Source organism: Aptenodytes patagonicus, chromosome 6, assembly GCF_965638725.1.
Source record: "Aptenodytes patagonicus chromosome 6, bAptPat1.pri.cur, whole genome shotgun sequence".
NCBI lineage: Eukaryota > Metazoa > Chordata > Aves > Sphenisciformes > Spheniscidae > Aptenodytes > Aptenodytes patagonicus.
In genome coordinates, this window is record NC_134954.1 from 8,584,504 (window position 1) to 8,656,592 (window position 72,089).

Below are 72,089 nucleotides of genomic sequence, written 5' to 3' on the forward strand. Positions count from 1 at the left end.
GGTAGACTGTGCTTCTCTCTTTTTTGGGGCCCAGGATAACACAATCTTTACTGAGTCCTCCTTTGAATCTTATCTCTCTACAGGTAATTTTGGCTTTGAGGGAAAAAAGTTCTCTCTTCCTTTACTTTTTTCCTCAAGAAAATTTTCTAGCTCTGAGAAAATGCTGTGAACTGCTAAAATGTGATATCTAAAAATATTTGCAGGACGAGGAATACTATTTCCATCTTTCTGATTCTACGATTCACTTTCCTCCATCCCTATCCAGCCTTAACCTAAACATTTTGATGCTACATGTTTAATCTTCAGAGCTGATGATGGCTGTCTAGTATAGATGACCCTGAGCTGAAATTACAATTCAAGTTGCTCCTGAGCTCCACCAAGTTCAAGCCACCTCAGTCATTAAGGTTGGTGTGACCTTGACTCTGGTGTTTGGAGCTGACCTCTCCAGGTGGCCAACACCACAATTGCTGGAGGCCCCTGAAGTGTAGGCTTATATCAAAACTGTGTGATTCAGTCTAATCACTGACTTCTTCAGAAACAACTTCTTAAATCAGAATTGACTGGAAACTGAAATAAGCAGCGGAAGGAGGAGAACGGGAAGAGGATTGGGTTTTTTTGTTCACTGGGGTTTTGACTGTCTTAGCAGATCATAACAGCCCAGGTTTATCTCCCTCTCAGTGACTTTGAAATGGTCTTTCAGTAAAAATTTTGTATGAGGATGAGATCCCACCACCACCTTTGTCTCTCTGTGATGCATCTGTGCCCTTTATTTCAGCTTGACAAAGGCTGGCCTTTGAAATATTTGCTGCTGAGTTAAAAAAGGAAATAAATTGTCAGTGATTTTTTTTCCCCCAAATGAAAAAAAAATAAAATCAGACACTGTGGATGCTGCGGAGTCAGAGGCTGCTGATTAGCTAAAATGGACTTACAAATATACAGCCTTGATCTCAACCAGCTCCTACATGACTCCTTGTTCTTTGGGTTTGATTGCAAAAATAAATCAGTATTTTGCAGTAAGTATGTGCAAAATAAATATTCTCAGTTTTCAAGAGCAAATCATCTGTATAAATGTATCCTCTATTATATTTATTATATTTATTATTATATGTATTTATTCTACTCTATAAAATAACATTTTTACTGCAAAATATAAGTATCTGTAGCAGTGAGAAGGTAGCAGATATTGATCATCCGTGATTAGAGAAACCCTCTCACGCTTGTTTGTAATGCTGAAACTTTACTGAAGGATTTCAGCTGTTTTTCTATATATGTCATTGGAAAACAATAAAAAGTCAACACTGGTGTGGCTGGAAAGAAAAAGTGTGTGAAGAGAATGGGCCAACTTCTGCTCTCAGTAACCTTACGTAAATGTAAAGTAATTACAGTGCAGACCAGCAAGTTCCTCTGGATTTATGTCACCCTTTCCTCTTTAAATGAGAAGAGCGTTTGGGGAAGATGCAATAATTCTAGCACAGCATTTGCCCAGGAACAAACGTTTTGATAGACAAAAACCTCACTGTGCCTTTTTTTTCCACAATGGCTATAAAAGCAACAGATCCTTCTTTAGACTGTATAGATTAATTAGTCAAGACACATTTTTGAGAGAAACTTTAACAGCCCAGTTCCAAGAGCAGCCGTCCCTTCCAACAAAGAAAAGCTGCATAATAAGATCAGATAGAAATGGTGCTTGAAGTATCATAAGAACATGCTTTTTCTTTCAAGCTTATTGGATTGAACTTGAACAGAAATATTGAAAACCAGCCTTTTTTTTTTTGTTTGTTTGTCTCGATATTTCTGCTCCAGAAAACAGGGATGTGCAAATAACTTCCCATAAAATTAACATAACCTCAAAATAAACAAGTAAAGCATAAATGCTTTGCCTTGCTTTTTTGAACCTCCAAAAAATATCAAGTTCAATTTGAGACATGGACAAAGCTTCTTTCCATCATTATTTTGGCCTGAACTTTTGCTTGTCCATGTTCAGAGACAGATACTGGTTTCCCAGGCACAAATTGCAAGCATCATGGGAAAAATGACAAACATTTTTCCACCAAAGTTTGCTCATGTTCTGAGAAGTGATTACATCTGCTGGGCTTGCCTGATTTTTGCATGTGTTTTGCACGAATAACTCAGCTTCACTGGCTGAAACCTTCTCAGGAAATGAAATTCAAAGAGCTGTGTTAAAAGCTGTCATCAAAAATGTCAGGTCTCAATTTGCAAGAGGGGTGTGTTGACTTGCCCGTGTTCCCAGTTCACACTGCTGGAGGCGGGGAGGGCAAGTTGCTTATGGCATAGATGGATGGTATGTGGGCTCACTCGGCGCAAGGAGGGAGCTGATGCCAGGCAACTTCATTGACCACTGATCTCTAAATGGCATTGTTTAGCTCGAAATATTAATGACCAAGTCATAGCAAAGAAAATCATGAAATGCTGTGATTTAATTTATTGTGTGCCCCATCTAAACTTGCTGTCACTCCCACCTCGGTGATCCAAGCTCGCTGGTGTTGGAGGGGGGTTACTAACAAGACTCTTCCAGAGAACAGTTGGAAGCACCACTCATACTTGCCAATTAGCCATCTGTCACTCTGACTGATCACTTCGCAATAATGATATAGTAGTGATCAATTTTGTGATATTTCTGGTAGGGGAACCTGCTTGGGTTTTATCTTATAAGCCAAAGAGAAAACCAGCAGCACATTTTGGGAGAATGCCATGGAAATTGTGTTTTGTGTTACAAAATGTACTGCTGGAGTGCATTGTGTAGCACGAAGAGCTGAGCTCGCAGAGTCAGATGGCAAGCTCTAGATCTAATGTTATCAGGAAAATGACTACCAGTGGAAGGAATTTGTCGTGTCAACACAGTGCCCAGGATAAGGCTGTCAGAAACCAAATGTGGAGCAGGATAAGAAAACTTTTAACATCGAGTGCTATATAAGAATGGACACAAGCCATGGAATAAAAGTATGTACTCAGAAGAGGAGTACTCACAGAGCAAACCTGAACTCAACTCTTGTTAAAATGTAAGAGAACCTTCAGTATAGAATATATCTAACATGAGAGTAGGAGAAAGAAAAGTGTGAATGGCAGAAAGTCAGAAATGAAATAATAACAGACAGTTCTGAAATCTCACTTCACGGACAGCAAAGGGAGACCTGCAAAGGACAGGTGGCCATAAAAAAATAAAACCTTTTCATGGAAACTGTGCATCCATAGTAATGCAACATAAGGCAAAACCCATATTGTTCAGAGCCGGAGTAAGCATCGCACGGCCCAGCACACCCTCTCCCTGGGTATCTGGAGCCCTCCTAGGGTGGTGGTGCTTTAGCCAGCAGGCCCTGACAGATGCTGCGGGGGGATGGGGGAGCCGCTTTAGTGAAATCTGATTCTTTATCTTGTTCTCCAGCTTTTCCTGATAAAACCAGTTTGGATGCAAGGGACAGCTGAGTGCTCTTGCCCCTGCCAGTAGGACCATGGCCAGGGCTCATCTCACTGTGGGGCGACCATCTGCTGCCACTTAACGGCACAGGAAACCACCACTGAACAAAAGCATCTACTCCTACAGCATCCCACCTCCTACAACAAAATGGAGGGGTAAAGGAAATGCTACTATATCAAATGTGATTTACAATGAAGAGAGGGCAGTAAACACTGTGGGTAAGGTTATCGGACAGGCTTCCCCCTGGACGCCACCAACGGGTACAAGGACGTTTTTATGAGGCTTAATAGAGCCCAGGCGAACGGAGGGGAACAAACAGCAACCGGGGTGGTGGAAGGACGGAGGGAGGGAGTGTGGCCTCCCCCATCTGCAGAGAAACCCCTCTGCTGTGATTAGATTTGATGTTGAGAGAGGCTAAGCCTGGTGTAGGAGCAGCCAGGGCGATGCCTTTCAACAGCGTCACTCCTCAACAGTGCAGAATTTCCTGGTGATCCTCTGCACGCCCTGCATGGTATTTTGGTGTTTCTGTCAGTCCATTTACATGTTCACATGCCTTATTGCATTGCCGCCTGAATAAGGGATAGTGAACACACACTGTGAACTTCACTCATCCAGAGGTTTGTGTGATTATATACCTACCCACCATGAATTTGCTTTCTGCAGACTTTTCTTGCTTTTTTTCATAAGGAAATTTGAAATCTTTATTTTGAATCAATGCCATGAGAAAAATATCTTTTTTTGTACAAGATTTGAAGTGAATAAAAAGGTACAACATTTGGTTTATTAAAAAAACCCTACTTAAACATGAGTTTTCTTTTTTAAAGAAATGTTAAAAATTTTGAACTGGTCAAAACTGATCTAGGATGTATGCCAACAAAGGAATATATAGATATGAAGTTGCCAGCAATACAACCATACCCATTTATTGCATTTTGACTTGACAATCAATCAGAGAGAAAAATAAAGGCTTTATTGCGGAAAAATATTAAAGCATATAGAACTTCCAAAGAAGGGGGTCAAAGGATGCAGCTGCACGCCCTGAATGCAGGGGAACACTCAGTCGCTTTTCCTACCTATAGTGCTTGCTAACATCATGTTCACCCAGAAAAACAAATCCCTCTTGAGGATGTCCAGAAAACCTGAAAGTTCTGGGAAGCAGACTGGTCTGCTGGGGGTGCGTGAGGTGTTCCTGGGGAGGCCTATCTAGAAACGAGTTCTTCTGAGTGGCAAAACTTAATCAGGTGATCCGGGTGAACAGAGGCTTTTCAGAAGCATCTTCTGGGTATTCTGGAGCGCCATTTAGCTCAGATTTGGATTTATTACTTTCTTCTGACATAATACTCTGTCTCTCCTCTGAGAGTAATGCTGAGATGATCCCAAGGCATGATGTGCCCTCAAATGCCATATAGGTGTTCCCCTGGATGTACAGAGCAGGTCTTTGGGATGGGGGCCTGAAAGAATTGTGCAGAAAAGAGAACACCTAAGGTGGCTGGCTTACTTTTGGCTTTCTTGCAGAAAGGGCATAGTAGGAAGGCAAGGTCTTTGGTTACCAGGTGTTTATTACCTGTGAAGCCATTGAGTCAGTTCTGCTTTTTGATTGCGACTTCTTAATTTTATCGAACAGTAAAGGCAGAAGCACCCCATTCAACAGAAGAAAAAATGTTCTGGGACAGAAATGCTGACAGCAAAACTCTAGGAACAGTAAAGATCTCAATCTGGAGTTTATATTTTCCTGTTATGTTTTCAGCTATTGCTGAAGACTAGCCTCCCCACCCCCTTCGCCCCTCCAGAAAAGGATATGAGTTTGAAGTACAAACCGGCTGTGCATTTGCCATTCAGACCAGGGTGGGAACTCCACCTGCTCACAGCCTTGCTCTGTTAAAAGCTACTAATCCTCATAAAACTGACCTTTCTGCTTTTTTTTTCCATCTCTAATTTCCTGCATTCCTCACACTCTATTCTCTCTTTGTCTAGAAACTCATCTTGTTCTCTTTTGAACATACTGATTCATAAACATATGTTCTAAGTTACCTCTCTTGTCTTTGGTAACGTATTCCACATGCTTACATGCCATTTTATGAAATAGTTTTCTTTAACCTTTTTTATTTGCCTTGATTTCCTAATGTTCAAAATATATTCTTTTCTTTCATGTTTTTTTTTCTTCATAAATATATTGTACAGCTAAACAATGATGATTTTAATCAAAACCAAAACCATGGAAGGCCTAATCCTTCTTTGACACGTGAGGTTAAATTCTGTCCTTAGTTACATTTGTGTAACACCGAAGTAGAAAAAGCTTTCAATTTTCACAAGATTTTAATTTTGGCAAATCACTTTATGGCTAAATCTTGACTTACAAAGTATCCAGGGGAAGCCGAGAGATATATTAAAAGTAATTTAGAAATTTACTTGTAAAATGACAAATTTAAAAATTATATTCTGATATAGTCTAGCAGGTATTGTGTCTTCATCTGTGTGTGCAAGCGTGTACGTGTGTGTGAACATGTGTTATATCTAAGGATAGCCATGCAAGTGGAATATCCCAAACACAAAGTACCCTGCAGCTGAATTCTTGTCTTTTTCATTAGAAAGTTATTCAACTTTAATAATAAATGCACTTGAAATTGCAACAGGCAGAAAAATGTACAATATAGACTTTCATAAAAGCTTCATTAAAAAATAAATAAAAAGCAGCAGCAAATAACCCAAACAAAATCAATTCAGTTTTTAAAATCCCTGCACAGATACGCTGCAGAGGGAGGGACATGCAAAGGGAGAACGGAAAAAAGCCACTCCACAGCCCAAGTATTAACAGAAGACAGTAGAGTTGTCTGAGTGTCACTGAAGGTGGAATCTGGTGTATTTTTTTCCTAGTAAAACAGGAGTTAAAGGATGCAATTGACACTGCAAAGAGAGACACTCTATAACTCCAAGGGCTAAGCACCTTTCACTTAGAAGACTCAAGGACCAACAGATGATTAAATAAGTTTATTAAGATTCACCTAACCTGCTTTGCTTAACTTTGCTGAGGTAGGTAGTCCAGCGCCTTTATAGCCTACTGTCTGCATACTCCAGTAACAGGGACACTAATACTCTAAACTGATCCTGTTGTCAAAAGCAACACTCAAACAGATAAATTGCACAGCAGTAATTGTGTATTAAATAGCAACTGAAGTAACTTACATGAATTTCTGCTAAGGAACACATAGGTTGCAACCCATGCTTCCATTTATCCAAATCCTATGTGAGACCAGTCTGAAATCCAATTAAATGAATATCTGATAAGAGAATGAAGCTATTAAATGCATAAAAATCTGCCAAAATGCAATGATTGCCTTACCAGTGAAATAAACTGTGCTAAAAGGATAAACTTGTGGCAAACCAATTCATGGCATGTACTAGGCATGTTGTGGAACCCTCTCAAATGAGTATGGGACAAAGGAATAAACATGAAAGAAATACACTGATTGTACACTAAGGCTGTGCATTTCAGAGAGATTCACCGTATTATCTTCCTTATTCATGTGGATAACAGGCTTACTTATGTCTTCAAAAATAATTCTTTCTATCACGCTGCAACAATTCTAAGCATAGTGATAAATAGAAAGTATGAAAATGCTAATGTATAAGAGCTGGTGGAATTTTAAAGGATCAGGACTGAGCCAAATTTTTAGATGAGGTTGCTTGACATGGAAAAAGCCTCGCTGAAGAAAAAAATGAACACAATAATCTGTGTATTGCATATTTATAGTCCAATAATTTGACTCTGAGATTTACAAAAATCCGTATCAGAGGTTTTATCCCTGTTGTATAGCTTACATGGTTTTGACATCCTCTGCAACTTACAGTTCATGAACAACAATATCCAACAGATCTACAGGGGTTTTTTTTTACACTTTAATGTAACTTAAATTTAAAAGTGAAAGTTGAAGCATCAGCTGGCAAAACCTGCTCTTTGTCAGTCGAGTACAATATATGAAAAAAAATGAGTATTATAAATTTTTATTTTTAAAAGTGAAAATATTTTTCTTAAAATTAAGATGAAAAGGATCAATCATCCAATATTCTCAACTTCTGGGTGGTACAGAAAAAGACTGTAAAAATTGTCTGTAGCTATACCTGTATCTATATAAAGGGCTAACTTCAAATAATGCAAAACAGGGACAATTTGTTTACCACACAAACTTTCATAGGTTGGAAAGGTATTTTTCCTTTAATGAGCAAGCTTTTTAAGATTAATTACTACCCTATGATATCACATAACTGGCTATATGTCTTTGTGGCTTAGAATTTTTTTCCAGATGGCAGAAAGTAGGACAGTATTTATACCTGAAATGTCCTTGCTCATTTTTCCTATAAAAGCGGTTTGTATGTTTTCAAAGTAACAGATGAATTTCCCAGAAGTATTTGGAGGTAGCAGCAAAGCAAATATCTGCCTATTTATTATTAGAGAAATGTTGTAAGTAGCTGGTAAGCAGAGCAGACTTCTGCTGGGCTGGATGTTGGAGCTCAAAGTGAGGTTTTAGCGAATGTTCTTGGAATAGAGCAGCAGCTTTCTCAGAAAAGCTGGATTACCCAGAAGTTTGTGTGCCACTCCTATACATTTTCAGATTTCAAATTAAGCTTTTTGTATCCATTCAAGCATAAGACAGACTTAATCAAGTGCATCTGTATAGTTTATAAATTCCATTACTGTTTTAGTGGTAAAATGGTGAGCCCAGGGACTGTGATTTAAGTGTGTAGATTAATTTTCTAGCTAGACAAAGACAATAGCAGTTTCTTAGTGCTTGCTAAGCACAAGTTCCTCTCCCTGGACTCATGGTGTTGACTCACCATTCTCACGTATTTCAGCAGCTCTCATCACTTTCCTTTATTCCAGAGAAGATCCAGCCACCCCCCCAGATCATAACTCTAATGCATCACTGTTTCATGATGAACATGAAATCCCTGGGACTCCATAAGACTTAAGGGCTGGGTCTGCTGGTCGTGACTGTGTGGAGCTGGACTCCAGCAGGCTACTGATGGGTGAAAGCCTCAGTAACACATCTCTCAGGCTCCATACTTCATGCTTTGATGTCATCAAATGTATGAAACAGTGAAGTTCATGGTCAGGTATTTTAAATTTAGATTGCAGAAAACCATTGCTCAAGAAATGTAGGCTTCCTGCCTTCCTCAAAAGATACATTCATTGTCCACATCATACACTGGATTACATGGCATCCATGAACCAGCAGAAGCTGTATCTCATGGTATATTTCTATGGCCCCCATACTCCATACCAGCTGAAGCTCTGACAGAAGAGATAGCCCCTACATCAATAAACTATGCGTGAAGAACTGCGCTGTAGAAATAGGTAACACAACGTCAGGTGGAGTGCCATGAGTTTCTGCTACAGTTTGGAAACATCGGAGTAGGCAAATGTTCCTGGAGGCATGAGTAGATCACAGGGTGACTATGAGCCATGAATATGATACAGGTAAACGCATTCTTCTGTGTCAGGCGAGATATTTCCATAGGAAAGGCAAACATTGTGCAAAGCCCTGGTGAGAACTCACTTGTAGCACTATGGACATTTCTCATTCCTCAGGCTCAAGAAAGATAAATTCCATCTCGGATGAAGGCAAAGACTAAGCAGTTGATTAGGGGCATGGAGGGCCTGTAGAAGAAGACAACTAGAAGGAATAAGACAAAGGCTGAGAGGGCTACCATCACTTTCACAAAAGATATCAAGGATGAAAGCCAAAGACGGTAAAGAGCTATTGAAGTGCAAAGAAGAAGATGGTCAAGAACATAAACCAATTCAGTACTTTCCAAGAGGAAGACCTCACCATCAACAGTGTAGTAGCAAATGTCACTTGGTGCATTGGTAAGGAAATCCTGCATGGTCTCTACAACTCTGCAGAGTTCATGCAGAGGGAAGCAAACCCTTTCTTTCACCTCTGGCATCCCCACAACCAAATGAATGCCTATGGTATAAATGCCCTTATATACACAGTTTGAACATACAGATAAATTTACAGGGATGCCCAACAGCTGTGCCCAGTGCGTGGCCACCAAGGGCAGGGACAGCCCCATGGGCCTCCTGGGCTCAGGACTGCCTTGGGGCCAGCACCCCAAAGGCCTTCCTCTGAAGGATGCTGGGCAGAGGGGTGATGTGCGGGTCTGCGGGGGGCCCCATCACTCCCATGTCACAGTGTCACCACCTGGCAAGGCAGCAGTCACAATGCCCCAGGGCAGGATAAAGGGGGCATCCTCCTGTGTCCCACTGCCAGCCTGCCCAGCTTGGCCGTCGGGGCAGAGCTGGCCTGGGGGCAGCCCAAAGACATCCAGGAAGAATTCCTTGAGGAGCTGGCAGAATTACTTTGGGGGGCTGAGGGAAGAAGACTGGAGGCTGGATGAGGCTGCTGGAGATGAGAAGAACCACCAACACCTGGAGATGCCCGAGGCTATCAGGCCTTTTCAGCTGGATAACAGGGGCAAAACCAAGGGAATGCCTTCTTGAGGAGCACTAGAAGAACACTGCAGAGCTCTCCGTCCTCATCCCTGCTGGAGCCAGTGGCAGCAGCTGTAAGAAACGGGATGCACAGGTGTTGCCAGGGGTCCCAGGGCTTTGGAACACCCACTGGTATCCTGCCAGGCATGGAAGGGATTCTTGCCCCCAAGGTGGATCAGGCCAGGGGTCATTTGGCCGTTCTTGGAAGCCCCTGAGGTGGCTGCAGGTTGAGGGAGGAAAGGGGATGGGCAGTGCTAGCATCTCCTGGGAGGCGTGACCAGCCTGTGGGACGAGGAGGCAGGTCTTGCTCACATGCTCAGGGAATAGCCGATCGCCAGCTCTGGGGTCAGGAAGGAATTTTCCCCCGGGGCAGATTGGCACTGGTCCCCAGGGTTTTTTTGCCTTCCTCTGCAGCATTGAGCATGGCCCCTTGTCAGGCTGCCTCTGGTCCATTTTGGCTAGGTTACTGCCTGCTGCTCATGCACCACAAAGATGGCCTCTTGTGCCCTGTAGCCAGAGGGAGGAAGGCTTTTTTCCTCCCAGGGTGGGCCAGCAACAGTCCCTGGGTTTTTTTTTGCCTTCCTCTGCATCACTGAGCATGGCCTCTTGTCAGGGCTCCTTTGGGCCATTTTGGCTAGGTGCCTGCTGCTCATGCTGATCCCCACAAAGGTGGGCCTTGTGCCCCACATCCAGGGGGAGGAAGCTTTCTTTGCCCCCAGGATGGGCCCCCATGGTGGTCCCCGGGGGTTGCTGCTTTTCCTCTGTAGCATTGAGCACAGCCCCTTGTCAGGGCTCCTCTGGTCCATTTTGGCTAGGTTCTTGCCTGCTGCTCATGCACCATGAGGGTACCAGTCATACCCTGCATCCAGGGAGAGGAAGACTTTTTTCCCCCAGGGCAGACTGTCACTAGTCCCCAGGGGTTTTTGGCCTTCCTCTGCAGCATTGAGCATGGCCGTTTGTCAGGGCTCCTCTGAGCCATTTTGGCTAGGTTCCTCCCGCTCCTCTTGCCAATGTGACGCCCATCTACAAGAAGGGCCGGAAGGAGGATCTGGGGAACTACAGGCCTGTCAGCCTGACCTTGGTGCTGGGGAAGATTATGAGCGGTTCATCTTGAGGGCGCTCACAAGGCATGTGCGGGACAACCAGGGGATCAGGCCTAGCCAGCACAGGTTCATGAAAGGCAGATCCTGCTTGACCAACCTGATCTCCTTCTATGACCGGGTGACCCGCCTAGTGGATGAGGGAAAGGCTGTGGACATGGTCTACCTGGACTTCAGTAAGGCCTTTGACACTGTCTCCCACAGCATTCTCCTCGAGAAGGTGGCGGCTCACAGCTTGGACAGGTGTACTCTGCGTTGGGTAAAAAACTGGCTGGACTGCCGGGCCCAGAGAGTTGTGGTGAATGGAGTTCAATCCAGTTGGTGGCCGGTCACGAGCGGTGTTCCCCAGGGCTCAGTTTTGGGGTCGGTCTTGTTCAATATCTTTATCAATGATCTGGACGAGAGGATCGAGTGCTCCCTCAGTAAGTTTGCAGACGACACCAAGTTGGGTGGGAGTGTTGATCTGCTCGAGGGTAGGAAGGCTCTGCAGAGGGACCTGGACAGGCTGGATCAATGGGCTGAGGCCAACTGTATGAGGTTCAACAAGGCCAAGTGCCGGATCCTGCACTTCGGCCACAACAACCCCATGCAGCGCTACAGGCTTGGGGAAGAGTGGCTGGAAAGCTGCCTGGCGGAAAAGGACCTGGGGGTGCTGGTTGACAGCCGGCTGAACATGAGCCGGCAGTGTGCCCAGGTGGCCAAGAAGGCCAATGGCGTCCTGGCCTGTATCAGAAATAATGTGGCCAGCAGGAGTAGGGAAGTGATCGTGCCCCTGTACTCGGCCCTGGTGAGGCCGCACCTCGAATACTGTGTTCAGTTTTGGGCCCCTCACTACAAGAAGGACGTCGAGGTGCTGGAGCGTGTCCAGAGAAGGGCAACGAGGCTGGTGAGGGGTCTGGAGAACAAGTCTGATGAGGAGCGGCTGAGGGAACTGGGGTTGTTTAGTCTGGAGAAAAGGAGGCTCAGGGGAGACCTTATTGCACTCTACAACTACCTGAAAGGAGGTTGTAGCGAGGTGGGTGTCGGTCTCTTCTCCCAAGTAACTAACAATAGGATGAGAGGAAATGGCCTCAAGTTGCGGCAGGGGAGGTTTAGATTGGATGTAAGGAAAAATTTCTTTACTGAAAGAGTGGTGAAACATTGGACCAGGCTGCCCAGGGAAGGGGTTGAGTCCCCATCCCTGGAAGTATTTAAAAGACGTGTAGATGAGGCGCTTAGGGACATGGTTTAGTGGGCATGGTGGTGTTGGGTCGACGGTTGGACTCGATCTTAGAGGTCTTTTCCAACCTTAATGATTCTATGATTCTGATTCTTGCACTACCAAGGCACCACTCGAGCCCTGGCTCTCTCTGGCTCTCTTTCCCATTGCAAGTTTGTAGTGGGAGCGAGCTCTGCTCTTCCCTTGGCTCCATTTCCCCAAGTGTTCTTGCTTGTGCAAAAGAGCCTGTGCTTGGAAGGGCTCTAGACTTGCTGCAGCATCAGGAGTTGCCACTTTCCAGCTCTCCCTGCATGCAATACAAGTGCAGTGCAGGCACAAGAGTGCTTTCATGCATCACTGGCCAAGAAGCACAATGCAGCAATTTTTTGCAGGCAAAAAGTATGTGTGTCATCGATGTGTCATACTTTTGAAAATACTACGTGGTACCACACACCTCTGCTGCTTCTTTTGTGTGTGATCGGTACAAATCCTCATTCTTCAAATCCTCACTCTTCAGGAAACAGGGACAGCTTGGCCTGTATTCCTGCTGCTACTTTCTCTAGCTCTGTGACTTTCCTTTGCCAGACTGCAAGGGATGGTTTTTTTCAAGCTAAACTGAAGAATGCATTAGCCTGCTCCCGGCTACACATGCTCGTTGTGTTAATGCTTGTGAGCATTGGTTCTGAAACAGATTCAGAAAAATAAAATTCTCTTATCACTTGTAACCTTTCTGATTTGTGTCCTTGAAAGTGTTTTTGGAGCTGAAAAACCCCTGATGTTTCAGGCAAATAATGGTCTCATCATTATTTGACTCATCATGAGAGAAGAGAAGAGAAGAGAAGAGTAGAGAAGAGAAGAGAAGAGAAGAGAAGAGAAGAGAAGAGAAGAGAAGAGAAGAGAGGAGTTGAGTTATGCTATGTTATGCATATAGTTCTGCATAAGCTATGACCTAGGTCTGAGTGGTCCGTCTAGGAGAGCAGCTTTCTGCAGCGCAGATCCCAGGTCCACCCAGGAGAAAGGGGCAGGGCAGAGATGCGCAAACTTACAACATCGCTCAGACAGGGACTGAAGGCCCCAGGTTGAGCTGAGACATGTCCCGTCGGCTCTTGGCAGGAGATTGTGTGGGTGGGGGTCCCAGGGGAGGCTTGTCCCAGCTGTTGAGGCCTATGAGCATCCCCAGGACCCTGGCAGAAGTAGACCTGCACTGCTCATATGCTCTCCTTCAGACATTTATGATTGGCCACTTTGGAGACAGAGCATTGGGCTAGATGGACCTTCAGTCTGATGGAGTACTGTTGTTCTCAGGCTCTTTTGTTTCATTATGTTTTTCCAAGGGAAACAGCTCAGGCATTTCTAAACATGAGTACAAGGGAAAAAAAATCCATGGGGAAATGAACAGGTATTGCTCACATCAAAAAGATTTGCAAACATTTAGTTCAGGAGCACGTCCTGCTTCAGACTGAGGGCTTGATCTTTGAGCCTCACTAGTGTCAGAGATGTGGTTTTTTTGCCATCCTGTGAAATCTTAGCTAAACTGGATTAACACAGAAGACTTTAAAAAAACACAGTTCACACATGATTTTTGCAAATTTGTTCAGATGGTCAAATTATCTAGAGGCCATCCACAGGTCTCACCCCCATCAGAAGGTACACGCCTCTTTCCCACAAAGTGACAGAGCCAGTTCCTAGGATGGGACATGGTTACCTATTCAATCCCTTCTGCTAGTGCAGGGCTGGGAAGAAATGTCATCAAAGATTTCCTCAGCATGTACTGGTAGGGAAAGGAGGTAGGAAGAAGAATGGAATGGAATGGAATGGAATGGAATGGAATGGAATAGTTGAGTTGGAAGTGATCTAAAATGATCATCAAGTCCAACTGCCTGACCACTTCAGGGCTGATCAAAAGTTAAAGCATGTTACTAAGGGCGTTGTCCAAATGCCTCTTCAACAGTGATGGGCATGGGGCATCAACCACCTCTCTAGGAAGCCTGTTCCAGCATTTGACCACCCTCTCGGTAAAGAAATGCTTCCTAATGTCCAGTCTAAACCCCCACGATGGATGCAACTTTGAGCCATTCCCATGTGTCCTGGCACTGGATCCCAGGGAGAAGAGATCAGCACCTCCCTCTCCACTTCCCCTCCTCAGGAAGGTGTAGAGAGCAATGAGGTCGCTTCTCAGCCTCCTTCTCTCCAAAGTAGACAAACCCAGTGTCCTCAGCCACTCCTCATAGGACATCCCTTCCAGCCCCTTCACCAGCTTTGGTGCCCTCCTCTAGATGCATTCAGATAATATCCTTTTGAAATTGTGGGGCCCAATTTATGGGTTTGCATTCCCATACTGTGTTCCCCTACAGTACAGGAATGCAATTAGTACAGCTACAGCGAATTATTTCAGGACGTGCTACTTCAGTGTGCATTTGCCTTGTAGGGCCCTTTGCAAAGATGAAAGCATGGTCTTAAAATGCACTGGCTACCAGTTCATTTTCAAGTGTAACTCAAAACATAGGTTTTAGCCTATAAACTTCATGTTGTTTGAAATCCTGCTCCTTAAAGACTGTCTTTTTCCTAAAAGTCCCATTTTAGGGCTGAGAGAATTCTGAAGTTCTGAAAAATCATTGAAACCTGAAATTATCCTTCCTTCATCTTCTCACTTTGTGCATTTTATAGCCCAGTCACACACACACACACTAAAAAAAATTTATTCTTCTCTGTTACCAAAGAAAATATGCTCAATAATCTTGGCCTTACTATTTCTGATTATTCCTTTAAATCACAAAGCCATCATTCAATTCCTTCTGACTAGCTCTGGCTGCTGAAAAGAGGCACAAAAACTGAGAGAACTGTGGTAACCCAGAGCTGCTCTGTGAAGGATTGGCAAGGCTGTACGGAAAGGCTTGGAAAGCATCTGCTCTCACACTATGCTTGGCTTCAGCTAATATTCTCACTATTAGTCCTTCATCTTCATGAGAATCAAAAATAAATAACACTCTAAACGGAAAACAAACAAACAAACAAGCTAAGGTTCCTGGGTTTCTTCCTCCTGTCTGATCAGATCAGAAAATCTGGCTTGATTTTTTATTCTAACAGCCTATTCTGCACCCTTCCAGATCTAGTAAATCTGTCATCAGTAGGCTTAGGTAAGCACCTGCTCCATCTCTTTGATGGAGGTGAGAAGTTTTTTTAATGTAAAAGCTGCAGGACCTGCTCCTGAGGAGAGTAGAAGAAGTTCTTCATGCTGCTGACCGGGAAAAAAGGGGAAGAAAAGAAAATGATCCAGGCTGGAAGGCAGAAAAATGGTGACTCTTTCAAAGTGACACTGTTTTTAGTTTTGATTGAAATAAGTACAGACAGGCAAATCCTGGCTAATGTACAGTGCTGTATTACTGGGGTAGCCCTATTACTCAAGCTCATCACCATACGACTTTGCTGCGGCTGGATGAAAGCTGCCCAGTTTTGGGCTAAATGGCCTTCTAAAGCAGCCGTTTCAGTGGAGAGGCAGAGCTGACCCAGGCTAGAGCAATGCTAGACAGAGCTCGCCCAGAAAAACAGGGGCTTTGAGGGTCCCAAGGGAATCCAGGAGTCACTCCCGAGGCAAAATAATTCAGAGTAAACGGCATGCCAAAAAGATTGCTATTTTAGCAGAAGTCACCAGGTTCTTATGTTGCTGTGCATGAAGTGAGGCTTCCTGAGCAACAAAATGAGTTAGAAGGAGAAATATTTGATGTCTGCGATACTTTAGGGATGACACTGACTAATATTTAAATTGGTTTGAGCTGTTGCTAGTCCCACAGATTGACATGTGTCCTCAGACTAATGTTCACCATGACCTGAATGAAAGATTATATAAAAAATCAGTTTCATGTGGATGCAGAAATGCTGGCTTATAAATTGGGCTCCCTTTCTTAACATTGAAAGTAGGTATATTTTGAAAACAAGCATAGCACATGAGAGACTCGAAGGATCACTGAGTGATTCTCCCCTTTCTTCCATCCTCTCCCATACTGTGGCTCTGCTCTCGAGCACTGACTGTCATTTTGGAGCTGAAACCTAGGGAATGTGAGCTCCGCTCAGCCTGTCTGAGCCGTCCATCAGGCAAGGTGAGGGGGGAACTGCCTCTATAGCAGACTGTCACAGAAGTATTTGTGCTCACAAACATCGCTGCCTGCTCTCCACTCAGGTGCAGCATAAAAACCCCTGGGCTGATCAAAAGCCATGGCTTTTCCTGCAAGGATGGACATGAGGATGGGCTCCCTCCACTCAGCATCTGCTTAAATTATTATGCCATGGACTACCACACAGCTTGTGGATATTGTCATCAGTGCTGCTAAATCCACTAAATGGGAGACCTTCCTGCAAAACTTGCCTGTTAGTTCTCTCAGATTTGGCTGGTAGCGAGTAACATGTAGACAATGTGATCCAGTAGAACACCATGGCAGGGTCATCAGGACAGGAACTGTACAGATAGCACAAATTAATGGTGATATTTGTTTTCTCACTGCTGACCCTGACACATACAAATATTTGGTAACAGCTATGGATTACTTCTCAAAATGGACTAAAGATAAACCCCTTCGGGATAAAACTACCCAAAAGTGTTGAAGTTCTCTGATTGAATTCATCAGACATTCATGTGTAGCCGCACAAATCAATGATCAAGGCAGGGAATTTGTCAATCAGATAAGTGAGGAAATACATTAACAGGTGACAGACAACAATTTGCCAGGGCACATAACCCTAGAGCCAGCAAGCTTGTGAAATGGCAGAATTGAACTGTGAAAGACAAATCACTGAAGGTGGGGAGTGTCTTCGTTATGTCTTGCTCTCACATACAACTGCAGAGCAAAGTCCAGTGAATTTTTTACTCTTATCCTCTGCTACATTAAAAATGTGAACAACCTGTTAATATACATTACAAATTCTGTTACTGCTTCACTTTGATACAGAGATAACAACCGTGTGCCATTTACATATTTTGCATTTTATTGCTCTTCCGTAATTCATCATAAGTAACATAACATGCCTGTCAGGAGGAGTTCTGCAAAATTTAAGAAAATGGAAGGCGAGCTGTAATAGAATCAGAAATAGCAAATAATATTGAGGCATTTAGGTAAAAGGAAGGGAAATGAAGTAGGAAGTAAGAAGCATGAATGGAAGAGAAAAAATGAACCGATTACAGTGAGGCATAAAATGAAAGTGTGGAGTAGAAAGTGACATCCTGTAAAAATGGGAATGCTTGGCTCACACATCATAGGCGAGATGGGTTTAATGATGACTAAACTGGATATACTGCAAAAGAGTAATTGTTACAGAAGAACACATGTTTCAGGGAACAATTGCAGTGCTGACTGAGCTAGCAAAGTCTGTAGAAAAATGGAGCCGTGGCTGAGCAGACTGTAAGTTTTTGAAAGAACTGTTATGCTTGAGAGCTCTTAAAATTGTTCCATTTCACATTAGTATAGCTGCAAACAATAGTCTGCAGTAGGATAAAATAGCAGGATTTTATCAACTTTTCTACATTACAATCACCTTCATTTGTCTTGTTAATTTTGGCATAAAAACACTCAGACAATGACATTAAAATGTTCTTCTTTGGACCAAAATTTGACCTCGTTTCACATCTGGGCAAAGTAAGCTAAAAGCACACACACATGTAAACTTTTTTATTATCTAGTAACTAAACTGTCAGACTGGAAACAGAATGTAGTTAACTGGTTTCAGATTCCCTTCTGCCCTTAAACATGAGCCAGGTTTGAGGAGATTGTGGTCCTGTTAAGGGAATCCTGAATGCCCCATAAATGAAAGCGAAGTTTAGACTGGATGTGATCTGCCTCTGAAGAGTCCAAAGGGTTTTATGGTGGTAGCTGAAACAAGATAAATCTCAGCAATTTTGGCTTTGGAGAGGACAACACTGATAGGTTTGTCCTTTCCTTTGATTTCAGCTCCCATCCAACTATAAACATCACGCTGAACCATGGGAGGGACCTGGGCATGGGCAAGTCACCAGCAGGCTGTCTGGATGTTCCCTGGCTCAGAGCTAGCAGAAAATCAAGCACAACACACGTTTCGTCAGTGGAGAAACTCTCCTTTCTGGGGATTCATGACTTGTGGGTCACTTCCCTTTGCATTTGTGGTCACGTATGTCCCCCTGGCAACTGAGTGAATGACTTACCATGTAGTAGTATTAGGAAAGGATTGGTTATAGCTTGCTTCTAACGTCATTTAATGGCTAAAAATGAAGAACTGCGCATTGGCATGTATGCATGAATCACAGTCTGGGAAACTCTATTTTGATTGGTAGGGGAAAATAGAGATGTTGGATACCGCTGAACGATGATAACTGGTGGCAAAACTGACATCTAAGTGCCATTCACAATACATTGATACATAACCCCATGTTTAGAGACACCCTTCCTCCCTCCCCCACCCCCCAAAACAATCTGAATAATGAATCAAATGGTCTCAGGAGTAATTGGATCTTTTTCTGTGTAATTAGCAATTTTTCCCCTTGCATTATAATTTAAAGTACTGTGGTTGAATTGAGCAACTCATGTAATGAGTCATTAGACTGAGGCTTTTAAGGAAGTTATTTCTGAAGGTCTGTGGAGGCTAAAATATGTCTAAATTAAAAGAATGACAGGCTGCAATCACGGCTGTAAAATAAAGGTGCTCAGTAAGCAGTCCTATTACAATCAGAAAGAAAAAGAAGCAGATCTCTGTCTTGTGCATGGAAGCAGAGGAAATGATGAATACCTTAGGTAACTCATTCTGTGCAAAATCAATCTTTCACTGTCAATTTTAAATGAACTAATTTGTTCACAAATCTGCTCAGTCAGTTTGGAAGCATACTCAGTTCATCCATATTAGCAAATCCTTTAATCTTGACTAGTCCACTGAGTAAGAAATCTAGAAATGTGTTAATATGACTGGACATATGTAGTAGGATAAGAATTGATTCTTTTAATTAGTGTCTATTCAAGTTATAGTCCCTTCTTTTACTGAACTATTGACCCACTGATATATAAAGAGATTACTGTTATGACTAAAATACTTTCCAAAGTTATATTTAACTCTTTCTTTATTGGTCAATGTCAGATAGAAAAATAATCTTTGAATTATCCAAAAATAAACAATGTAATCTAATTTAAGGTTTCTTTCAGACATGTTCCCATTAATTCTGGAGATTCAAACTGATATTTGAATTTTAAAAAACATAAGCCCCAAGTTATTGCTAAAGGAATGATATAATCCTTTCTTCCAATTTAGATAAAAATACGAAATGCTACCTGTAATCCTCGTTTGATATCAAGACAGTCAGAATTTCACCCATTACAATTCAACTACTGAACTTGGTGGCAAATCAAGATTATTTTTTCCCCCCTCACAGAAATTCATTGATGACAAAGGTATATACTTAACGAAAAAGGTAAAAAAATAGGCAGAGAGAGATGACTGCTGTTCCTCTCATTCCTACTCTGTTCACACAGACCGAGGCCTGAATAAGTTAAATTCTGGAAAACATCTGTGTATGAAATAAGAATAAACTCACTGTAATTTGCAAACAAACAAGATTATAGTAGCTCTTGCTCACCCATGGAGAGGGGACAAACACTAGAAAAAATCCCAAATAACTGTGCATTTACAATGGGAAGCAGCGTTATAACGATCCCAGCACCGTCTTTGGCACAAAAAATGAAATGGGTCTCTGGTCTGGTCAGTCGGTCACATTTACTCGGTGCTTTTCACCTTAGATTATAAAAGAGCCTCTGCAGCAGGGTGGTCCTAGGCAGACATATTGTCCCCGTGCTGAACATCTACGCCCTGTCTGGGGAGCAAATGCATTATCAGTATTACCAATATGGCTGTGAACAACATGCGTTTAAATGATCTTTGTTAATCTTAGGAATACTTGGAGCTACAGCACTAGGAAAATGCTTTAGCACCCTGCCTAGGTGGACAACCACTTTTACTAACTTTGAGATCTAAGGCATAGGACTAGACTTCTAAGACTTTCAGTGAGTTATTTAAGTGGAACTTGAATATGGAAGCAAAAGTGAGCAGTGTGCTGACTAAAATGTGGAAAAATGTCATGTACTGAAGCCTTCTTACTGTAAACCAGCAAGCCAGATCCCTCTGCTTTTTCTGAGCCTGGATAAACTTACTCCCCTGCCTTTGGCAGAACTATTGGCCCACTAAGGTATGATCCTGAACTGGGGTTTTGCACGTGCCTGTGCCTTGTATCAGCACTTTTTTGCTAGCTACAATCTATAATTAAGTAAATATAAGTAAGAAAAAAGAGAGGACATTTTCACTTAAGCCTTCTAGTGTTTCTCTTTTTATCTTCCATCAAATTTTCACTTGAAGGGCATTCGCGGACAATGCACGATAGGAAGAAGATAGCTGTTGTATTTGTGGAGCTTTCTGAGCACCCATCTGCTTCATTTCGGGCCGTGTCTCTCCTCAGCTTTCAATGTGATGGTTGTTTTGCTCACCTACTTTTTCGGTAGGCTGAGCTGCTGGGGCCTGACTGGTGGGAACCAGCAGATTCCTGTCACTGAAGGCAGCAAATTAAGAGTGGCTTTTCCCAGTCAGCTTTCTTAGTGCATTAAGACTGGCCTTTGCCATTTGAGCTGTTGATGTGTATGAGCTCAGAGTTTTTTAACTGGGTATATAACCAGTCTGAGAGGGATTAGGACAACACAACACCACAACCAGCCATCTCACGTGCTCTTGTTCTCTCATTTTAGTACAACAGTGGCCATTATGATCTCCCTAGTTATTGTTTAGTGCTTTGGCCAAAAGTGTCTCTCTAAGCGTACTCTTTCTGTCCTGTGGTTTGACCTTTTTCCTCTTAATTTGCCTCAGCAGCAGCCATTTTCTGGACTTTGGCTCGCTAATTTGTATCTAACTATCTCTAGCAGTTACCCTTGCAGTGCTCCCCAGTGTCCACCCACTGCCTACTCTGAAAGCCCAGGTCTTTGAAAAACAGGGTTGTAAAAAAGTACGCATCAACAGAAGAGCCTTGATTTAGCAGACTACCACAAACACTTACATTAATGGTGAAAATGTTTTCTTTGCCCAGTGCTCCTTACCCAGCATTCCAGTTTCAATACGATTGTAATGGGGGTCCGTCATGTGTCCAAAGTGTATCAAGAACTGGGCAGAGTATGCACAACGCCCTGCTGCTGGTACGCAGTTCCTTGCGAGAGTCCCACTGGTTTGAATGGCAGCTATGTGTTGAGTGGTGGATTTTTGTTTCCTGATGAAAGCGCTGTGGAAAATTCTCCATTCACTTTGATGGTCACTGAGACTTCACAGAGAAGTACCTGATTCTGCAAATAGTTCTATGAAATGATTAGCCTTTGCAAATGCCAGGATACTTACAGATAACTATGCTGATGTCAGATATATATCCCTATCTCCCTATATGCAATTCTCTGTATATATTGATGTGCGAGCTAATTTTGCATGATCTTGGTGGAGGACAGGATGGTGGCTTGGTTTGGCTCATTTAAAATACTAATGATGATGGCCTTAGAAGTGACTATAATAATAATCATGGCATTTTTAATGTGTAAATTATTGCAGAACCTGAAAACACTCCTCTTGCTTCCAAGACAGATGTAGGATTGAACAGAAGATGAATGGCACATCTCTATCAGCCAGTGAGTTTTGATAATTGATGAAATTTCCATTTTAATTAGAAAACATACACCCAAAGTGGGTGGGATCACAAGATTCTATCAGCTCAGTTTTTCTTAATCCTCTGGGGTGAATGAAAAAATGAAGTGGCTGGCCTTTCGCTAACTCTGAATTCAAGAGATTGCCTTGACCACTGCTTGTTCAATTTATTTAGGAATATCTTTTGTGCTGTATGCTCTCTGATTGTCTGAAAATACCTTTTAATTTCCTGAATACATATATGTATACAATGAATTTTAATCAAGAGCTGATTAGTATCTCTTCTGCCAGCACACAATAATATTTTATCAGAGACAGATTGTATCTGCAATTGCATATTTAGAGTCTACACTGGAATGGCACATGAGTTTGACTGAGTATGTACATTGAAGTCTAATAACATTTTAGATTTTCTTGTCTATAAGTAAATTTTGCTAACTGGGAAAATGGCACTAAAAAACCCTCAAACACTTGTTTATTTTTCTCCAGTAAAACTGTCATTTACTTACTTTCAGATATTCTAGCCAGCAGGGCCATCAGTATTGCTGGTGCTATATTTGGCTAAAATCCTACCACCAATCTCAGTTGCTGGCGTGGGAGGGAAGGAGTCCTTCCCCCAGGGGCCACAGAAAGGTTACAGAGCTACAAACCTGAAGGCTAGACCCAACCCTTCCAACCTTTGCATGAGGTGAAGAAAACAGAGGAAGTCAATAGACTGCCCACCTGCTAAAATTGAGGCTGCAGACTGCCCGCAAGAAAGCTGTCAAGGAATCCAGCCCCATACTGCCCGGGGAATGAAGGACCTCCGCCGTGGCTCTTCAAACTCTGCTCCCATCCCTGCCCTTCTGCCCAGGGAAATAGCACTTGCTGTACATACCCGGAAACTACGACAGCTTTGGAGAAAGGGAGGGTAAGGTTTGCCTTTTAGTTTCTTCATAATGAACTCAAACTTTTAGTCTGCTTACCTCGAAATACTTTCTGTTTTGTATCCGCTGGTGGCTGAGGCTCTGCCTTGCATGCAGGATGACAGATTGAGTGCTAATTCTACCACCTGTAGACCTTGTTTATTTCAAAATGTCACTTGTTTTTTATATCTTAAGTGCCAAGAGAGATGTTCTCCCAGGATACCAAAAATCAGTCATTATTATAGCATAGATATTAAGCCACCCATGTTTCAAACACATCAGTCAAAGACATCTGTCCTGCAACTGTACAGCAGAAAGGGCAGCATCTTATTAGAGAAAAAGAGAGAGAGAGATACCAGGGGAGCCAAAATCATTATCTGAACGTATCACTGAAGCTGTCTGAATGCTGCAGGACCCATGGCAGAGCCCACATATTGTAATGGAAATTTCAGTCCTCTGTGATCATGTAATTGCTCCACAGTAATTCCTTCTAGCAGCTTCTCATAATGTTTCATCACGGAAGAACCTGGGCTCTGAAATCTCCCACCTTTGGGTTTGAGTCATTGCAAAAATTCTGTTTTTCCAGAAGGGTAAGGAGGAAAAAGCACATCCAGAAGCCCAATTCCTTACCTTCAGGCTTTATGCAAGTTCTCAAAAAATGCATCTAGCCCCCATTAGGCTCATCCTAACACTTACTCCAGAGTCCAGTGACAAACTACATAGGAGCAAGAAAGGCAAGAAGAGGAAACTTTCCGAGGGCATCTGTTAGGCCCACGTTGGCTGTCTTGACGAGGCATGTCAGGATGCATTGGTAGTGCGCAGTGAGGCTGAAGATTCCCTACTGGCTGGAACAGAGTCATTTGCCAGGCTTTCCTTGTCAGGGAGAGTTAAACCAGTCACTGATCCTAATTCTAACACTGTTGTTGCAGCATTCCAATTTTTAATCGCTACATGACTTGTCAGGTTGAATACACGCCACGTGAATAAAATTTAAAAACCTCCTAATAATGAGGGCGTCAAAGATTACTAGCACTCGATGTTTCTACAATTACCTTACTATTTCCTAAAAATGGAGCTAAGGTGTAAGTACCCTCATTTCCAGTTGCCCTTTATTTTTCCACTTCCCCTGTCCTGGTTTCGGCTGGGACAACAATGCTTTTCCTGAAGCCTGTAAAGATAGTCATCAATAAGTAGCATGTTCCTGCACTGCCCGTACAGTGCTGGGGGAGCTTCCTTCAGAGCATAATTCAAAAAAGGGATCCCCTTCTTCCACAATTAAGGGGAAATACGGTTGATGCTTAGGTAAAAAGATAACCCTGCCATATGCCTTCATCTTAGGGTGGCAGCCCCTTTTTTCTAGTTGCTTTTCTCCCCGAGTTTTGAAACGTATGAGAAGCGAGTCTCTTGCTGTCAATGAACACTGTCTTTGGGATGTCACAGCTTTGCGTATCGCCAATTTGTCTGTAAATGTTTGAAATTTGAAGGAATTGTCGAACATTGAGGCAAGCGAAGTGGGAGCCACTCAGAAGGAAAGGGCATTTTTCAGGCTAGCAAACTGATACGTACACATCCCAGTGTTCCTTTCCCCATGACAGAGGATGGCTGGGACAGATGTGCTTCATGCTGTAAGTTCCTGGATGCTGACAAACAAACCAACTTCCAGTAGGCTCTGACTTCTCATCTGCAATTGAACTAATTTACCATCTTCATCTGCTGTGTGAATGAAATACAATAATTGATTTCAAAAGACAGCAGCATGCTAACAAATATGGGCTGCTGAATGCCAGTCTTTTTCAATGAAAAATTAGCTTACCCTTAGCAATGTTTCAGTTCACTGATTTCTTTTTGTTTGGTTGTTTTTGTTCATTCACATTCACAGTGCTTTCCACAAAAGAAAATCTGCACTGTAATCTCTAATCACTGCAGAAAAGGCAAGGTTGTTTGACTTCATCTTGGCTCGACATTAGAAGTAGTCTTACAGCACACACTAAGGCTAGAGCTACACACAGGAAGAGTTAAATGCAATGTTCCGGTTATGACTTTAACGGTAGTATCAGCATAAAACTGGAGCAATTCAATATTTAAAAAGTTTAATAATACGTGGAAAGTAAGTTCAGCATCAGAGCTAAGCCAAGAAAAATGGGATCATCGAACTGAAAACGAAAAGACGTGGTGAATCTGCCAGTGTTTGAGATGCTGTGGTTTATTTAAAGGGCTGTTGTACGCTGTGTATTTTAGATTGAGCTCAATGATTATTGTGAAATGTTTTGTTTTCGTGCAAAAAATGTTTAGCTGGGAATACAAAGGCAAGACGTAGCAGGAGGAACTGTGGACCCAGGGTGGTGCCTCCAGATGAGGCAGCTGCTGTGGCAGGGCTACCTATCTATCAGTGCAACTTCTGCAGCTGACACAGCTTCTGGAATCCACCCCCACCTTCAGGAGGAAATTCTTCACCGCAGTGAGACAGGAACAAGGGCTCTAGCTCCTAGGTGCATTCTGTACTTGGGGAAATCTCCTTGGAGCCTCTCCGGCCCTACCTGTGTTTTTCCTGGAAGCCCATTGCAGCCCCAGGGAACTCTTCAAGGCTCCAAGAAAAAGTTATGGCGGAAGCTGCCCTTTTACTAGTAGAACAGAAAAAATTGCACTGAATAGTGTTCCTGGGTGCTGCCTTGGTCCCTCCATTTTACTCAGCTGTTATTAAAACCCCTATTCACCTCAGAAGTTAATCAGTGCCACAAAGTCTACTCTAACCCTCCTTTTGGAAGCTGAAAAGTACATCATTGAAATGATAACAAAATTAAGGTGTGACTTTACACAGGAGTAAAATTCATGAGCACTTATATGTATTGCTACTTACCTGATGATTTATCTAGTGCAGTGGCTGCTGTGCTCTGCACCATCCTTGCTGCTATCTCTCCTTCCTGTAAATATGAGCTGATCCAGCAGAACTCATAGGGCTTTTTAAGTGTAAATAAAATCTTTCACCAAGGAGCATTCTTGGTTCTATGCCCCAGTTTCAGAAATACACACAACGAGGATTCAACAAAACTTTCCTAACCACAAAAAGTACCAGGAGAGGGGCAGAAAAGCCACATTTTCTTTTTTAAAACTCAGACTATGGGTAGTTTGAGTCTTTGTTCCCTTTTATTCTGATCATCAGAGGGCGAACAAAATCACACTTTTTCCTGAGTTCAGCAAAAGATTTATTTTTGTCATTTCTATTATGAGCAAACTGGGATGAATGTGATTTTGAGTAGGGCTTGGAAATAGCTCATAAGTTAGGTTTTGGTTTTGCAAAACAAAATCTGAGCTTGTGTTGGATAAAACGTGCTTCTTATTATCAAAATAATGAACTTGTTTAGACGTGTATAAAAATAAGATTTAGCCTTTTTAATCTTTCCTGACAACCCAGGGTACCTGAACTTTTTGCCTTCTCTCTGAACCATAACTTGGTTGAGATTTTCAAAAGAGGGAAACAGGATTAAATTTGATTAAGGGTTGCAGTGGTTCAATGTAGAGTAAATTATTTTTATCCACCCTGATTTGATCTTGTATTGAGAAACTAAGCTGATCTTGTACTTTAGGTACCCATGTTTTACAACAATGACTTTCTCTATTTTACAATCTCTCTCTATACAAAATTTATACAGATGACATGCAACACTCCTTTATCAACTATTCAGCAAATTATTATAAAACCTTGAAACACTAATTTCAGGTGTTTACCTTTGACCTCAATTTCTGTTGAATATACTAGAGTAAAACCTAAACCAAAATTAAGGCTACACTTTTATGTCATTATACAGCCCAAACCTGCCCCAAAACCCCTCCGTGCATCTCTTAGTTGCCTTCAATTTAGATTGATTATGTCTTTATACTGGGGAGAGGGCCTGCCTGATAAAAGAATGGCTTAATCTTTATTTGCCTAGAGCAGTTAGAAAAATAAGTGAAGCAAGCAGCCTCCTGTGACTGATTTCTGCTCACTTAAGGCAGTTCACCCTTGAAACAGAGAATAATTGTTCTCTGTCCTTTTTCAGATATTGTCTTCCCTTTCATGTATTATATCCAAATAATCTTTAAGATTTTGAACATTAAAGGAATACAGGGTGAATCAAAACCATACACCAGGCTAAATTCCGCCTTGAGAGGCATACCCACAGTTTTCTTAAAAGCCAGTGGAAGCCATGCACACATCTAGAAGCAAAATTTGATCCATAGTCTCCTTAAATTCTGAATTAAAAAAAAAAAGAAAAAGAAAAAAAAGAAAACTTCTGTTTCAAGCAACAGGATATGAATGTGTGGGCTTTGATCAAACTACTGGGTGTCAACAATATGATAATCTTCAGAATTGTACATTATAAAGGAATTTCATTTCTAGATGGTACCCATCTGGACAAGAACCATGGGTCTGCCTGTGGAAATTCCCTACTTGAGGTGCCTTATCCTTCTGTAGATCAATTTTGTGTGGAAAAGGTAACAAATGTTTCCCTTCAGCACCCACAGAGAAGGTGGACCATACCACCTTCTCTTTCATTTAGCTCTATTTTTAATAAGAACATTTCTTTCTTTCCTGCAGCTGGTCAAGCGGTTGGCAATGACCAACAAGTTGTCTACCTTCTCTTATTCAGAAGGAACCTAGCAAGCCGTTTCATCTGCTTTAGGTCTGGCCGTCATGTCCTTATCATGCCAGGCTGGTCTTGAGACTGAAACAACTCCTAGCAATTCCAAGTTTAGGAATCTTTATTGTAAATATTTCTCTTTAACTGTATGTACATTAAATTATTGGTACTCCAGTAACGAAATTGTACTAGAGGTGGCTTGTAATTCACTCTGAAACTTTCTTTTTTAGTGACTTCTTCCTCAGAGCTGCCTCTTACAAATTCCTTTCTATCAGTGGAGCTGAGGACACACACTGTGATATTGCAAACTAAATGTTAAGAACTGGTTTTGAACTGCAAAAGTTCATCAAGCTCTATAAGAATTCTTAATTTTAGGGTTAAAGGATGATACAAGGCAAAAGTAAACTTTCCTGTAAGCAAATAATTAAAAAAAAAAAAAAGAACCAGTTATAATCTAAAATTTGGAGAGGAATCTTTTTATATACTATCCTTATACTTGTTGGAAATGTAAAATTAAAACTAGCAATAGCAAACTGTTCAGAATTATTCAGTTGTGGTCCTTCAAAAGCTGTAATTATACATCCTGCAACTGACTTTTGTCTACTGCTTGGTAGTTCAGACGGTTGTACTCTATCCAAAAGTGGAACACTTAAGCTTTTCACAGGAAGGGTCTTCCAGTGTCTCCTCTGGCAGGGAGACCTGTGTTTAGGAAGGGATCTACTTAGGTCATAAATCTGGGGACTGACCCAAAGCTGTAAATTGTAAACACCAAAATGGAGCAAAGATAAACTGTTATTATGGATGTTTCAATAGGATAAGGATTAAACTGTGTCTTCTCTTTATTCAATCATACCCACTGTGTTGGACAAATCTGTGTTGGGCAAATTCGTGTCAGCTAATACAGTTCTCTGCAGATGATTTACAATGTGTGTTTTTACTATAAATTTTACACTGGAAACTACTGACAGCTGAATTTTGCTATGTCATGCAAGGTTCTTTCAAACGCAGAGACTCACAGTGAGCTAGCAGGGACCAATTCTTTACCAGCTGACGATGAGGAGATGTTTGTAAGAGAAATCACTGTTTCACGTACCTAGGTACGTTATGAAGAAGACACTGAGTTGTTGTAAAATGATGTTAAAAGATAGAAATTTTACCAAACCTTAAATTAGAGAAAACATGAAGTTAAATGTTTGTCTATCCATGAGTCCAGACCTGCAAAATGAGTGCATGTGTGCATAAGACTCTGACCAGATCAAACCCAGGTGTCATTAGTCTTAATTTATAACATGAATTCAGTTTCTAATCTTTTAGAAGTCCTGAATCAACTACTTTTAACTTTTCAGATAATCATACTTCCCACTACAATAAAACATGCAACATTTCTGTAAGGGACGGTGGGTGAGGGCATCATGTGCCAAGCTCCCAAGTTGCACCAGTGCTTGCGACTGTGCTATTTGTGGTTCTTCCTTTTGCCAGTATTTCCTTGACATAGAATTTCTGATATATTATGTCCTGTTTTAAAAGTAGTGGTTTAATAATTAGACATGAATGGGTATGTAGTTTTTCAAAAATCCAGCTTGCTAGCAGTCCATCCTTTCTTAACCTCTATGGTTAGAAATGAGACGTAGTTTTACTGTGACACACTGTGAGAATCTGTATCTCATTGTTGCTTAGATCATGGATGGGCAACAATAGCTTTTTTCAAAGTTTCACAGACTAGCAAACTTAAAGTAGCTCCTTTTAATTGAAACCCAGACATACTTTTAGGTAAAAACAAAACTGAGCTGGCTTGAGTTTTTCCCAAGCCAAACAAAAGAGATTGGAACTTTCCATTGTTTTTGTCTGCCAACCATGCATTGTTAAAGGAATCGAAATAAAGAGGGAAAGGGGTCAAGGGTTATAGAGCTCATATTTCCACTCTACATGACCCCATCTCAGCAATAGTGGGACCCTCGTGATCAGTTCCTGTTGGTCTAACGGAACAGCCATTTCTTAAGAAAAGGAATTACTGCGTACAGTACCTTTGTGACTAACAGAAGAATACACTAGCTCTTCAAAGGTCCTTTCATTACAGCCCCTGAAGAGGACTCTGACATTACTTTCTTGAGATTATAATGAAAACAGCTGTACTTGTACCAATTCCCCTTTTTATTATTTTTTGTAACAAAACAAGATTGATGTTATGCCACTTTCTGTTCTGTCATGAGAATAAGGTATCACAAATGCTAATAACTACCACAGTAGCAATATGCACTACTTTGATCTTTTCACTATTCTTTAATTTGGGCAGCTGGCCACTGAATTCCTTCCTAAAAATCTGTGCTGCCTATAAACAAAGGGAAAAATGGCCAACAAAATCAAACGTGCACATTTAAAACTGTGCGTCTGACTAGTTCAATTCAAAGCCTACATGAGTAATGCAAATACGATACTTTGATTTTGTGATTCTAGGCACAGAAATCTTAATACACATTCTTTTGACGATGGATTGTGGCAGAACTAGAAATACCACAAACAACCAATTTTCATTAAAATCTAAAGCTTGTAATCCCTTCGTTCTTATTGGTTGATTTGCCAAAGACTTCTTAAGAGATTATTAAGCTTATTAATGAAAATCCAGAAGTAATTTTAAGTGATTTTCCCCCTTAAGTTTATAAGACAGTAAAATTAAACATGCTGTGGTTGTTATTTTTTCCAGCATCAAAGGCAATGCAAGAAGGCAGGATCTGGCAAGAGCAGCTGTCCAGATTCCAAAACCAAGAAATGCAAACACCTACTGTCCAAATTATTGCTGTACTGGTAGAAACAAGATAGAAGTCTTCAGTGTTTGTGTTAATAAGCCAGAACAGAACTGTGTATTGCCAGTTAAATTTCTTTTTCACTGAGTCAACTTTTCACAGTGAATCAGATGCATAACTTTTCTATTCTCTGCATTTCAGTTCAATCCCCTATGTATCTTCACAACAAGCATCATTGGCCTCTTGTTGACATGAATACCACATTGAAAATGATAAGGTGCCTGATGGTGCTCAGAATTTGCGAGTAAAGCTCTCTACATGAGGATTTTGGATCCTCAGTTCCAGCCATCAGCAATGATTTAGATACTTAAGAACTTTGCTGGAAGCCAGAAGACAAGGTTTCCAAAAGCCAAAATAAGTCCCTCGTGGAAAATTCAGAATCAGCTGAACGCGTAATTTTATTGCATAAATGCTTTTGAAAATACAACTGTTCATTAGTAAATGACATGTAATCATTTTAGAAAATTTTAAATTTAGCAAAATTCATATGAAATGGAGTATGAGGAAAGAAGTTCTACAGATACAGCCTCCAAAGTGAAAGCATCATGAAAGAACGTCTACATGTCAAGGTTAATTCACTGCTTGGAGAGTTTTCATTCTTGGTTTCATTTCAAACAGAAACATTAAAGTGATATGTAAGGAAGTAACAGAGATATCTGAATTGTTATGCTTGTGAGTAGTTAGGAGACCAGACACTGGTTAAAAAAAAAAGGAGCCTCCTGAAATATTCAAAAAGACAAGAACGTTGTATATGCTATAAGAAGAGATGATGAAGGAAAAAAAAAAATAGTTTAAGACGCTTGAGACGAGAGGCATAAAATAGGGAGAAGACCCTGGAACTTCTGACATTTATAGAGAAATAAAACACAGACAGACCAGGAGATCTAGTTTTGCTATATTGCAGCTGAGTTGGTTGCATATATGCTTATGCATATGTTTATACTCAGATACACATAACCAAGTGTATCTTGCACATTTGTGGACATATATTAGCCAAAACCCTCTGCAGGCTGGGGCAATTTTGTTTACACCGGTACACCAGCAACTGTGGTGGTTCTGCAGCCATGTATTTTGAATGCAGCTACACTTTGGAAGGGGAAGGAGAGAACGCAGCAGGGTGAATGGTGCCTTGTAAACAAGCGATTGCAGGAATTGCTTTGTGTTGTATTACAGGGGTATTCACCGTTCCCTTCCAATTTCTGCGCAGATTATGTCATTTTTGCCTACTAGTATAGCTTTGAATATGCACACTTCTTACTTTTGTCTGAGCACTATTTTGTGCTGTAGGCCTGGTTTTGCTGCATAAACAATTGCTTCCTGCAGGTGGTTTCGTCGTGCAGCAGAGTAGCTGCTTGGCTAGGTATGTTTGACATACAGAGCAAGTGGTTATCTCTGTGAAAGCCTTCCAGAGGCAACACACCACTGGGCATCTATACTGAATGGTGCAGCTGTTTTCCAGAGCTTGTAGTGCAAGAAACCCAGCAAAATGAGGAGGGAACACGATTGTACAGACTTGAAACGGCCACAATTGTTCTACAAGTTCAACCTAATGAATTAGGTGTGGAGCTCCTTGTGGTTCCAGCACCAGCAAATTCAGTTCATGGAGCTATTCTCACTAACAAATTCTTGAAATTGTCATCTGGAGACCTCCTACTCCAGATTTTGCATCAGTGATCTAAGCTCAGAAACTTGTCTATGAACTTCAGAGATCAATATGTTGGTATAGATTTAGTACTACTAACTCTTTGGAGCCTATAACCTCCTTCTAAATAGCAGAGAAGACAACTGTGTGATGTACGTCCCAAAATACTCACTGTTAAATCTGCAACAGCTTATTCATTATACTCTGTAGATATGTCTATAGCAGCACAGGCACTGGAGCAACGGCAGCTAGCAGAAACTAGGTGTAAGAATAGACAGGGGCTACAACAGAAGCAAAGAAACAAATTGCATGACTAAAAAATATTGCATAGAAGGAGATAGATACAGGGCAATAACTCAAAAGGTAAGCAGGGTAACAGAGGACCTGTACAGAGACTAATATCTGCATAGTGTGCCCAAGAGAAGAAAGCCAGCTAGGCAAGAGAGGTTCAAATTCTAACTCAGGTGATGTTACAAGATAGTAGCTGGTAGGGAAAAGGATGTAACATAGAAGAAAAGCATTAGTGGGACCATTCTCAAAGCCAATGATTGACTGAAAGGGAAGGATAATAATGAAAGCAGAGCATTAAAGACAAGAATGGTGGAGTATCAGAAAACTCTTAGTTACCTTAGACTGTAACGTAAAAAGACACATGCAGGACCTGCCTGATCATTCCAGCATTTGAGAATAGATTTAATGCTAACCCCGTTTTTTTTTTCCATACTAACGGCTTTTTCTTACAACAATTTATTTACTCCTACTGAGATGTCTACACATGCACACTGCCTCACACTCCTCTACAGCTAAGCATGACCCAGAAGTACAATATCATCTTCTGCATTTGTTCAGATTCTGGGAAAAATGCTTAAGGGAGGCAATGCAGATCTGATACATGGATGCCAGTTTGTCCCTCTGTCTTAACAACGCAGCCAAGGTCTGACCTTCCCCAGCTTCCAGGGGTTTCTGAGTAGAGGAAGGGGAAAAAAAAATCACCAGACTATTATAGATGAAAAGAGCTCTGAAAATAGAAAGATGTTAATTCATATGTCATATATCTGTAACACATTTGGATTTTTAGTTACCTTTGTCAGCTTAAGATATTCGGATGAGGCACTGGGGTTATACATGCTTACAAAGAAAGGTGTATACATACCTGTAAAGGAAGGGGCAGTATATTTTTTTTCTAATCAGAAGAGATTTAAATGATTTTTAATATCTTTTGTGAATCACTATTAAAGAAAGTGGCAACTTCTCAAGCTTTAGGAAAAAAGGAAACAAAAGAAAAGCCTTTAGATGCCCACAGTAGGTGGCATCAGCTACTGACCTACCTACTAATAAGGCAAATGAAAGGAAAACAGCCTGAGAGGAACTAAATAGCAAAGAGCTGAAGTCTTGAGGGGAGAACAGGCAAAGGAGGCATACAGTGTTTAATTCACCCTGACTAAAAAGCTCTGTCAAACCACAAGTTGAAGATGCTACCATGTATAACAGCATTACAACAGGAAAAAATATTTAATTGTATTATAGTCCTTTGACTGGAATACTGCTGATATTGAGCTGCTGAACATGGCTGAAACCAGAAAGTCTAATAAGAGTCTTTAAGAAAATAACATATAGCCTGCGAGTAATCACTGGGGCTAGTCAGGCTTCTGGTTGCTGTTATAGGACCTCAGTCCTAGTGGATGATCTATGGGAAATAGCTCTGAAATCAAATTAAGCTAGCTGGTCTGGCTTCAAAATCAGCACCTTATGCAGTAAATAGAAACATGGGACAGAATAAATTAAACAGAAAAGTCAGAATCGTAATTATAAATGCCTTCCTCAGCTGCTTTGGAAATGTGTAATGCTTATTAGAGTTTCTAAACCCGTTTCTGTCCCTTAAAGCCTCCCTAGAATATTTAGAAAACAGATTTCCTTAGAACCTGAATGCTTCTCCTGCACTCACATCTAACCAAGTAGAGACTTTTAACTTGTTTTTAAAAATAACAAACTTCGCTCTTAAGCAGTTCATTGTTCCTTTTTTACATTTACCGTAAGGTCAGCATTAAGGGTTCAATTAATCAATTTATTTATATATTTAATACCTGAGTTGATATATTTTGGATAATTATATATTTTTAAATTTATATACATATATTTAATATATAGGTAATGTCTGGCTGAACCAGTGTTCTGATAAGCCTTTTCAAGAATTTCCTCAGCCATGGGACAGTTCTGCTACTACTGGTACAACCACGTGTTATTTCTGGTTGTTTATTTTTCACTGTAATGCTGCATTTGCAGAAAATAACCCTGGTTACTTTGGCATTTGACTCATTTTAGGTTTATAACAAGCATAATTTGGTTTGTTTTTAACTCTGAAATAATATAGGAAACACAATGAAAATCTTTTAAAAACGTGCATGTATTTTTGTATTTTTTATTGGCTTCGGGGACAAGAGGATTGAAGCGTCAATGTTTTCTTGCAAGTTCCCCAGCAAAAACATAAAAAGAAAAGAAACATCTTTTTGTTTGGACAGATTCCTGCAATTTCTTCCCATGGCTTTAGTGACTCCTGGAAATTTCTCATATAGTCCATACCGTCAGCAGGATTCTTTCCCAGATTTCTCACCCTTTTTAATTTGTTTCCCTTAGTTACCTGCTCCATCCTTTCCTTCCCCCTCCCTTCTACTTCAACACTAATAGGCCTGCTGGAATCCACCTTCTAAATGAAATCAGTCAAGTCACCTCAGCTTTGATTGCTTTATTCCCATGCTGTAGAACGAAAGTGCTCTGTTGAATCAAAAATGTTCTACATTCAATTGTCATAAATAACAACGCACAGCAAAGAACTTAAGCTATCAACATAAACAATACAATATGAAAGCATGCTTCAAACCAGATGCTGCTTTATTTCTGCCCAAACAGTTTGAAGAGCCTGTTAAAATGCTTCAAGTTGCTGTTTACAGAGGGTCAAATGAACATTTTTCAATGAAATGTGTCCCTTCTGGTTCCTTAATGATTAAATACAGTGGAACAATAGCCATTTAAAATAGCAAAAGAATATTTGATGATTTTTTATTGTTAGGATTGTTAAAATAAGAGGAGTTGAAAAGCTTTGTGTGAGGTGAGAGAAAAATGCTCTGACAGCACCAGAGCCACCTCAAAGATTTTGACCATTTGTCAAAAATCACTGCACTTTCCAAGTAGCCTTTTGCAGGACTCCTGGGAAAATAAACAGCATCTTTCCTTCACTCAGACTGGCAAACAGTTTTTCCCATAATCCCCCCAAAATGTGTTGTGTCCCCCTGCCACAAAATGAGCATTTCCAAACACAGATCTTCCCTTCTGGAGGAAACAACCTATCCAATTAAATTCTGTGTACTTGTGCTTTTGGAAAAGGGTTCTCTTTAACACCCAAGACTCCAAATTTGCCTCCTGGATCTTGCTCCTGCTCATCTATGTCAGGACTCAGCCTACTGTAGCTCTTCCATTTGGTTGCATGTCATTAAAAGTGCCATTGGTTTGAGTTTTGTTGGTAGAACTTCAACCTTTAGAATCCACTTTGATCTATAAGATAGAGCTGAAGTTCACTGAAAAATAGTCTGCCTTTGCGCACAGACACTCATGCATTCGGAATGTCGAATGTTGACCTAACTAAGATTGGAGCTGAACTTGTTTGATAAGAAACCCACCATTTTTCAAAAAAAAAGAAAAGAAAAAAGAAAAAAAGAAAAAAGTAAACAATGCTTTTGTTCTAAATGGTCTGGAACAAAATTGTATTTCTTTTCATGTTTGATCAAAGCCTTCATAACTTGTCAGGATTCTGAAAATCAGAACTATCAGGCTACTGCACCTCTGTTGCAACTCCATGGAGGAATACCACTTGGTATTTGTGACTTTTACTTCATCCAGCTATCCATACTTAAACCTTGCAGAGCAGTATTTTGCTGTACAATGAAAATGGACTCAGCAACTTTTCTGTTAAATTCACATTATCGTGTTGGAGCGTCTGACTTTTTGTGCAAACATACCCAGCGTGCGATCATCAAAATAGTCAGGGAACAGCAATAACAGGTAATAAGTTTTTGCTATGTGAACTTCCGTACTTAGTTACTCATAACTTCCTCACGTGCCAGGAGTTTTGTAAGGCACACAATTAATAAATGAGATTCTTATTAAACTGGATCCATTTAGATCAGGTATATAACTGTTTTCCTTAAGAAATTGCAAGTTTATGATGAATTATGGTAGGTTTCACAGTGCTGCTTTCTAAGTAGAATGTTTGTTTCAAGAGATAAGTCCTTAAAACTCGTCTTGTCTCCACAGAGATAAGTTTACACTCTGTTTGGCCTTTATAGGCCTGTGCAGTGGGGCAAGAAAATATAGGGAGCCTTCTTCCCCACATTTAATCCTTCTCAGGCAGGATGGAGCTACAGAAGTCCCTACTTCTGGTGAGACCAAGATCTGCTTTCCTATGCTTGATGTCCTAAAAGGGCCATGAAGGTGCTGGGGGATAGGAACTATAAATCAGTCTGCAAAACTGGCAGGAGCTAAATGGTTGGTGGTATACTGGTGGGGTTATTCTCACGCGGATTTGACTGCAGGGGTGTTGCAGTATGTGTGGTACTGTTGTGGGACAGGTAGAGCCGAAAGGCACAGTGGGAGGGTGTTTTCACTCTGTGTAGCGCAAGGCAGCATGCGAAGGTCTCTGCTAGCCTGTTAGCCAATTTACAGCAGTTTCTGGTTATTTGGGAGAGAAGTAAGAAAAGTGTAGAAAGTGCTATATGTATATATGCATACATATATGTATAAAAGCATATATAAAAAGCTATATAAAAATGTAGGGGCTGCCTGGGTGCATAGATCTTTCAGCAGCTCCCCTCACTCCCCAGCTCCAGCTTTATGTTTGCAGACTCCCCCTCTTCTCCCTCCTGCTTCTCACTAAACCCTCACCAATGGGCTTAGACTGCACAATACGGAGTTGGGTGGACTGGTCAGATGATGGCTTTTATTGGATGAAAATTCAGCAAAATGAGTAAGAAAAGGTCACTAGCGTGTTGAAAATCCCACTAGCCTTCATATATGGGTACGGTAGCCAGGCTGCCTCTAACATACTCCATTTCCACAGATAACAACTGATGCCCATTAGGCCCAGCTCGGCTGCACACATTAAGCTCTTTGCACTGCATGAACTCCCATGCTAAGTGAAGTGCATCACTGTAGCTGATTTTCTACACCTCTACCTTAGCTTGCTTCAAGAACTATGGCAAAAATAATGGTATTTGTTCATTATTGCTCCTGCTTTAGCTCTCTTTAATTACATATTTATCCATCCCTGCCTTTCTGTCTTCAAGAACAAATTTTAAAAGCACACAGGAGACAAAAATCTGTTGGTTTCACATTATAGCAAAAGAGTTTCCTGTCCTCAGGTACTGTATTCCAGCTTCAGTGGAAATGTGGAGTAAAATCTTTGCCTTCCAAGGAGTTATGCCAAATTTACACTGTTAAAGTGAACAGAAATTTTGACCCAGATCCTTTGATATGTAGGGCACAAGCCATTTAATTTTAGTTAGGCTTCTTTCCAAACTCCAGAAAGGATCTAGTGAAAGAAGGAAGCATATTAAGGCTGTGATGGACCTCCAGTATTTGGCTCTTATTAGTTCTAGCCTAACGATGTCATTCCAGGGTGCAGAAATAGTAGGTAAGCACTGGAATGGATTGCTTAGAGGGTGGTAACAGGTGCTACTACTATTAAAAATCATTTAATAATTAAAAAAAATAGAGTGACAGAAGGCTATCGGAATTTACTTAGCTGAAGTCAATCCTGCCTTCAGGCAAAATGATGGGCCAGATGACTCCCCTTTCTGACCATTTTATTATGATTAATTCTATGATTTTCTGATCCACTTTCCTCAATTTCTTTTGGGAATTCATCATGTGTCCATCTGTGAATATGTACTGGGCACTAAAGAAGTTTCCTCACAACTTTCTGAACCTTCCAGGAAGAGGACAGAAGTGCTGGACCAAGTCTCTTCCCCTTGCACAGAAGGATGTGCAGTTAGGGAACGGACAAAATGCAGTGTTAGCTTCTTTCATCCATCCTCCTTTTGACCCTTTGCCACCCTACGCAGACCTGCTAGCCAGCACCAGCTCGAAGGAGAGACTTGGTGGAAGAGAAGGGATGGTATGTTTTGCTTCCCTTTAGGAAGGTTACGGTTCAGTCCTTGCAGGCACCCTCACCTTTCTCCACTTAAACTGTAAGTTAGTCCTTTATGAATTCACATCCAGGAACATTTCACCTATCCACAAAATCATCTTTCTCCTTGATGTTATTTGGGCTCATGGACTTTTTTTTTAAAGATATCTTTCGTACAGAACTGATAATTATCTTTCCCTAGTAAATTTACCTGAGAACTACACCAATCCTCTCTGTAGGTGCCCAGAGGGTTTGTACTTTTCTGCACTGTGTACATCTCTGTCAATTACTTTATTTTTCCGTATGTTTCACAGAGCTTTTACTAAGATGATAAGCAGTGGCTTGTTGCCTCAGAGGTTTGAAAACAGTGTCATCAGTTGAGTTTTGGACTGCATTAGCTTAGTTTGAGAGTCATGAGTTTCTGCTGCCAGGAGTCAGTTGTTGCCTTCAGGATGTTCACTTAAGAGCATCCTGAAGATACTCACATCAAGACCAAATCCCCCAAATTGCCAATATCAAGTAATAATTTCATAGCTGACTTTTTGAGATATTTGTGTAAGAATGGTTGGCCCACCCACACACTGTACAGAAAAAACAGTGCATACATCACTCACTTTGCCTGAATTGGCTGAGCTTTTGAATGAGCTACATATACATGTACTCAAAAGATCTTTTCCACACGCAAACTCAACTGGTATCTTTGGCAGCTCCAGCGAAGGGTGGAATACGAGCCTGAACTGAAAAACTTGCACATACAGGGGGGAATCCAGTTCTCCTTTTGCTAATACAGATGTAAATCAGGAGCATGTCTTTGACAGCCAGTGGTGCTGCACTGCACAGGCAGTGTTACCAAGCAGGCAATCGGGGCCAGGACAGAGATCTGGAATATTGCCAAGTTGAAGCAATATTAGGTTGATACCTGCTCTGAAATCCTATAGAAACCCTCCTCTCCAAGTTTATCAACCCACGACTACAGATGCTTAAATAAAAGAAAAAGCCCCTGTGTGTTTGTGAAATCTGGCCTTTATTTTATATCACTCTCATGACAAAAAGTGTTAGAAAAATGTCTTAAACCACTACTTGGGGATTTCCTCCAAGCACTATGCCAGCTGCTCTCAGCCTCCATTGTGAAATGATGGGCTGCTGGCATAGCCAAAGTACTTTACACTCCAGCAACCACTGGATGCATAGCAGCCCTTTGGGAGTCATTAGCAACTGGTGTAATTTAGGGCAGCCCTGAGGCAACTCTAAGTCACAGTCTCCAGGAACTGGAGGCTATAAAGGTGGCATAACACCTCTCCTCTAGGTCTATAATCTGCAATAACATTTACAATACAGACTGCATCATATTATTTCCATGTTTAATTAGAGTAAAGAATATCAAACATTTTACTTTAACGCTACCCCGTGTGCTGTTACCAGCTCTGTATGTGATTTAATGGGTGATCAATCATTCACATATCAGTGGTGATGTAAACCTGATGTTCATTTGCTCTTTTTCACTTCATGCATGGATCTCAAGTAACAAGAAAAGAAATATCTACCAGGAATGTGGTAGTTCTGCATTGCTGTTAAATCTCAGCAAGCCCTCCTAGAATCCAAGATATAAGGTAGCATCGGTTTACAGACCAACTTTTCAGTGGCATCGTTCCAAGTCTGTGCTATTGGCCAGCATGGCTTATGCTTTGCTTTCATGGCCAAATATGTGATGCTTGACATGTCAAGTCAGCTGCTATTTTTTTAAAAAGAGTAGATATTGTTGATACAGCTGTGAAAGGATCCTTTCTCCTTTCCAAAGAATTATCGCTAAATTGCATTAACCAAAGAGAGACCAAAGAGAGACCCTCTTCATTGCTTAACAAACACTCTGAAATGAAAAGTTTGAAGATGGTGGGATATTTTTGCCCCGTCATCATTTTCCTTTCAGTCTCTTCTCACTACCCATCTGACCTGATGCTGCTGTCCACTTATATTTCAAATGGGTATTATCCTGCCATTTGTCTTCAGATACAACGTCTGTTGAAATCAACAGGAAAATTGCCTTCATGAAATCTGAAGGATTAGACCTCTTAAGGGAAAAATTGTGAGATTTATTCTACTGTTTTAGGCCAGCGAACGGAGTCCAGCTGAGCTCAGGAAGAGATGGGGCCAAGGACAATCAGGGTTGGTGGTGTCCCATGCCAGGGGACGGTCAGGGTCGGTGGTGTCCCATGCCAGGGGAAGGAGGAGCCGCAGTGTGCGGGGCGGGAAGGGTGCCTTGCGGAGCTGTCTCGGGGCGCCTAGGAACTGGCATAGTGTGCGATTGCCTGAGTGCCCAGGGGCTGAGGAAGGGGCTGGGGTGCCCCAGATATGCCAGGCACGGAAGACAGGCAGGTACCATTCCTACCCCTGTGCTGCTCTGCAAGTGCTTCCGTGTAACTCCGAAGGACAGCTTCCCAATGCTTCTCTCCAGGAGCAAGAGCAGGAGAGCAACCTGAAACCTGCCAGGGAAAAGGGAGTAATTATTTTGCCAGTGATAACAACACAACTTTGTTGTAATCATAGTAATAAAACAAAAGCTGACAAGTGATGACTTCTCTGAGGTGCTTTTAACCTTAATAAGAGCTCCATTAATTTTTCATATTATTGATAAAGCAAATTAATACGTATCTCAAAACAAGCAAAACATAAAAAGGCATCAAAACCAAACTGAAATAATTGAATCTTATTTGTAGAGAATGCCATTAAAATAATGTAAATCTCTTTCTGTAAATTAACTTCATGCATAACTAGAAATGATTAGCATGCATATATGCCAACCTCTGTGTTTGTAATTTTGACACACATCCTAATAAACTCTGTTTTTTTTAATTCACTTATGCTCTGAAAATATTACTCTGTATGAATGCACAGTAACTCTGAGAAAGAGCTGGCGGGAAGAAGTGAAGCTGGTGGAAGAAGGGCTGTCACTGAGCCTCCCAGGCCATAAAGGAGGATCTCCCTCCCATGGCAGGGACAAGTGGGGGGAGACCAGCCAAACAATAACCATTCCACATGCCTGGGAGTACCTGGGGACACCTGAAATCGAGGGCAGTGAATATTTTAGTACAATCCACAAATAATGCTTTAAGACATCTACAGCAGTGGAGTTCATACCCTAATCCCACGGCAGCAGGGAATTTTCCTAAGTCCAGAGAGGGAATAGGGACCCTTTTTAACTAGCAGTATGGCAGGTAGAATAGGGGACAGTCTCCACAACAAAAACCATGATCTTCTTTACTTTTACTTTGTGAGGGACAGTGTGGGAGCAATCACTGCAAATAAATATCACTAAATAAGTGTATATTTTCTTGGGCCAATATCTGAGACCATTCAAGCAAGTATCTAAAATCTGTGTTTGGATGATTGGTGGGAGGCTGATAAGAAAGTGGTAATAATCAAGTTAAATTTTTCAGAGTTTTACAGTAGATTCTCAAGGAAATGAAATAAAACCATCCTTTTTTTGCTTCCTGGAACAAAGACAAAAGTTTGATGTTCTGTTACTAACACGTTAGTCCCAACAGGAACACAGCCCCAAAAAAGAATTAAACTTTAACAAAATATTTGATATTAATTAGTTAATTAAAGTAATTTAATTGGTGTTTAATAGTTAGAGCCTTAGAAGTTCATAAGTGCATATCTGAATGCCATGATAAGTGGCTGGGGTAAAAGACTCCCTACTTGGAATACCTGAAAAAGTCAGAGGAGAAACCTAGACCAAGATCCCATTCACCAATATCCTCTGCCTGCTTTGCTGACTTCAGGTAGTCAGAGCAGATGTGAACCCAGCCTAAGCGCAGGCCTACCATGCGCTGGGGAATTTAGCAAGCTCTCTGTAGATATTTCTTTCAGAAAGAGGCTAAAAACCTCTGCCAAGCTCTTGGTGTCTGCACCAAGAGCTGCAAGAATTAAATCCTCCCTAAAATGGGTTCGTGACAGACTTTGTTTTAGTTCTTGTTTTTGTGCCCTCTGTAAACAATAAAGTTTATGAGCTAGAAATGGGCATTTGGGAATAAAAGGATAAACAAACAGGAATATTCAATACTGTTTTTTTAATTTCTCAGGTACAGAGATAAAGCCTTATTTTAATTAAGCATTTTCTACTCCTGCCTGCATTGGTATTAAAGTTGCAAATTTATACAAGTCAATTTACTCTTTCAGCATAGAGATAGTACTCCACATTTTCTGAAACTAGCCAAGAGGGTAGGCTCCTGCCTAGAATTATTTACATTCTTTGACCCTCTAGGCTCAGCTCTTTATCCAAACAAATTTATCTAGCAGAATTTGTAGCTGAACTTGTTTGTATCTGTCCTGGTTTCGGCTGGGATAGAGTTAATTTTCTTCCTAGTAGCTGGCATAGTGCTGTGTTTTGGATTTAGGATGAGAATAATGTTGATAACACACTGACGTTTTAGTTGTTGCTAAGCAGTGCTTGCACTAGTCAAGGACTTTTCAGCTTCTCATGCCCTGCCAGCAAGAAGCTGGGAGGGGGCACAGCCAGGACAGCTGACCCAAACCGGCCAGAGGGACATTCCATACCATGGGACGTCATGCTCAGTATAGAAACTGGGGGGAGTTGGCCGGGGGGCAGCGACTGCTGCTCGGGGACTGGCTGGGCATCGGTTGGCGGGTGGTGAGCAACTGCATTGTGCATCACTTAATTTGTATATTCTTATTCTTTTATTGTTGTTGTTATTATTTTTTATTATTATTTTCCTTTTCTGTCCTATTAAACTGCCTTTATCTCAACCCACAAATTTTACCTTTTTTTCCCCGATTCTCTCCCCCATCCCACTGAGGGGGGGAGTGAGTGAGCGGCTGTGTGGTGTTTAGCTGCCTGCCGGGTTAAACCACAACAGTATTTTACACATTTGGCATTAAGACTGCAGCAGAATTTTACAAGTATCTGGCATATTCTCGATAGCACATCTGGTGAGTATGGACACTGTTATTAGAATATTTTTGCAAACTGATAACATGCCAAAGTTTTGACAAAAGTACTTACGGTAGATGTCAATCATTTTTCTTTGCCAGTTTAAACATGTACCCTTCTGGGAATAATTTTTATCCATTCTGGCACATAAAACATAATGAACAATATCTTCAGGCTTTGCAAATGAATGCAAGTCCCCATATTATGTATACTACGTGTGGATCACTAAACAATTCTAACAGAAGGGAGGATGACATTTATATATGTCATCAGCAAAAATCTGTGAGAAACAGCAGGCAGAGTAAGGCAAATAAGGACTGTATGAAGGACAGGGAGGACAGTGGTCATACAGTACAGCGGTCACTAACATTACCCACATCTGGTGGTGACATTGGACAGGTTTCTTCTCCCCCTGCCAAAGCTTCCCCCTGCCTAATGAACTTTTCTTCTCTTACAAAAAGGTAACAAGTATCATAGGTAGGGAAGGACTATGCGAAAAAGGTTATCAAAAGTTAGAGGGACTGAATTTGTGCAGCAAAGAGATACAGCAATGAAATAACCATAAGCTAATTCTGACACTTGTAGAGCCTTGCATTATTCCTCAATTTTTTTTTTTTTGTCTTCTCCGAGGAGAAGGGAATCCTAGTGTGAATGACAGAGCCAGAAATGGGCCCTCCAAGAAGGGTGAGACATCTTTCTGATCTGAATTTTTGTTGCACTGGGGGATCACGTGTGATAGACTTCATATAGATTCTCCTCCCTTCACTCCTGTTATTTGCACGTAGATTTTCACTTGTGAATTTCCTAAGCTACATTTCAATGTGATTACATGTTAATACTGAAGTGGGAATAAACAAAAATTCAAAAAGAGCTATAAATCTTACTTTTGTTCCATAGGTTGCATAAACAAAGTACAGACCGTTTTGGTCTTTCACACGAACACGTTGCGTTTCTTTTAAATATGTACTGGTGGAACATTTCAGATATGCTGAATACAGTAGGTATGTATGCTTTTATTTTAAATGGGGATTACAAATTATTTGCGTTTTGTCATGCACAATATGCATATTATGGTGTGGATATTGTGTTACCAATTCACTGTAACTAAGTACTTCGGCACTTAAAAAAAAAGCCATTTTTGACCCAATAGACCATGATAGAGCCTTTCAAGCTTGTTTGAGGCAGCTGCCATGAATTGAAAAGGTCATACAAAACACACTGTATGTAGAGCAATTTAATATGTAGAAACGTGCATTTTCAGTAAGATATGATGGCTGGTTCAGACTCTTAAATAAATGAAAGTACTGGTCCTCATTAGCTTCTGATGGTGAGGAAGGCTTCAGATTAGTCCTGTCAATAGCTACTAACTAGCAGGTGAAGTTACCAAACTACCTCCCCTCCTTACTGGTGAGGGTGGTACCATGTATGCCCAACGTGAGCTTCTATGGGCGTGTGAAAGCAACGCCGTAGCACTGAGAAACTCTGAGAGAACCAGGCAATTCTGCCAAAAATGTATTTTAAAAGTATTTTTAGCGGTTTAAATAAAAAACACATTCTTGTTTTTTTAATGTGGTTTTCAGTATGTTCCATCTTTTTAAATTTAGCCTATTGCGTCAATATTTTATATACCATCATGAATGCTGTCCTCTTGTTAATGAAATAATGATTCAAGCCACAAAATTAAAACCAGTTGGTTTGTCAAATTCTGAGCTTAAAAACAATTCTGTAAGATGACTATGGAGAAAATATACGGAACCTTGATAATCCATTATTGGTAATTAACTACTGAGGCTAAGGGTTCCCTTCCGTGGCCTCAAACCAGGACCCTGATGCCATCTGGCAAGGCCTGGGGATGCCTCCAGGCCTCCTACTGCCAAATCAGAAGAAAATATGACTCTTACAGACCCTCTGTCATATTTGCCAGTCCCACGTGGGTGTCGCAGATACCATGCGGCACCATGGATGCCACTGGACACTCCTGTTTCGGCCAATGTATCAATCCCTAGAGGTTTATATCTTAAATTCTTGATATGATTTGTGTGTGCATGGAGGGTGTGTGTGAGAGAGTGTGTGTTTGTATGTATTATGCAAGCATGTATGATTCCCTAGAAATGTTCATAAATGTGTGTGTGTTGATGTACATGTGTGTTAAATAGCAGAGTAATTTAAACTTGCTATACAAATTCTAATTTTTTCCCCCTAAAAAATTATTTCCATATAGTTTTAATTTTATTTTTAGCAAGAGGACTGCAGCACCCAAAGCTCACAGTATTGCCTCTTCCACTGAATAATCATTAGAAGTTCTAAACAAAGAATCAAGTGCCGGAGCCAAAGCACGCTGAAGTCAATAGGAGTCTTTTCATTGACTTCAATGGGCTTTGAATCAGAGTCCAAATTCTAACTGTTGCTGAACATATTTACAACCACAACATTTTGTGTGGTACTCTCTGTGGGCACAATGGTGGAATTTACTTGGGAAAACAAATGGGAACATATTCGTAGATGGTGTGACCAGTATTATTACACACTCAAAAACTAGGTCTTGCAAGTCTCAGTTATATCACTAAAAAATAATCAATTGATTCAGCTGTGCACGCAAGGATGTATAGCTAGCTAATGTCTCTCCAGGCCAGAAAACAACTCATGCTGATGCTTCTGAAACCACTGCCAAAAAGGAAGGGATGTTGTTAGTGTCAATGTATTCACATATCAAAATTAGAAGCAGTATTATTTTAAGCATGTTCTTATAAATTATAGCTGCTGCAAAATTTCTAAAGAGTGAATTGGCGTTTGTCATTTCCAACACTAATTAATCAGCAGTAGTCACACTGGACTTACACAGAGCATGCTAGTATCCATATGTCTGATTTCAATTTTAGAAACTACTGTGAACTTATTAAGTAATTTGCCATTTTGTAATATAGCGTGTCTACAGAGCCTTTCCAGCTAAAAGCTATCTGATGCCTGTGTTTTGTAGGTAAGCTGGGGAGGTCTTTCCTCATTCCCTACCTCAGATATGTAATACAATAACAGACATTACACATTACAGTGACATTCCATTATGTTGCACAGCATCATATATTCTTAGCTCCCGAGGGAAAAAATGACCAGTGGAAATTGAAGCTAGCCTGTGGACTTAGCCAGTAATTCACTGGATCTCAGCCAGGTTTCTCAGCCAGATACATACATACACACACACCCCCCTACATAGCCGTGAGTTTAACTGATTTTTAGTAGATCAACGTCCAAATAAAAATACATTTTGATCCTGTTGCAATAGTGTAAGCAAAAATTAGTTACATAGGACCCATTAAAAAAGAGACTAATTTCAGTGGGCCCCCTTTGCAACCTTTGAAGACATTACCAGCTCTCCAAGCATGTTGACTATCTGGAGAATGCATTATTACATGCTTCTCAAATTTTAAATATCATGCTGTTAAAAATATTAGTCGCAGGAGCTGTTTGACAGCAGTGTCGCAGCAAAGTTCTCTTGTCTATATGAACATGGATAGCCTGATACATAAAACCGTGTCTCAGTTGGTGTATGGTATCCAGTGGTAAAAGCTGAGCACTGAAAGTTTCCTCGGAGCATTGGCAATACCCTGCCAATAGATATACTGTACATGCCATTTAAGCCAGCTGAGTACTGCTTTTCCTCTCCCTCCCTCCAGTTTTTCCATTCCCCAAGGGGCAATCCTTTGGCGAACAACCCATTTAAGTCAAACAGCTATCATGTAAAAGTGAAGATGAGCAACAAAGCACATCCAAGGGAAGCAAGTTAAGATCTAGGCCCTGAGGTTCGAAGGGAGGGGGCTAAAGAAACCGAGCCAAAGAAATTCTAAAAAGGCACTTTTTTAGCTTAAAAAAATAAGATTAGAAACTGGCTTGTATGAGCCCAACTGTGATTAAAAAAATAAACCTTTTATAGTTAAGACAGGATTTTTTTTCTTTTTGTTCTTTGACTTTTCCTTGCAGAGAAAGAGGCTATCTTCACTTAATCAGAGCAAAGAAAGAGTGGCTGAGGCAGAAGCAGCATCATGTGGGTGAAGGTCAGGCCAATTTTCACCCATGTGATGCTGCTTTATCACTCATGGAACAAAGATTAAGGCCTTTCTTTTCTTTATCCTTTTGTGCTTTCCCCCATTACTTTAACAGATCTGAACAAATCCCAGGCAGTTCATCCAAAAGTTCCTTTTAGCTACATTTAGTTCAGATCCTCTAAATTCCACATAAGACTTCATGCTATACCAACATGAAGAGGATATAAAACCCACATGTGTAGGGAGAAAAACGTTATAGAAAAACACAAAAATCATTGCAGAACATGATGACAGCAAAGGCCTTTTCAGCTGCAAGAGACTAGGCACATCCAGGAATCAGAATTATCAGTATTACTATTTCCTTATTTTTAAAACAATATGCTTTCCCGCTACACCAAAATGATGCATGAATATTGATGTTCGGTTAAGATGATGTTAACGTGATAAACCTCTAGTTGAGCTCTGAGGTTCTGGGAAAAACCCACTAGAAATGGCAGTTCGTTGCTGCCCACGAGTAGCCGTAAAAATGTCATATCACAAAAAATTAGCTTACATTGCATATGTTTACACATCTTGTTGGTAGCCAGCTTAATCAAACATATTATTCCAGAATTGCATCAACTGCAGAAATGGGACAGGATGTAATTTTTACACAGAGTACCCAGAGGACTGATTGTCGGATTTGACTGTGCTTTTCAATCCTTTTTTTTATTCAGGTAGGGGCAAGCAGCCCTATGAAGCTCACTATTTATCTCTGTTTCAAACAGGCTTAAGGAATGGCTGTTGATTAGCACATTTATTTCATTTATCAGTCTCTTGATATTTTAAAACAATTAGTACAACAGGTTAAAATCAAATAATAGCAGTCAGTTACGTAATCGTAATGACAAGAAGGTATATTTATGTGACAGGTCCCAGCTATCCATAACGTTTGCAGTTTCACGTACACCGACTCCGTAACATTTAACATGTTAAAAGATACGGAAGAAAAAGCAGTTAAGCATTTAATAAGCGAGACAGGTATCTTAATATGGTTCCTAGTGTTACGCCATTGTTAGTGGTATGCAGTGATCAGAGTGCCCTTCCAGAGTTCAGATTCCCCGTTTCTCCTCCATCAGTGCAAACGCTGCTCTTCCCCTAATGTGGTTTCAGAGGAGTGGGGGGAGCCCTACATAAAGAATCATCAATTGAAGCATGGAACCACTGTGGCTTTTCATACAAGGCACCAAAAACATCAGCTTAGAATCATAGAATCATAGAATCATTGAGGTTGGAAAAGACCTCTAAGATCATCGAGTCCAACCGTCAACCCAACACCACCATGCCCACTAAACCATGTCCCTAAGCGCCTCATCTACACGTCTTTTAAATACCTCCAGGGATCTTATCCTCCTGCACCATATATTATCATGTATCAGAATGTTTCCCAAATTTTGTATAGTTTTGTACTATTCATGTCTACCGGACTGAAATCTTGGCCTCATTGAAGTCAACAGAATTGTTATCTCTGACTCCAATGAGTCCTGGTTTCATCCAGTGTGTCCAAGGGAAATGTTTCAGAGGTGGGTCCTTTTTTCTCTGAGTAATTTTGAGATGTGTAAACCACTAATGTAGGTGTGAGAAGTCACTATGTAAAAACTGCTTGGGTAGGATAATATATAAATGCACTCTTACTGAGGGTAATAGGAGGTTAATAAATGTTGTCATCCATACCTTTCTTAAGAGCATCGTATTCATATTGCTCACCTCTGAAAACATCTTCCTATGCATAGTCAAGATTTCTGAGGCAGCCCAAAGCATTCTCATCATCTTACAAAACCAGAAGATATCAGCACTTTTTTGGACCGTTTGGAGCTTTAGACAGAAAATGCAACAAGTCCAGGAAGTTTGTTTCATGCACTCTGATAAACAGTTTGGGTAACAAAAGCCGCCAGTACCTCTCCTATGCCAACCTAAATCCCACCTCCTTTCTTCAGAAAAGAGCTTTGAAATGTGTTTCCTCTGGCTGTTTTGGTAGGCTATAATTATTTTGCTTTCATCAGGTGACAATTTATCACTCTCGCTGAGATTCCTTACTTCGATATTTGTACCAAAGATTAAATATCTTTCAAAGTAGGTAAATCCAGTTGGAAAATACTAGATATTTCTTAGTTTCTAAAAGCTCTGATTTTCAAGCAACGTATTTTGCCTCAACGCAAGTGAAGGGCTGAGCGCGGTGGCTACAGCCAGTAAGACATGACAAACTCTGGGACTGAGGCTTGGCTGCTCTAAAGACGTTTCTGCCCTCAATCCAGCCGTCCGCTGTGTGCTTTTCATTCCCGATTGGAGGAATATGGATTTGAGTAAATGCCATGTGACAGTGCGGCTGCTGTGGAATTTATTCATTTTTCTTGAGTAGGAGATCAATTAGTAATTACTTAAGGGCAGTCCTTATAGGCCATCTAGGTTGGCCCTTAATTAAGCAACAAGACATGACAGGCAATGTATTTCTGGGCAATTTAGCACATCTCTTAGGGAGTTTTTAAGGCATGAGGCCGAAGGTCAAGTGACTTTAACCACCTGAGAAGTGCAAAAATCCCTTAGAAATGCACTGTCTAGAGTGACTTATTGCTGTTATTAAATGGAATTTGTGAATAAAAATAAGAAAGACTGTCAGCCCCAGGCATGAATAGGGCATTATTAACATGGATATGACATTGTTGACAGCTAATCTAAAGCTCCATTTGTGTCCTGAGCTCTGAAGCTATTTCTTTATACTGTATATTAATACAAGGAAGATACGTTATGTTCTTCATATACACTTTTACCAGAGCTGTCCAATAAGAACAAGGGACATAGTTTTTTGAAATTTGTATTACACATTACTTTTTTTGGGCTGAAATACAGCAATTAAACCTTGTATGCGTAACATCCCATTTTTGGATTATAACGTAGAAGTCTCCTGAAAGAACAAAATATCCTTCCCAGGATGTGAAATCCCTATTGCTGACACACTCTCCCCTGCCATCCCGAGATCTGCCCCGAATTTGTCTCCTCCCTGGCTCAGCTGCTTCCCCTGTCCCCCGCTGCTGGGCTCAGTGTGCCTGATTGTCTGTCCATGTCAGTGCGTCCAGGTTGAAGAAGCGCACCAGCAACATTCGCATGTAGAATTGAATAAACAGAGCCAATTCCAGCACCTTCATTTTACCTACCATTTTCTTTTTCTTTCCCTGCTTTTTTTTATCCCTCCCCTCAACATGAATGTCAATTTTTTTAAAGTGCATACATGCTTTCTAAATACCTTGCATTAAACACGTACAGTAACACTGCCAAAGCAGCGTTTGTCTCCCAAAATTTGGAATTGCAGAAAACGGACCAGCAGCTGAACATCTGTTGTAAATATTATCTTTCCACAGACTGTGTGTAGATGTAGATATTTTTTGCTTTGCTTGTTTCTACTGGCTTAATTCGTTCTTGGATTTCCCGATGTGCTTGTCATTATCCTTACGCTAATGCATGTTCTGCCCTTTGTTGGTTCTGTTTGTTGATCTACGGTAACACCCAATTCCAAAGACCAAAGTCTTCTCTCGAGAGGAAGAGAGGCTGGGTCAGATCCCAACCCTACTCCGAACAGCATAGCTCCATCACTCCTGTGGGAATTGCCGGAAGGCTGCACGCGTGTGATCTTGCGAGGCCAGGGGGTTTCCAGCCGCCCAGGTGTTTTCCTGTTCCTGCTCCTCAGCCCAGAAATGCAGCGCGTGGGGGTGCTGAGGAGCCGTTCTCTTTCCTAGGTGCGTGGCAGCCCACGCAAGCGTGCTGTATGTGAGCACTGTGCTGGGAAGAGCAGGTTCACTGTCCTGTGGGACAGTGGTGCAGCCTTAAGTCTGATGACTCCAGGAAGCGCTGGATTGCGCTGCCAGGCGGTTCTGACACTCACAGTGTATCTGTGTTTTCCAGGAGGCGTAAGAGCTACTTAGCATGTGGCGTCCAGTTCTTCTGCACGTTCACAAGTACGTCTGACATGTTATGAAAGTAATGGATTTACCGTGCATACCTCAAATATTTTAAGGATATGTGAACACATATTTGTGTTTGGGAAATCCTGGGCAGAAATATGGAAGTACTGATGCGGATTCTTTGTTTAGGCTCACAGGAACTAAAGTAGGTAAACCTAGAGCTCCCCATGCATGCAGATAATTTGGGGGAATTGTAGGATTACAGCGCAGAAATACTGTGTATATTCCCTGAATCAATTCTAACTACAAGGGAGTGTATCAGTTTGTCTTGGTGTTCTTGGTGCAAGGAATGGTAAAACAGTCATCAGAAATAAGAGGGCTTTAAAGACACATTTTGAAAATAATCTTTTTTAACAGCAGTGATCCATAAAGCTGTATTAAATCAGCTTTTTTAGTGGGCTGAGCGCACTGCTGTTTGTGAAAAGTTCCACGTACTGCAGTTTGAATCAAGTAACCTGAAATCTAAAAGTGGTTTGTACTAGTTTAGTACCACTGTACTAAGAGAAAATTTCTTAAAATTGCTAATAGCAAAAAATGCTGATATCATCTAGGCACAAGGCTATCCTATTAAGTCTGAGCTGAAGAATCCTTTTTAGTGCAACTTTGAAAGCAAGTTTTCCTGACATTCTGACTGTCCTGAAACTGGTGATTTACTGTAAAACAGCAAGAGACATTATGGCATCACAGAGCAGATAATTGTGTTATAGAAAAATTGAAATAGCAACAAAAAATAAAAAATGTACATCACGTTCAGGTATCCATGAAGAACAAATTCTGCTTTTTGTGCACCTGATAAAACAAGTAATAAAAAATTAAAAATAATAAAAACCGTAAAAATGCTTGATTCTAACGAAAAAAAGGAAAGATAATTAGTGACTCACATTTGTGGTTTGGATCATGCTGAAGGTGATATTGAGCCACAAGGAATGACTAATGAGTTGCGGTCCACAATCCAAGATTTCCTGGAAAAAAAAGTAAACCATTAGCCCTTATGTTAGCAACACCCCCCACAAAAGCCTGCACCTAGAGCAACCCTTATCGTCCCACATGTTCTAAGACATGTAGGAACTGCTGCCATTTATCTGGATTCAGCATTAACTGGCAGTTCTCAACTATTTTAGAAATGATCAAAAGCATGCAAAAAAAAAAAAAAAAAGGTGAAGAGAAGAACATACACTTCAGAGCTGCTCACATTTTACTGTGCATTGCCTCCCTGCTGTGTGATTTCTGTGTTTTAGCTTCAGTACTGCTGCAGCTGCTACCTATCTTGATGTAAAGGTTTATAGGTTTGACTAATCTTGTATCCAAACCTGCTTCTGCCCATATTTGATCAACCACACCTGACTCCGAGATGTATAAGAGCCCTTAGCAGGCATAATGACTGCTTAATCAAGCAGAAATATCAAAAAAAATTTATATCCAAATGTTTTCTTTTACATCTAAATATTTTCTTTAGTGGGGCTCACAGCTATTGCTGAGCACTTGCCCTGCAATCTCAGCTCTTGACTCCTCTCCTTGTCTCTTTTGGCACGGGGTGCAGGCAGCACCTAAGCTCGGGTCTGGCAGCTAGGGGCTGCCAATGTGGGCAAAGCCAGATGACTTTCTGCTATTTTTCACAACAGAAAGGAGTGTTAACATAAGACAGCTGTTCTCATTAAAGGGCATTACTCATAGGTGCTTATTTAAAAGAGCAGGTCTTAATGAGTGGCTGAAGGATTTTAGACTATGGTGTTTACTGTTAAGCTCAGGTGTTGTTTTTAATATGAAATTTAGTTTAATGTAAAGTCTCCCCCTTCACTTGTACGATCCCCCATTCTTTTCAAAAGTAAATTATAGAATTATGGTGGACAGAACTACTGAAAAAGAAAAGAAAGGGAAAAATAGTAGAGAAACCCATTAGAATGAGGAAAGATATTATGGTCATGGGTTGAAAGAGAGAAAGAAATTAAGAAATGCTATGGAAAACAAAATCAAGGAAAACATAACGTAACAGAAAAGCAGTGAGAGGAAGGGAATTAGCAATGAAGAGCAAGTTGAAAACACTTTGTAATTCTGACAAAGTCGGAGAAATGAAAACATAATGATTATTTTTATTACATGATAAAATGAAGACTTCTTTCAATTATTCGGCCTTGCAGAATTAGACTTTATGCTATCAATGAAGGTATTCAGCATGAATATCTGCTATGTGTTTCAGTACTGACACATCTCCTGCACCTAGAAACTTCCAGTTGCAATGCATCCAGACTAGAATCCAAATAATAAAAGAGGCTTAGCACACTTTATCAATCCTGGTTTATGTTCATTTCCTCAGGAAAGGCCTATTCTAGTTCATTTCTTAGAAGAAAAACAGAACTACTTTCAATCTTAGAGGGAGGACTAGGTGAAACATGAGCTAAACATCAATACCCCATGGAGTAAAGGGCACAAAACCTCGTTTGCTGGCAGCTTAATGCAAAGGCTGAATAAAGCATACACACACGCACGCTTCTATATAGGATATATATTACCCTAGGTAGTGTATTGGCATATCTACCATAGCATAGCAATTTTTCTGTGAAAGTCTTTCCATTAAAGTAACATTGGGTGTGCTGGCGACTATAGGAGGTGCTTCAATATTTTCATGCACCTGCCATAGCCAGTTCGCTAGATGCTGGATGTACTTGCAGGAAGGCAAGTATACGTGACAGGAATATGCATGTGAGCGCTGGTATGAAGGTTAGGGAGGATGTACAATTGAAATTAAAGGCCACTCATTATGCCTATTTCCTTATGCATTACTTATATTTGAATTAATTTTATGGCCATGGTGCTAGGTTTGTTTCCTTGCACCGGATTAAGGTGTTAGAGAAAAATCTGTTCATTACTGTGGGAAGAAAGAGAAAAAACCCCAACAATCAAAGACGGTTGTTGCCATGATTTTTTGCTAAAAGAGGTGAAAGACGTAACTCTTTGAACTTGTATTTAGCTACAGAGAGTTTACACAGCATTTAAAGACTTCTTTTTTTAATAAAACAACTCATGATCCTCCGACTTCAACGCGCACCAATCATTTGTACTAATTCTATTTCTCCTTTGAAACACGAGCCATGTTCAGAAAAGATTTCCTGTCTCTAAAGGCGGCTTGATAAAAAACAATAGAAATGCACTGAAATTAATTATTTGACACTTCTTTTCCTGATATCTTGCAACGAGTAGTAATATCCATATGTGCTCTAACACATTTCTAAAACAATTTTTCCCTGAGCGATGTAGTTGTGTGTATTAACAACTATGTATTTTGATGAAGCAGTCATTATCAATAAAGAAAGGGTCTACATTTTCCAGGGAGCATTTGGGCATCTTGGCCTTTATTTCATTCAGAATTTCGGAAGACGTTCCACTGAGGTAAAATTTACTTTTGAGGTGTGTAATTGGGACTCAGCATGCTCCGTGCTGTATTCTTTGATGTTCACCAGTGCTGTTTAAGAAATGAGTTAGAACTGGGAATCCGGTATCTGCTAGGGAAATTCTTAAACCCACAGGATGACCGCCTATTTTTTCCTTTTCTTTTTGTGTGTATTTATAGCCCTTTTCTTTAGGACTCCTGAACTGACATGATACAAGCAGGGTCCTATTAGCCGGATAAGCAAGTCAGGTTTTTTTGTGGGATTAAAAACACATAATAAAGCCAGGCACCCAGCTGGTTAAATTCATGCTCAGAGGAACTGTGGTGGTTTTGGTTTGGGGTTTTTTGGTTGTTTTTTGGCTTCCCCCCAACTCCTTTTCTTTTTGTTGCCTAACTAAAAAAAAAAAAAGTGTCTGATGAGATATTGATACCTCAGGGAATAATACCACATTATTTTTTCTGCCTCTGGTGTAATCATTTGTCTCTTTAAATTGACATCAGCTGACGCCACTAAGACCCTCACACCAAAAAAACTTGTGACCCCCTGCACTGCCTTCAAGGCTTATTTTATAATTCCTGGTCTGCTTGTTTTTCATGTGAGGCACAGTACGTATTTTGGGGGCAATTTCACATGTTATAGCAACCTAGTCATCTCTGTCCCTTCTACTGGCCCCCTTTAAAGTGCTAGAACAAGCCCTTTTTGGACAATAAATTTTCCTCTGAGTAAGCCTTTCATTACCGTAGGAGAAGAAAGTGATGCAGTCCAGAAGCAGTAGTTGACAATGGTTTTCAGCCAGGCTTCTTAGCTGCTGTTCTCATTCTGGGAGAGGTTTCTTAGGCTGTTTTTCTGTACTCAGTTCTTCTGCTTTGTCTCATCCCAGGATTGTGTACTATATAGCTCGGACCATTCCTCTAATAGCAGGCTCTGGGGAATCATCTTCTGGCTTTATCTCACTTGCTTAGCTTCTACTCAAGACTACTGTGCATCGTAAGTTATCCCACAAGATCTACATTCTTCCTCTACGAAACATGTGCTTTTGCTCCTGCATCAAAATCAATCACAGATCTGGGGCCCCTGAGAGGTACGTCTTTTCAGACTACTCAGAAAATGATGGGAAGAGACTGCAGATGAAGATCACCTTAACCATCTGTTTTACACAGATGTTCTCACAAGGGATGGAGGCCCAATACAACAGAAACAAGTGGTGAACTTGGCAAGAAGTGTCCCTAGGAGATTCTTCAGGAAGCAGCGTTTGGAGAGTGCTGTTTCCCAGAGTAAAGTTGCAATCACACATTAAACAGGAGATGGCCATCACTGAGGTGGGGTTGTCATGCCCATGCTTGAGCAGAAAAAGAAAACAGAGCTCGTCTAATTTGATTTTTTCCTGTGGTAAATCACCTAATCTAATTGAGATAGTTTCTCCATCACCATAAAGAGTTATTTCAGGTCAAGAAGCAAAGGGACCTTATACCCTTATCCCTTGAAAGGATGATATACTTAAACACTGGCACACGCTAGTCTTGACAGTTAAGCCTGGCAGAGTTATTGTGTGGATGAAACAATATAGAAATGGTGAAATAAGTATTTAGGTGGAAGGGAAAAAACTGTGCACAAAATACATGGATTCAAATTCAATCTCAGACACTGTTCCAGGAGGCTGTGTGGTGCGTGGCATCCCACGGTGTCCCTGCAGGAGTGCATGTGGCAGCAAGATTGACATTTCTTGCAGCTGGAGGAATGGCTACTTCTGCGGCATTCAGCAAAGGACAGAATGTCTCCCAGGTAATTTCCATAGCCCACTGGTCAGTAATGTCCCTGTGCAAAACTTTATGGGAGACCTACTTACACAGAGGAATAGATTCAAATCACTGTACTCTGCTTGGCCTCTTCTGCATATCAACATGGTATCTCTGAACGTGTCTTTTCACCCTCATTCTTTCCAGGCAGTGAACGCACATTCACCACTCTCACAGTCTTCAGTAAAGGGGGAACACTTCACTCTCCTCTTGGTCATCACAAGGATTGCTTTCCACAGACAAAATTATCCAAGAGTCTCCCCATCACTTTTAGGAAACTGTTATACAGATATTGTGCCTGGCAGGTGGATCTACTCTCTCCAGGTCTATACCTTATCATTTATTTTGCATTTTGGAAGCATTTCTAAATCAATTTATATAGTATTTAGTGCAGTGTTCTGTATAAGAGTTAATGTTATATTAGTTCTGTTATACAAGTTATAACATTTGTTATAGTGTCATACATTTTATAAGACTAAATGATCTACTGGAGTCTACTGGCTGCAGCGTGTAGGGACGGCCCCTCACCACATAAAATGCATTGACTGTTATGGTTAAATCTGCACGGAGTTTCCATTTTAAAAAAGGTTTTTTTAAATCGTCGTAACTTTCTAAAATGTTCCCCACTTTTGGTTGTAGGTCTGGCCTGCCCAGCTGGGGATATTTTTGAAAGCTTGAACAAAAACAGCTTAGCTGCTAATAGATGAAATATAAGCAAAAAATACGCTTCCTGCTTCTTTAAAAAATGCAGCTTTTGATAAAAATAGAAATTCAGCTGACATGACTCTGGTATGAGAGCTGTGTTTGGAAAGGAAATAGTCTTCACCAAGGGGTGTGAACGGTCTCATTCCAAAGGAAATGGTTTTGATTTGTCTGAGGTTTTTAAAAAATTGCTCAGGACCTGATCTGAAGCCCATTGACGTCAAAGGAAAGATTCACAGTGACTTCAATGGGCTTGGGATCAAGTGTGAACTGAGCATGGGCAGCTGTTCGAGGCCTTTACATCACCACCATCCATTTAGCATCTGATTCCTAGAATGATTTTTGACTTGGCCTCTGACTTTGGGATAGCGGGTATAACTGCATCTCCAAAAGTAACTGCAGGTGTAAATCAGTGATGAATTATTTTTCATCCCTACATCAAAAGTTCCATCTCAAAATGAAGCCTTGGTGACAAATTCTGTTACGCAGACAACAGAGAATGGGAATTAGGGGTTGTTTCAGACTCTTATTGGTGCCCGGGGTAATTCCAGATTATTAATTTTCATAGCAACTGCTGGTCCATCAGCCACCTAAGGTTTCATTTGGGCAAAAGCTTTGACGAGACAAGAGCTGCTGAACTGGCCTTTAAGCTGCTGTATTCTGTAGTTGTAGAGTTTGTTTAGATGAGCTGAAGAGAGGACATTCCCACAGGGGACTGAAGGGTATTACACTTGAGATGACTATTTATGAATGTGTGAGATGGTAGCTGGGATAAATAGGGATGCTTTCTACTAAGAAAAAAGATAGACAGACATAAACGACTTCTTTCACTGCCTATTAATGAGTACAACTGATGCTTTGCTGTGAACGCTTAATCCCCAGTCTGGAGTTGTGTCAATGTAAATTAATAAAATTACAGATACACTCTGCTGGCCAAATGTGAGTAGAAAGGACTACAGAAATATCTGTTTGGCTATATATTTTTAGTATCTAAATGTTTTTCAGGTGGAGAGTGTAAAAGCACTGGAATCTCCACCTGGGATAAAGCTGTGTCTTTGAGTGCAGGAATTTCCGAAGAAGAGAGTCCACGTTAGCGGGATGGGAGTGGACAGACAGGCAGGGAAGAGTCTGTTGATTGAGATCCAGCATGAATTTTTCCATGCTATAACGTGGTCTGGGGGCGACAGCCAGCTGTCCTAAGTTTGACCAGCCAGTTAGCTGCTCTAGTTGACTTGTGAGGCTGGGTACTGGGAGGGAGAGTAAGCCAAGAGCAGGAAACTATGAGTTTCTCCATGATGGAAAAATGTTTCTTGTGCTGAGTATATCTTGTCAGTGAAAGACATAACATAAGAAAGACATAGAAAAAATCCTCACCACATCCCATTGTGATTAGTACTTTTTTCCAATTAAATGTTTAAACTATTTAGCTTCCTTTAAAGTCTCTATAGTGCATTGGCACCAACAATGACCACACTTAACCGGCTGCTGGAAAGAATGTGCTAAATTTCTCTTAAATAAAATAAACATTATCCAATTGACCAGAAAGACAAACAGTACATTTTCATTTATTTCCAATCAAGCCTTGATGTATTAAAAGAGCAGTTAAAATTCTGAATTAATTACTGGTGATGTTGAAGCATAAAATTTATAAAATTAAATAGTACTGGACACTTGCTCATTTTGAGACTAATAATGATTTAAGTTATTTGGATTTCTAGTACTGAAATATGGGACTGAACTGAGGATAAAAAAATATATCTGCTGAGTACTACAGATCTAAGCTATGAAAAGTTGCTAAGTGGATATTTCTTATATTATTAGACTTGCCAATCTCATTGTTCAAATAAATACTTCTTGCGAAGCTTACTTTTATAACATTTTCTTAATCCTGCCTGCTTATTTTGTTTAACTTTATACAAATGTAGAATCTCTACAAAGGACCTTGGTTCTGCACTTTTTCCAGATCAAATATACATAATTAAATGTTGTTTCTTGTATAGTTACAGTGAACAGCTTCTTATGAAACAAACACCTGCTGGTAAGGAAAGAACCCTCAACAGCTGAATTTTATTCTTCTATTTTCTTTCTTTTCTAACAACTGACTCACATTCTCTTGGGACCAATAATGACAATGACTTACCAAAAATTTTTGGCATGATTTTTCAATTTTCTTTTAGACATTCCTTGCTAATGGTTTCCTCTAAGTAGATGCAATCTACAGATCTGTGTTGGATTGTGGACTGAGAGTGATACTGTTTTCCTGTTGCATATGCAGACAGTCTAAAGCGCTATGTGTAGTCACATTTTGCTGTACAGATATGCAAATCTAGGTCACAAGCTCTACTTGAACTGCATTATATAATGTACAGTTGTTCCAGATCCAATAACCAATTTAAAATTGAAAGTTAATACGTTACATTAGTAATATCATACTGCCTATGGGATCATTTGTCAATGTTACCATAAAAGACTGATGATTTGATAACTGAAGAGTATTTATTATAGTGGCAATTTGTACTATTATACTATAAATAAGAGTGTCTTGGCATTTCTATAATAAATCCTATTTTCAGTGGTCTATTACTTGGTCATAAAAAATCACCCTGGGCTGAATTAGATCTATTGGATGTACAATAACAATAATATATTACCAAAATGTACATTTAATCCAGAGAGTAATATGGCCTTGAAAAACCCTTAAATGTGCATTAAATTAATCAGGCATTATTTACATAAATACTGGAGTATGTCCTTTGGATACAGTCAATATTTTAAACCAAAGGTCTATGGGGCTGATGCTGATCTTATTTGCACAGGGGTAGATCATATCTAAAACTTCATTGGTGTCAAGAGAGCTGCCCTAGGGAAAAATGATCCCTGATGAAAAATATCAAGGAGAACAAAATCAGAGGCCGGATATAGAATTATTTAAAATCAGCTGTGTAGGATGGGCTCAGGTAAGATGTAAGAAGCTGACAAGCATCATGCACACTGTCAGACTTTAAAAGACCTGTCACTGAATAAAAAGAGAAACTATATCTAGGGAATGACACTTAGCAATTTCTATTTATCCTTGGCCAGGTTGTATCCAGCCTCTGAAGAGTTATCAGCAACGATAAGGGTGTCAGCACCACTTCTCCCTTGGCATGCAGGAATTGGTCAGGAGTGCTGGGACCGCATCTTCCCGGTGCTCCCTAGGTGTGAACCCCAGCAAAGTGGATGAGGAGGTGTGGGAAGGAGATGGGCCCACAGAGATGCCGAGCAACATCAATGCGGGTGGTGCGCAGCGAGCGCATTTTACTTACATGCTGTGGTGCACTGGAGGCATTGTGCCTCTCTAAGGTATAATCCCTTCCAGAGTTCCCCTCAGAGTGGTACGAATCCACATCACCCTTTAATTAACACTGTGCCTAGGAGGCACAACTGAGTCTTTAGTATAGCCACAGGCTTTACATACACCTTAACTTGCAAATTGCAGATAAAAGTAGTTAATTTAAGTATAAACTGCCTCTTTTTTAAAGAAAGACCTTGATTTACACATAGAAGAGAAAGTAATTACATTTAACAGATGTCACAGCTCTTAAAGAATATTTGATAATAATTAATCACTAAGAAAAAAAAAAAAAGGAATTTCAAGTCAGTTCAGAGCTGTGGTCGAAACCGCAACTCTGAAAGGAAATTTTAATCTGTTCTGTCCTTCTCTATTCTGTTCTGTTCTGTTCTGTTCTATTCTATTCTATTCTATTCTATTCTATTCTATTCTTTCCCAGCTTTTACACTACACATATCATTGTAATATTGGAACATCTTTCCAGCATACTACATTAAACAATGTGATTACATTCCATCAACTATATTCCATGAAGTCAGTCAGAGCTGTGACTGCTCAGCACCTTGCAGGACTGCCAAGCATCTTCCACAATTCTTTAGCCACTGGATTTATCCTTTAATCCAGACTTCATCAGAGTTTATTCTCATCATAGCATTGAGGGAGTGAATCCTAAGCGAATCTAATCCTGACATGCCTCTACCCCTCCCTCCACCATTAGCATGCCAGAGCACTGGGCTTCTGTACTTATAAATGACATTTACCCTCCTATCCATTTTTCTTAACTACTCTTTCTGCAGAGTGCAGAGAAGCAGAAGCAGGATGCTCACAACAAGACCTCTGCTTGAATACCCTGCTTATAATCGTAGACAGACACCAGGGCGTAAGTGACATTTTTATGTTATGCCAGTGCATACCGTGTGCCTACACTCATGATCCAAACAGTATGGTATTTCCATGAGTTTGAAGAGTGTCTGTTTAGTTGTTATTCATTTTGTTTGCCTAACATTTTTATTCTTCTATCATTTTCTTCTCTTTCATCTAATAGTTATTAGCAAGTTTTGGTTTAAATGGGATTGTGGCCTGAAACACAAAATGTTCTTACTCTGCTATTCAATGTTTTTAATCTTTTAAAACACATATATCCAAAGATGAAAATGTCTTTTTTGGAGTCCACATCAAAAGAATGTTAGAAGTCATCAAAGAAAGTGGAGAGCAGAGCATATGCTGTTCTAAGGATGGCTTCAATTCTCTAAAAATTAGGGGCCAGATTCTGCTGTCACTCATATCAGTGGGAAAATTTAGACTGACTCCACAAAGTGAACAACGAGGCCCTGTAATATTAAAACACTGACAGATATTGCTAAGGGAAATGTGCAGGACATTTTTCATAGGCATTAAAACATAAATGCACACAACGTAAGCCTAAAGGACAAGAGATTATGTTTTCTTATTTTTCTGAGGAGAGAATAATGACTGAGTGAATCAGACTTTGCAAAGATCATACCATTAGCTCTTTAACCTTTCTGAGCATCGGGATGCATTTTGGTTCTTTGCTTTTATCACAGGAAGGTTCCAGTTGTAATGTTATTGCTACAGATGCTCAAGTTACCTGGCATTTCTTAACTCCATTCATTTATGGAATTTTACTAAATGCTAGCTGTTTTTGCTGTTGTTTATAGCTTGTTTATTATAAACTACATTATAGTAGAAGAGGTACTTTGCTCAAAAAGAGTGAAGAGGTACGGGGTTGCTAACTCAGAGCTTTCTCTTTCAAATCATGATGTCGGCAAAGCAAGTGAGCGGCCCAGTTTCTGTCCCTCTCCCTCGGCAGGGCCAGGCAATGAGCCTTGTCTCTCTCTCTGAAGCTAACGCAAGTTAACCGTCGTTACTCAGTGTGCAATAAATCAGCTGTAAGCACAACTTGGGTCACTCCGTACATCCCAAGCTGTGACAGAGGTGGCAGCGTTGCAGTCAGGCTGTTGGCCTGTTTCTCTGTACGGGGGATGGTTCTCGATTTTTTTCCACAGCAGCAACAGACAAACCTGTAGGTTCAGAGCATAGTTCCAGTCTATCTTCCACATAAATTATTTCATTTGCTTTTCTAATGCAAAAAGTAATCTTACTTTAAACAAGTTCCTTGGACCAGGCAAAAATAGGCATTGGATGGTGAAGCCAGGTTTTCCTTCCTATAACAGCCCACCCAGAAGGCCAGTCATGATACCGGTCCAAACAGAGGAAGGGGAATAACTCCCTCTCTGCCTCTCAGGAAGCATCCTCTCTCAAGCATGTGTCAGGATCAGCAATCACACTCTTTCTGCAAATACTCGTGATGATCTACGAGCACAGGTTGTCCCACCTTAACCGATGGGAAGCTCAAGGTGAACTTGTATCTAATGGGGTTGCAAGTTAATGCATAGCTGCCTTGGGGCAGCCCATCAGCTGGAGTTGAATCAGTCATTAATAGCTTAGAAACCACAACCAAGCAAACAAAGACTAAATGACCATAAGAACAAAGAACAGAAAAACGAGCTTTTGAAAGCAGGACTTTCTGAAGTTCATGAGCCACTGATTTGACACATTTTCCATCTTGGGCCCCAAATGACTGGGTAAGATTGTGTATGTTCAAAACCATGAGGGTCACACAGTCATTCAAAACTGAGTAGAAAAAATGAAACCAGATTATTTCACTGACGCCTCTGACTAGGAAGACTCCACGTATTTGTGACGGGAATGTTTAATCTTCCATCCAAAAAAGAAATGATCTCTCATGGCAAGCCTGATAATTTAGAGTCTTCTCAGGTTTTTGAATTATGCTACTGTATGTAGCTGAAAATTGTTTGATAAGCATCACTAAGAGGTCTGGCTTTAAACCAAGCCTGTCATCTAGTGGAGTGCTATGCTATTCCAACTTTAATCTAGATAACTGGCACACATAAAATAAGGAAACACAAATGTGACACAGCTGCAGCTAGTCTGGCGGAGCTAAAATGCTTAACAGTGTTTTATGCTTGTAATATAAGACTGCTTACTAGTGGGAGAATCCTATGTGCAAAAGAGTGACAATCAGGTTGCCTTTGATAGAACTGGTTATAAAAATGTTGGAGATTTAGTATTTATGGCGCCTGCAGGTTACAATAAAATGCTTCTTGTGTTATGACTTTAGCAGACATTAAAAATGCTGTATAACTATGGCCAAACTTCACAAGTTACTGTCCAACACATGCGTAGCAAGCTAGGTTTGCAGCAGAGAATAGGTTAATGATCAACAGTTTACAGAAAGGCTTATGACATAACTTAGACATTATAGTGGTTTGTTGTGCAATCCATGTGCCCTTTCTGAATAATGTATCTGAATGTGCCAGGAAAACATAGTGTATGTATTAAGTTTACTAAATGAGAGTCAGTGTAGCAAATTAAGTAAATAGTGTGTGATCCAAGTGCTTTTGTCAATAATGCATTGATTATAATGCCACATACTGTACTAAAAATCTAATAAATACAGAATGTCAGCTGGATAACTAGAGCATAAGTATGTTAAGTTCTGGCACTTGAGGCAAATATAAACAACCTTATTTGTGCTCTAGGAGTAAAGGATTTTCCCCTCAGGAAAAAAATATACACTATCACTTACCCTACATTTCAAAACAGGAAACAGGTGCTCGGAAAAGAAATAGAGGGATCTGGTCCTTTAATTATGAACCAAGAGACTAATATGGGGAAAAATCAATTCTGGTAGTAGAAGAGACAGATGAACAGAAACATAAACCAGAAATTATTTGTTCAGCCAAGACACATTATACACCTGAACCTGTTACGTACTAGGGCATATTATGTACTCGGTGTCTCAAGAAGCATCTCTGCAAAGATATAACACGCAGTTGCGATTACAGCACTGCACGGAAAGCGCTGAAGTGGCTGCCTGATTTAACGTGGCATGTCACTGGGATGCTAACAGACCGTGGCTTTAGCTCCTTGCTTTGCACTAAACTTAAGAATATTGTACAAAGTTGAGTAAATACATGTGCACGGGCTTGCTCTCCTGGGACAGTAGCACCCTGATGTCCATGAAATGCTTGTAGAGGTTTTCTGAGATTAGTGGTCCAACCTGGAGGCTGATGTAATCTCTATAGCTCACACCAGACTGCACAGAAAAACTCAGTCTGGGTAGACGTGGTGCCACCAGCAGATGAGAAGGATTTTTCCTTGCCTATACAAATCAAAACTGCATGATTTACTCAAAATACTAATAGCTGGCATAGAGCTGTGAGCTAGCGAAGACAAAACGAGGCAAAAATATTGAGGGTGGCTGCTGGCAATGACAGCAGATTCCAGCACTGTAGGTCAGCTAACTGACTTGTTCTTGAAAAGATTGTAACTTTACACAGAAATTCTCCCTGATGTTTTCTCTTAGCTGTTAGGCAGTGTCACCAGATATATTAAAAGCTGGCATGTTTGGTTTTTTTATTAGGCCTCCAAGATAACCTTCATAAAAACTCATATATTTTCAAACTATGTCAGGATTTTAGGGCTCAATTGATAATCATTTGTGACTAACCTGATTTAGGAAAGGATGACATGCAATTAGGCTGATGATCAGCTTGCAGTTTGTGACTGCTAAGTCTCTACAAAGATGGCATTCTCATTTTTATGACCCGATCACCCAAAGAAAAGTCCAAGAAGCTGCAGGCCCGATTATTCACGAGAGCCTGATCCAGAACAGTAAGCATTTGAGAAAGTGTGAAATTTTAAGCATTTGAGTAGTTCTACCAACTTCAACCTACTTGTACGTTACGCTGGATCAGTCTCAGACTAGAGCGAGATATCTGTGAGAATGCAACTGCCAAGTATTCTGCATACACCCCTCCAGTCGAGCTGTGCAATCGTTTCTTTTGCACCTGAGTGTAACGAGTTGAGCATCTGTTTGGAAACTTGAGTGCTAATGTAGAAGAGTGGCATTTTCTCTTAATTAGATATATGTAGTAAATGTGTGTTGGATGTTTCTAAAGATTAATCATTCTTCCTCTATGGTATGTATGTTTACCCAGAAATGATACCTTCCCTACATCTAGAATGAGAAATAGTGCAAAGAGTTTGATGAATGTGTCTCTTTGCACACACAGACATGAATGTATTTTAGGTTTAAACTACGTACATGTTGTAGAACACAGACCAAAAACTGATTACTTGCAAGGATGAGTAACAGTATGTGGCTAAAGTTTAGGCAAGCACGTAATTGTGTAATGAAATCACTTAAATACATTGGGAAATTCATTTTCCTTTCACCCTTGGAAAAACTGATCCGCACAGGAAGAACTGGAATTTTATACTGAGGTTTTAACTCCTGTTCCTCCAGCCTTCTTCCATACCCTCCCGCCCTTTCTGCTGGGTCTACAGCTTTTACATGTCTCTCCATGACTCTCTTCCTTTTGTCTGCCTCCTCAATGGCTCCAGAGTCCTAAAGAAATGTTCAGCTTTGAAGACTGGCCTAAAAAAATGGTAATTTTCCAGATAAAGGCCAGGTGTTACTTCCGATTCATTCAGTATGCATCCCTATTATCCTGCGGGTCAGCTCCCACCGTGCACGCTCCATGGGTGTACTGACTGCGTAAGGCCTGTGAGATTTGCCCCGTGTGACTGAGCTGCAGATGGCACTTTCATATCTCTTATTTTAGCAGCAATTTGCTAAACTTTCTTAATAGCCAGCTACAAGGTGATTTCTGTGTCACAGCCTCACAGCTTTCTCACACCAATGAGAGGAGGGAAAGTATCACCCATCGTGAGAAAATGGGGTCAGAGATGAAAGCTCCAGCCCCACGGACAGGGTGACCATTGGCACAGCTCCCACCTGCCCGGACGCTGCGCCGAGGCAAACTCCTAAGAGTAACGTGACTCCTGGGGCGGCAGGCTGGGCCACTACAGGGGGCATGGATTTTGTCTCATTGTGCCTTTCCCTATTCCCTTTGGAGAGAGAGAATATCGGTTCCCCTCAGAAGAACTTCAATAGGAGGAGGTGCGGGTCAGGCTTTGCAGAGCAGACTTCCCCAGACACACTGCTCGCCTACCAGGGCTGCACGGCTTCTGGATCAGAGCGCGAACAAAGAGCCTTGCATCTGCTCACACAGGCGTCGAGTCACTTGCCAGGATTTCCTAACTACTTCTGGAGGCATGATCATCTGTGCAGATACAACGTCCTAGCAAGGTCAGCCATTTCAAGCAAACAATGAGTTTGCTCTCAGGACAGATTATTTTTCTCTATCTCCACAACCAGGTTTAGATAAAAAGGAAAAACAACCCACCCATTGTCAATACACCGTATCCAAACCAAACTAACACATTTGGTTTCTGCAAGAAAACAAAGTCAAGTTTCAGTTTCTAAATAAACGACTTTTGGAGTCATCACTCTGGAATTTTGCCTTCCTTTCCTGCGTCGTAACGGCTCCTCTCAGATGGAGAGAGGAATCATCTTAGACAAGTAACGCTGTCTGCAGCTGCTTATCTCCAGTTAAATCCACATTTCTTTTAAAGAAATGCTGAATGCTGCTGAAATTCCCAAAAGTTAGAAGCTGAGATGTAATTCAAACCCCTCCTTTTGAATTCTTATTGCCCCAGATTCAGCCATTCATTTTTATGTGTATGGTGATAATTAGGAATTGATCTCCCTTACGTTGTATTGATAGAAAACCTTGCATCGGCTAGATCAGGCCCAGGATAATTTACAGCAATTTCTTCATCAAATCAAATGTCTTATTAGACAATGGATGAACTTAAACCACTATGTGATTATGTGACCCATGGAATACTTGATTTTAATAGTGTCATACTTCTTACCTGAAATTTCTAGAGTAGGGTTAAAATTGTGCATTAGTAATTTCTTAAGTTTGAATGAGTTGATTTATTAGCTCCTTTATATTTTTTTATGTGGTTTAGCTGCATAAACACATTGAAACATATACCATGCTGTCTAAAGGCTGAGTAAGAAAAGAAGGTAAAAGAGAAAAAAAGATCTTAAAACAAGATTGGAACATCAGAAATAAGTAACTCATTGCATTAGAAAGAGGAAGCGAGAACCCAAATCACTCTGCAAGTCACCCTAAACCAGCCACGTTATGGGGAGGATTAAGGCAAGGCAACAAGGGTGATGGAGAAGTAAAATGAGTGGTAATGAGGACTCTGTGGTTACACAGACTCAGTAGACAGGGCGGCTGTCACATTTGTGAGAGCAACTGTGGCTGGATTCAGAGATTAAATGGAAGCTAAAGGTTATGATCAAGCATAAAACCCAACAAACCCACGCTTCGAATGCCAGACAGACGATTGCTATGCACTGCTTTGAATGCAGCTACTTACGGGTTTTGCTGAAGAGGGTGAGGAGGGATGAGCAGCTGAGCCCAGGATGGCAAACCACAAGTTCATCTCAGTTCGATGCAACACTTGGACTGTCAGATCTTTAAGCCTGTGTTCAGATTTAATTGCAGTCAAGGAAGCTAGCAGGTGCCTTCACATGAAAGTGTTGAGCAGAACAGAAATGGACTTAATCATGGGCTTGGATGCTCTTCTGTGTTTCAAGTTGATAGCGCTGAAAATGAAGGTGATATGAGGCTTGTAGTTACAAGGTTTTGAACATCTAAACACTATTTCACAACTTTTTTTTCCCCCTGTCCAGAGTGAGTTTTTATAGTTTAGCCATTAATCTCGTGAAGCAGGAATTTAACATGTCAGTGTTGACAGACTGTTAACTATAGCAGCAATGATGAAGCTTCTATAATATTAACCTTTCAAAAAATAAAACTGCAATAATGATGTTGTTTCCATTAGACCTTTCAGATCACTTACAAATTATCTGGAACTCCTACTGTTTATTTGTTTTTACTTTAGATTGTTGCCCCAAGCACTTAAATAATTGTAATAAAATAATAATAGAATTAAGATTAGATAAATTAAGTGGAAATGAAACTGAATACATTTTCCATGACAGCTGGCAAGTCCCATTCCGTGACTGCTCAGAAACAAAACTGGAATTTTTATGACAGTAGACAATAAGGCGATCGTGTACAGGATGTAACCCAATGCTCAAGAGGAGCAGTGTGCAAGTGACACATCAACAAAAACAAACTTGTTTCATTTATGTACTGTTAATTACCATAACTTACCTAATCATGGACATCTGTTCTCCCTTTCTCATACATGTACCTATACACAGATAATTACCACTATCTATTGGTCAGAAGAGCAAACAGCACAGTATAGAAATAGATAGGGTATAGCATATAGGTGTATATATGTGTATATATAAATATATTTTATATATATATACAGGTATGCACATCTCTGTCTTATTTATCCCTGTATCACTTTGCATGTCATTTTTTTATTTAAACTTCACATCCAAACAATAAGCAGGGGTCCTTGCATGGGTGGAGGGGCATTATACAGAAGAAAGAGAAAATAAGTTTTAGCTAATCAAAAATTAAGTCTGACAATATCAGTGTAGTATCTTTTGTCATGATGGTTCTGAATCACTGTTTCAAAGGATTTTTTTTTTTTCCAACCACACTGTAAAGGATTATGAGCTTTAAAACCGTTGCATTATTCCAAAAGAAGCAGCCATTGTTTTATTGCATTATTCAGTTAAAAGAGAAAAAATAACTGATACAAATTATGACCCTCAGCAAATAGATTTTGTTTCTGTTGAGTCTTGAGCACTTAAGGGTGATCTTTGTTCCATGAAACGTTTTCTTCTCAATTACTATAGTTTTGGAACTTTATGAAAGAAGCCAAGAAAGTTAACTGATTTGCTTGAATGTCATGTCATTTCCATGTTTATTTTTGTGCCTAAAGTCTTACAGTCACATATCTTGTATACAGAAATTAAGGATTATTTAAGAGCACAGCTCTATTTGAAGTAACTTTGTATCATAAAGAAATGGAAATATCCACATAGGTAAGTTTAAAAAGCATCCTTTAAATTGACAAATGTTTTACCGTGAGATTGGTAAAAAGCAAAAATTGTTTTTAAAATATAGTTTTGAAAGCATTGAGATTTTCAAGTCTGACTAATTTTTTTAGTAACATCAAACTGCTACAAATTTTGAAATGAATATGAAATTGTACACATGAAATTAATTTAAAATTTCATTTTACCTAGTCAACAGCCCTAACTTTGCATTTCTGTTAATTGCTGCTGGATGACAAGTCAAAAAAATCATCATGAACTTTTTTCTGTACATGTCCTGGGTAACACATCCTGGGTTAAATAACCCTAAACTGCAGGTACTGAACTACTGCTCCCATTGTTGAGAAGGATAATTCATTACATCAATCTGCATGTGTCCTTGGTTAGAGGAATTCCTGCACGTGACAGAGAATTGCTGCTCCATGTTCAGTCATTTCTAAAAAGACTATTACTTGTACATAACTGAGATTTGGATATTTATGTATTTACTCTGTTTTCCTACCCTCCACCCTTTTGGTCAGCGTGCTGGGATAGTCCCACCAGCTGGGAGGAGCTGGGGAGACCAAGGTGGTGAGCAAAGCTTGCCTTATTGAAAGTAAAAGGAACTGTTTCCATACTGCCAAATGCTTATTGGGAAAAATCAGTATTATTTTCATACTGCCATCCATCAGTGTTAGTATTATTCTGATTTTGCCTTTCTATGTGTTTGTATTTGCCCTTCAATAAATCTACAGGATCTTACCAGAAGCAAATTGGTAGATAAAATAGCGCATGAATGATCTGTTCCACACAGAAGAAATAAGAAGTTTAGCAACCATTCTCAGTTAATTAATTTTCATTAATATGGGAATTGTTCCACTTAGAAAAATGCCTCTACATGCTCAGGGAAAAAAAAAATCATTTTCCAATGGAAACTTTTCAATATTTTCACAAAAAAATAGTGAATTGATTTAATTTATTTCATTTTGTATTTCTTAAAGTATTTAAAAGATCAAAGTGCTTATTTGGGACAAACAAACTTTTAAACCACAATTGACTTTTTCCATCTATGTAATGATACTTTTATTTATTTAAATTTTTTCAGCCTATCTAGAAATACACTTAAAGAAATGGTTATTCATACAGATTCACCTAGAAGCCAGTTTGAAACTGGCTTCCAAGCCTTGAGAATGAATGTAACTGCATTTGTGTACAATTCAAAAGAGAAGGCATTTATAGCTTTTCACTTCAGTTCTCAGTACATTTTAGCTTTGATAATAAAACTCCACATTGAAGCTTTGTATTGCTAAGGCATCGTTGCTTCTACGAAGCATGCATCGTCCGTTAAGAAATATCTTAAAATGCTAAAGCTAGACCACTTTTTTGGAGTGCTTTAGGAAAACACACTTCCGGATCTGGTAGTTTCGCTTTCTACTATCAAGCCAGAGATCCGTACCCTTACAAGGTGCTGAGCACTCTCACTTCCCTGCGTACATCCAGGGAAACTGAAAACTCACAGCACCTTCCCAAACTGCAAGCCCAGTGTAAACTCCAGATTCATCTTTACACCTGAGCAAGACACAGACTATGAAAATCCTGCATCTGTCGACCATTCAGTCTTTTGTTCTGTGACATCACGTAGTACCGGATATTACAAAGGAAAAAAGAACAAAACCTCTACTGTGCACTGTATGATCACCTACTGGACATTTCTTCCCTGTTAGCCAGCTAAGCAGAAGATTAGTCTGTATCCTGAGGTCCGAGGATTTAGATCACGTCCTTTTTTTTTTCCTTCTCTTTTTCTTTCTAATGTGTATCTGTTTTCAATCTCCAGTGTAATAATTCAGTAATGTATTCATCTGAATCCTGTGAAACTACTTACCTACTGTATTCTGTTGTATTTCTTTGGAGAGAAGAAAACTCAAAGGACCACCACTCAGAAAGTCAGGTCATCAGTCTGCGGTCCCCCTGTGTCCATGGAATTAAGGGACAAATTCTCTGCTGTTGTACGTTGGTCCATGAGGAGGCTGATGACAAAAGGGAAAGAGAGAATGATTGGAAAATAATTACACACTGTACCAGTTTATGTCTCCCGAGGAACTGGTCCACTGTGTTAAAACAGTAAATTGTTGCTCTGCCTTCACACCTTCACATCAAGAGTCTGATACACACTGGAAACAGATAGAAGACAATATTTGAGGTGATCCTGTGGTCTCTAAAAGCCAAAGGAGATGTACAAGACATAGATATATACATATAGCTATAGATACAGATGAAATAGATATAGATATCCATGCACATATAAATTTTTAATTTAATGTTTCTGCTGAGTCAAACAAAGGAGGCTGAACTTGGTTGATACTAATCCATGTCCCACAGCTTCGGGGGGGAGCAGAGGGCTTTGATTTTATTTCTGAGTTGTCTTGCCCACTACTGCAAAGGAAAAAAAATCTGAAGCTAATTTACTGAGCCACGAAGCCTCCCTCCTCCTCCTCCTCCCCCTAACTGAAAGTGTGCTAAAGTAAGGGCTGGTAGAACAAGGAAGAAAGATATGACTGGTATGAACTGGTCTCTTTGACCTGGTTAAAACTAATGCTCTGATATATCCTGTATGCACACTTTACACCCATTAAAATCCAAATTAACTCCAGGAAAATCAGTGTCGCTTTAGGGTGACTGAAACAGAATTTGTTTTCTTCTAATAAAACTTGTACCAAGTAATATTGGTACTAAATACGGTGTAAGCTCATTCCTTTTAAAATGTAGTGTCTCCTATGACCATTTTTCTGAATAAAAATGTTTTATCTTTTCCTTAAAAACTGCTGTATTTGAAAGAATTATTTTTTTCCTAGCACCTGCTTAATCTTTTGTTCCATAGATAATTTCTCATTACCCAGGTGTCC